The 72089-nt window shown below is 39.6% G+C and overlaps 1 protein-coding gene and 2 pseudogenes across 1 annotated transcript; all 3 read left to right on the forward strand.

Moving 5' to 3' along the window:
• Positions 1-17147: 17147 nt before the first annotated feature.
• LOC149213791 (pentatricopeptide repeat-containing protein CRR2, chloroplastic-like) lies at positions 17148-50282 on the forward strand (annotated as a pseudogene).
• Positions 50283-67814: 17532 nt separating this feature from the next.
• LOC149213792 (putative pentatricopeptide repeat-containing protein At3g13770, mitochondrial) lies at positions 67815-68609 on the forward strand. Its single transcript, XM_089389151.1, has one exon. It carries the CDS (start codon positions 67815-67817, stop codon positions 68607-68609), a length of 795 nt encoding a protein of 264 aa, XP_089245277.1.
• An 81-nt stretch (positions 68610-68690) lies between these two features.
• LOC149213793 (pentatricopeptide repeat-containing protein At2g13600 pseudogene) lies at positions 68691-70349 on the forward strand (annotated as a pseudogene).
• Positions 70350-72089: the final 1740 nt, after the last annotated feature.

Genomic DNA, 72089 nt, shown 5'->3' on the forward strand with positions numbered 1-72089 from the left:
AGAGGACAGTCAATTTCCTCCAGTCGCGTAGGATTTTCCGGAAGTCGTGAAGTTCACTTCGCTTTGAGCCATGAAGGACCCTCAAAGGGTCAAGGACAACAAGATCTTCTAGATCTTAATGGAGATGAGCATCCATATGGCCATCAACCACAAACTGCGGTTGTCGCCAACCAATTTTGATAGGCTGCAAGAGTATGTGGAGTTCAAGGCCAACTTCCACCATGTTTTGATACGCGCACAAAAGGATCTTGAGCAGAAGTGGTATGACCTACCATACCTGGCCACAGACAACGCGATTACAGTAGTCCTTGACCGCTAGCCAGCAGATTGATGCATTGCCTTAGACTTGACAATTAGGTCTAGCAAGACTGTCACGCAGCACAAGAAGGAAGAGGCCAAGCTAAAGATGGAAAAGTTGGCCGCAAAGTGAAAAAAGGAGGTTGAGGACAAGGCCAAGGGAGAGTGCGCTTCTGCAACGCAAATGGGCGGATAGCTGGAAGAAGAGGAGCGCGGCTCTGACAAGAGTCAAAAGTCGCCTTCCCCGAAAACAAAAGAGGAGGACTAGCAGTTGGAACAGGGAGGAGCAGACCCTGAGACTACCCCGTTCCGCATCAAGGGCAACAGAGATCCAGAGAAAGTAGGGCCGCAGAAGAAGTCCAAGGCCAACAAAACTTCTCTCGATCCCATCACCCTGACAGAGGGGGACTTGAATGACATTGGTGATATGGTGAGGGATGCCACCACATAACATCTGTAATATTTCGAGCTACAATAGAAATAGGCCTTGGGCGCCATTCAGACGGGTCTGCATGAGCTGCATATCCAAGCACCGCAGGTATAGACCAGTGTGGGTCGGAGTAGTGCGATGTCAACGAGTTTGGCGCCTGGCACCTCAAAGGCAGCATGGATGGTACGCACACAGGATTCCCAGGAAGTAGTGTTGCTGGATGGAGCACTGACCACAGAGACAAAAGCTAACAGGCCTGCTGTTAGAACCCTCAGGGGAGTTGGAGTCAATTTGGCCACACTTCCCAGTGAGGCACTTCACATTTTGCAAGATGGCATGATCGCAGAACTTCGTGATTGCGGAACTTTGAGCCCATGAACAACACGCGTTATAGGTAATCAGTGAGTAGAAAGTCAACAACGCTCAGATGGCCATGCAGAGAGATTCTTATTGACCTCGTCAAATCCATCACAGACAAGAACGAGTGCACGACTAAGGTAGTGGCTGAGGCATGCAGGTCTGTCCCAAAACTGGACATTCTCGATGATGAGCTAGTGGATGTGTGAATTCGTAAGCTCGCTACCGGAGTGCGTGACGCATGATCTAAATAGGCAAAGGTTCAGTTGGAACTGAACCTCAAAATCGCAGAATTGCAGTTGAAGGCCCAGCCTTCGACTGCACCAGAAATCAGAGAGAAGCACAAGACAACTGTGAAAGATTTCGTGGCAGCAGTGGATAGCGCAGTGAAGGATTTCACTACGCTCTTTGAGCAGTCGCTCGAGGTAGGCACCAACCTGCAAGAAGATCCCAATGTGCAGAGGTTGGAAACAGAGGCGTGAGAGCTCCAATAGGGTTATGACGAAGTTAAAGCAACAGCGCGCACCGCCGCCATCACTCAGAGGTTAGCAAAGCTGCAGAAGGCCAAGTCGCTGAAAGAGCAGGTGGACGCAGATCAGCACAAGGAAGTCGTGTTGAAGGCTCGCTTGAAGCCTTGGCTAGATGAGGCATATTTGATCATGGACACTATTGAAGGTAAGCTTTCTAGTCTACAGGAGACTCATCAAAAGATACAGACAGATAGCACAGGGCCAGCGACAGAGCAGCTGGTCGAGGGGATGAAGCAGGCAGCCACATAGTGCACCGCCAAGGTAGCAGTAGTCCAAGTGGAGATGGGAGGTCTTCGCAACAAGATCTTCACACCAGCAGAGTGACTTGAAGGTGAGTCACCATGTTTTTTTTAGGGGCTTGTTGGGAAAGGGTTCCCCTAACAGTCATTTTTGGGGTTAAAAGCCCAATTTGGGTAGAAAGCCCAGATTTTGTATAAATATTGTAAAGTCTCCACATTTTGTGGTCGCGAAGTGTGCGGATGTAAAGAGTAACTAAGGGTTTTTTTTCCCTTCGTTTGTAGAAGTCATGTCAAATTTAGAGATCTACCCATGGTCTGCAGACCATGGGTTGTATAAAAAGAAGTGTTAGAAGAGTCTCATAGTAGTTTTAGAGAAGTAACTAAAAATTTTGAGTCATTGATGGGTCTGTGGAGAGCTAAGAGCGAGAGTATTAGCATAGGAAAGAGGCTCTGCAGCTGAGTGCGCAGAGGCCTAGGGTAGAAGTCCGCAACTGAGTGCACGGACCCCTGTAGCTATGTGCGCAGGGCAGTTAGAGTCTGTACTTGAGCTGAAACATCAATAAAGAGAAGTCTTTTGAAATTACTATGTATTTTACTTATGTTGATTGCATGCAATTGTGTTATGTTAAACTCTGGGTTTATGTTATAGTGCTAAGTTGATGCACGAATATATATGTTTTCATCTGTTACATAACGCAAGTAAAGATAGATGTTTACATGAAGATAATCTTAATATCATGGTAGAGTTGGTGAGCACTTAAGATAATTTGGGTAATTATATAGTAACATAATCATAGAGGCACGTAAGTGCCTAAATCACTTGTTAGGGTTGCGCGAATAACGATTGTGGACCTTCGCGGATGTCCTGAAAGACGGATAATGAGGTACGTCGATAAGCCCTAAAGGCTTATCGATATGTGCGAAGGCAGAGTTTCAGGTATAAAATTGACATCACGACCATCTCAGGGTGCGGAAACCTGGTTCCTGCATCCCCCCATACTGCTTCAGGTGAGGCTTCAGTCCACACTCCGCAGACTGATGCTGAAAGGGCCAGTATTGTAGGGATTTACTTGGCTAACTAACGTTGAACCTAGGTCAAGGCCCATCAAGCCAACACCATGTCTCCAGGTATCACAGATGTTCATCTACCTCTCAGCAACACAGGTACAATGGTTTCCAGGAGAGAAGATTCGAAGACACCATTCAGAGCACACTTGGTGCTGAAGTCGATCAAGTGTCTATGAGCTTGCCTACTCACGAAGAAATCAAGTTGTTCATAGGAAAGGACATCGAGATATGACAACAGCAACATCACATCGAGAAGCATCATGAACGGTAGCATACTCGATGTAGCGAATGCAAGAGGAAGGTTGTTGACAACAAAAAGGCGAAACAAAGTTGTGAGCTCAAGCAGATCCACTAATGATGAAAGAAACTTTGGAGACTCAGGTTATGAGGTGACGACGTGACATGAAGATTGTGTGAAGATAGAGAATGGAACAAAGAAGGAGTTGCATGTGTTGAAGCAACAACTCAAGGAAGAACATGAAGCTGCACAGGCAGACGAATGAGTTGCAGCAGGAACAGGAACAACAGTGGGCGCAACATGCACTCATGGATGAAACTGCGCCCGTACATGTTAAAGATCCACCCCAGTAGCTACCACGGAGCAGACATGGCGAGTAGTGTTGTTGATCGCATGCAAGGGATTCAACAGAATGCATGTCATTTTGCGCATGCATGTGATCCAACCCATTCAGCACACTCACCAAGGCGAAGACAAGAAAGTCCAACTGGAGCTGAACATGTACTTCGACAAGTTGATGCACATGATCACCAGCACACACTTGAAGATCAACACAGACACTATGCATCAATTTGTTTCCAGTTCAGCCACACCCAAGAATACCATGTGCATGTTAGCAGATGAGTTGGGTGAAGGAGCCCCACCAATGCACCAGATGCAATGGAGGCCAGAGTTCGCTTTAGCAAGATGTCACCATGGGGTGCATGCACACCATCATGAACGACCAAGCTTGGCATCAACTCACCACCTTCGCCATCACAAGCATGTCAAAGTGTTCGTCTCATCACAACGGACTGAGTGTCAATGATGTCTTGCATGGCTTGCTCAAGCCATGTTGTCTCACATAAGTACATGTGCATTGTAATGTAACATCATGTCAAGTGTAATTCAAGTGTCAATAGTTGGATATAATAGTCATAGAGTAGATGAAGAGTCATGAGGGTAGTTGAACAATCACAAAGGGGAATGTCAAGGTTCACCCCACCCTTTGCTATAAATAGTCCCTCATAAGTCACTTTATAGGCTTTTGGTCAGCCAAGCTTCCGATAAGACTATCTTGGAAAGAGCTTAGACAATATTGTAACACGCCTTGGCTTCTCCACTACACGAAGCTAGTACAACTCTTTGGAGGAGCAGGCAGATGTGGTTGTAACATTCCACTATTGGAGCTACTGGTTGGACATGGATGTATTGTATCACTGGAACTTACACTTCTTTATATAATAAGAGCCATCACATTTCATGCATATGTTGTAAGGTATTCCAGCTATCTTGTTTACTTTAAATGGCGTATTTTCCTTCTTACGCATGCATGTATGGAACATTCCATATGAGTATGTATGAATCTTTCTTAAATGTGTTGTTGGTTTAACCATCACTTTGGATTGCGAGCTGACTTTCTTTCCAGCTTGTGATGCATCTTCACTTGTGTGTTCCCTTCCCATCCGAGTACTATTACAGGTTGCCAAGGGGCACACTCATCTCAACCCCCATGTGTTAGAACCTCTCATGCACATTCCTTGACTCACTGTAGTTGTCACACCTTTGCTACCAACAGAGTTAACTTACTTGCCTATGTGAGAAATCGCGGTCAAGGCATTACCATATGACCCACTGCTGGGACTCCTAAACCAAATGGTCTAAGGTCTAATTGTGACTTCTTATCGAGGAGATCCCCTTACATGTTGGCAGGTCCAGCACCATCAAAATTTGGTGCTAGAAGGAGGGCCAGATGACAAGCTGAGTCCTCACATCTATTTTGAATCTCTACATATCTATCATGACTAACTACCGAGTTTCTCTTCTGGAGTGCATATCCTATGGAAATGAATTCATTTTCTCAGAAAATCTCTCAAATAACTTGTCTCATAAAACATTTGATGGTGGAGGCTAATAGCCTTGATTAGGCATGCAGTCGGCGTCGTAGGCTCATGAAAAATACATGGATTCTTTGAAGAATACATGAGTTGCGTGTTGTTTGTCTACACGCTTCGAGGGCACCCAATGCACTGGTGTGCCACGCTGCCCGAAAAATCTATTCATTCTCTTGCTCATCTGGTTGCAGAGATAGACCGTGCTTTCAATCACTTTAACTATAAAGCACTCAACAAAGAAATTATGGAATTACGAAAAGCACCCGATGAATCTGTTGATCAGTTTTACACACGCTTTTGTAATCTTGCATACCGATTCCCCGAAGATGATATTGATTGGGAATTTCTCGATGGGAGATTTGAGTATCTTCTTTACATATCTGAAAATCCACAATTCTTGAAATCACTCAAATCCCACTCATACTCCGGTGATGGAACTGCGCAATCACGAGCAGGCACAGTCGTTGTCACAAGTGACTGTCCACCTTCACCTCATCAAACAGCTCCACCACCGCGGAGTGATGTGGGAGATCATGCACACACCTCTGTTGAACTATCACATCCTCCCACCGCACCTGCTCTTAATATTTGTGCATATTTGGCTTGCAAGCCAGTTGGTTGTCACATGGATTCATTCCCTCAACCTCCGTCCTCACGTTCTGTTGATCCTCTGGATTGTACTGTCTTGGGTTGTCCCATTCCGAACTTCTCACCTATTGTGAATGAGGATCAAGCTGTCGATGGAGTTGGTGTTATGCAACCAACTTGTGCCATCATTCATAATGAGTGTGTGCGAGAATCTAAAGAAGAACTCATGGTGAAGGATGACTCCCTTTCAGCCGCGCCTCATCCGCTTCATCCTGACATCCCTTGTGATTCTTCCACTACTGATTTTCCCTGTGCAAACCCATTTCCAAATGTTTCTACTTCCGATCATTCACAGGACATGTTGGATGTCAATCTATCATTACAGTGCGGAGAGGACACATCTTCCTTGGAAAATCCATCCAATCTGTCATCTATCTTTCCTGAAAACACAGAGGGTGAACATCTTTGCTTCCCATCTACCCCTCTGCCTGATTCATCAAATCATGAGGATGCCGACGAACATCTCGAATTTTCTAATCTTGGTTGTCGTGATCTATTCACTTCCTCATCTGATCATGATGTTGATTCAATCATTGTTAATCTGTCCAAGACACTGGTCTATGATGATCTATCTGTCAACGAAGTTGAAACCCCCCAGATTGTCGAGGCACTTTAGCCCGAGCTGATGGTTATGTCAGGCCCTTGCTTTCCTGAGGTTGGTTTCAATTCCGGTAAGGAAATTGTTCAAACACTCAAGGCTCCTCATCCCTCTTTGTTTTGCATAGAAGATCAACTAAACACCCAGATTTCACTTCCTCCACTTGAACTACACGATCCCATCGCTCATGCGTTGGAGGAATCTTACACAACAAGCACACATGCACAACGTAAGTGGTCTACCTTCCTCACGTTCGCTTGCTTGTCACAGTCAAGAGAATGCATACACTCGACATCTGTACGCAGTGTAGCACAACACCATGGCAAGTCCACAGAGTGCATGTTATGCACTTTCACTCATCTTTGTTCTGTGGTCACTTGTAAGCTCGGAGTGTGTTTGTCTTCACTGTTACATATTTCTTGTTTACTGGTTTGCACAATTGTCTTGTTCGCGAACCAGGCCTTCACCAACATGGGTCAACCAATGTGTCGGTGGTTGCATTGGAAGTATCACTTCACGTGAGATGGCCCATGCACTATTAGCTTAGGAGTAGGAGTAGTGTTTGTTGTCAATCTGTTTGCTTGCATGCTTGTTTGTTTACTTGCTTTGTTGGTTTGTTTGTTTGCTTTCTTGTTTGCTTACTCACTTTGCTTTTGCTTTTGCTTTTGCTTCTTCTTTGCTTTATGTTGGTTTGCTTGTTTCGTTCATAGGCTAGTTTCGCAAGAAACCATGTTTGACTCTTGAAACAAGCTGGGTAAAATAAAAGAGGCCTTGTACAACTATCACTACTTTGTTATTTGTCATCTTGCCTCCATATGAAGAATTTGTTACTTTTAGTCCATGATACGTCGAAGGAAAATATGTATTGTTCGAAGTGAACCTTCGTGAAAACACAACGCTTGTGCGCTAACTAGTATCACCCACTCTAGTCAGTTGTTTTTGGGTTAACCCTTGTCAGCTCAGTCAAGTAGAGTAAGGTGAGGGGGGAAATCTTAATAGGCACGTCAGAGGTATAATAAACTACTTCTCTGCTGGAACAACCTCTTCTTCTCAATAATTCGAGATCCCTCTTCCGCCTCTGAAATGAATAAGTGCTATGCATAGTTACGAAGATGAAAAATGAAAAAGTGAAAAAAGTTTGAAAAAAATATAAAATGAAAATGAATAAGGCAAAAGAAGAGAAAGGCTTCCTGCCCAGAGAGGTGATGCAAGTAACTCCGCCGAGGTACTGACTAGGCTCGCTAGCCGCAGAGCCTGTGTTCTTATGTGACTCTGTCGGGGTAATGTCCAGGCCTGCTGGTAGTGAGCAACACCAGAGATGAAACTAAGACTTTGGCAGCTATAATGCTTGTGCACCAATATATCCCTCAACCCCAATCGAAACAACCGTGTTGCCTTGGCTTGGAATGTGTGTCAATCGACCAAGAACTTGGCAAATGCTACATCTTACAAGTTACAATCAAGCTAGTGTGAAACTAAGACAAGCTGAGAACTGAACAATACTTGCGAAGGTGTTAGACTTGCTTTCCACGAACAAGGTCCATTCAGAGAGCTGGAGTTCTACCAGTGTGTCGCCAAGTGTTGTAGCGGCTACAACCACCCTCCAAAATTTTTCCTTAGCTTTGTTTTGGAGCCTCCCTTCCAACCTTCATAACAACATGTCTTGCTTTGTCAAGTACATAAGCTTTAGTGTTTTTCTTGCACAAAGGCAACCTGTCGATCACAGCTCGATGCATTCCCCTCATAGGTTGATCACCCGGACTTGGTCTAGCTGCAGGCTGAGTAGCTTCCCCAAGAAATTGCACAATTCTAGAGGGAAACTAGCCTTCCCTCTAGAAATTGCACAATCCTGATTGGCAGCCTGCTAGGCTCCAGAATTGCGCAATTCTGGCAGTCAACACTCATAGTGAAAATTGCGCAATTTTCCCCAACAGGACTGCTCAGCACAGAATTTGCCCAAATTTGGGCAGAAGTCAGCTGCTCTACCCAGAAATTGCGCAAATCCTCTGGGCAGCTAACCCAGCTCCCAACCAGTCAAGCAGTCTCTTGCATGTGCAACTGAGTTGACCGATTCCCTCCAGGACCGAGAAAAACTCACTTGAATGCATGGGTTGCTTCTCCCAAGGCAGTATGCAAAGGAATCCCTTGTTTCAATGATCTATTTTTAGCAGTTGGAGGTTACATGCAAGGATTATTTCAGAAACCTCCCACCAAGTGTCGCTTTCCCTAGATTTGTGGCATGTGCATCACAACCTTGATGTTATCAAAACTCATCAACCAGACATCACAGAGCTCATTCCTCACATCAAACTTGTATCTATGATGTGCCACATCACATCTAGGAGTTGTCGGCACACTCAGCTCAGCTGTTTCGAGGTAAGCCTACTTTCCATGACTTGTGTTGCATTTCTGGCACTTTTTGTGTTTCGCTTCATATGAACGTTGTCTGCTTGATTTCAGTGAATGATTGTTGTTGTTTTGATACATACTAGCTTGTACTAGCACCGTTTCAGTTTTCGTCAACATCTCACTGTTTTCGCATGCATGAAATTGTTTTTCACGAACAGTTGTCGATTCGGCAACTCGCCTCACCCACATGCATGTTGTTCCATTTTCTGAATCTGTCATTCACCATTTGCATGCATGATCATTCACTTATGCTTACACTCAGTATCACCATGCATTTGCACTCACATTCACGTTTAGTTGCCTGTCGACGAGTCTGGGCAACCTCGGCTCGGACTCTGCCTTCATTGAGACAACATTGCGCAATCCGGGGAAGGAAGGCTATGTCCTCCTCTCTAGAAATGCACATTTCTGCCCAGGCACTGTCCTCCAGGACTGTTTTGCGCATTTCTGAGGGACAGTGACTGTTGGCCCAGAAAATTGCACAATGCAATCACTGAGCATACAACCATTGCCAGGTGAGATTGCAAATTGCGCGATTCCAATAGTCAGTAGCCAAACTGGACTATGCATTGCACAGTTCCAACAGTCAAGCAGCCTCCCAACAGCCCGGACTGTGCCTTGCATAGTCTTGGCACTCAGTCTCCCAACCTCCTGGCCGAAATTGCGCGACCTTCATGATTAGTCACATAGGTATGTTGTAGTTCAGTTCTCAAGTTCATTTTGGTTTTCGACTGACAGATTCCTTTCCATGAGTGTTGCCATGTCTCCAAGTATCACAGGTATTCATCTACCTCTCAATAACACAGGTATAATGGTTTCTAGGAGAGAAGAGTCAAAGACATCGTTCAGAGCACACTTGGGGATGAAGTCGATCAAGTGTCTATGAGCTTGCCTACTCATGAAGACATCAAGTTGTTCATAGGCAAGGACATAGAGATATGAAAGCAGCAGCATCATAGTGAGCAACATCATGAACGACAACATATTGGATGCAGCGAATGCAAGAGGAAGGTTGTTGACAACATAGAGGCAGAACAAAGTTGCGAACTCAAGCAAATCCACTAATGATGAAAGCAACTTTGGAGACTTAGACTATGAGGTGATGGCGCGACATGAAGATCGCGTGAAGACAAAGAATGGAATAAAGAAGGATTTGCATGTGCTGAAGCAACAACTCAAGGAAGAACATGAAGCTACACAGACAGATGAATGAGTTGCAGCAGGAACAAGAAAAACAGTGGGCGCAACATGCAATCACAAGTGAAACTGTGCCCGTACATGTTAAAGATCCATCCCAACAGCTGGCACGGAGCAAACATGGTGAGAATTGTTGTTGATCACATGCAAGGGATTCAGCAGCATGCATGTCATTGTGCGCACGTATGTGATCCAACCCATTCAGCACACTCACCAAGGCGAAGACAAGAAGCAAGTCCAACTGGAATTGAACATGTACTTCGAAAAGTTGATGTGCATGACCACTAACACACACTTGAAGATCAGCAGGGACACTATGCATCAGTGTGTTGCCTGTTCAACCACACCCAAGAAAACCATGCGCATGTTAGCACACAAATTGAATGAAGGAGCCATACCAATGTACCCAATGCAACGGAGGCCATAGTTCGCTTTAGCAAGATGTCACCATGGGGTGCATGCACACTGTCACGGACGACCAAGCTTGGCATCAACTCACCACCTTCGCCATCACAAGAATGTCAAAGAGTTGGTCTCATCACAACGGACCGAGCGTCAGTGATGTCTTGCATGGCTTTCTCAAGCCATGTTGTCTCACATGAGTACATGTACATTGTAATGTAACATCATGTCAAGTGTAAGTCAAGTGTCAATAGTTGGATGTAACAATCATAGAGTAGATGAAGAGTCATGAGGGTAGTTGAACAGTCACAAAGGGGAATGTCAAGGTTCACCCCACCCTTTGCTATAAATAGTCCCTCATAACTCATTGTATATGATTTTGTTCACCCAAGCTTCCGATAAGACTATCTTGGAAAGAGCTTGGACAATATTGTAACGTGCCTTGACTTCTCCACTACACGGAGCTAGTACATCTCTTTGGAGGAGTAGGCAGATGTCGCTGTAATGTTCCACTATTGGAGCTAGTGGTTGGACATGGATGTATTGTATGACTGAAACTTACACTTCTTTATATAATAAGAGCCAACACGTTTCATGCATGTGTTGTATGGTATTCCAACTATCTTGCTTACTCTAAATGGCATATGTATTTTCTTTCTTACGCATGCATGTATGGACTATTTTGTATGAGTATATATGAATCTTTCTTAAATGTGTTGTTGGTTTAACCATCACTTTGGATTTCCAGCTGACTTGCTTTCCAGCTTGTGATGCATCTTCACTTGAGTGTTCCCTTCCCATCTGAGCACTATTACAGGTTGCCAAGGGGTGCACTCATCTCAACCCCCATGTGTTAGAACCTCTCATGCACCTTCCTTGACTCATTGTAGTTGTCACACCCTTGCTACCAACAGAGTTATCTTACTTGCCTCTGTGCAAAATCACGGTCAAGGCATTACCATACGACCCATTGTTGGGACTCCTACACCAAACGGGCTGAGGTCTAATTGGGATTTCTTACCAGGGAGATCCCCTTACATGTTGGCAGGTCCAGCACTGTTAACAGCTTCATATACCATCATCTCATGAGTTCCAAAAGTTGGAAGTCCTGACGAGACATTTGCTGCCTTTTCGAACTAGGAGATCCTCTGCTGAGATCCCTATTAGAGATCTTTCAGGATCTAGTATATCCCCATCTGGAAAATGTTTCCTTTGTCTTGAATGACTTCTTTCATTCCTTCAATATACAACGAGATTCCCAAGAGCCATGTTTTCATGATTCCATACGAGCTCTTGCTTTCATGATGCCATAATCCATTTTACTATGATCATATCTGTGAGAACTCTCAATAGGATCCTTTTGAGAGGGATACTATCTCATTCATAATGGAGATCTATTACTCCCTCTTTCCCTGATCCTTTCTTCAGCTTCCTCCATCCTTCCGGCGATATGAGTTCTTCTTCCATAGTATTGTTTTGTCTTATCAACCTTCCCTTTACTTATCTGCACTTATATGTGACTCATCATTTTGCCTTTCTCTATCTGACATAGAGACCATAGACTGCTGATTGAGGTAACCTTCTTATTCATGGACATCTTTTACCTTGCTTATCAATATCAATATCAATGATGATTATTTTCTCACCATTTTTCCCAGATCTCGTAACTGAGATCTCATGAAGACTTTTCTTCATTCTTCTTTATTGTATTTCAAATAGTATATCCTTATGCAACCTTCTTATGTCTCCTTTCTTAATTTATAGGACCTTCATGACTTCAAAGGAGAACTAAATATACTGACTTCATCTCTCTATAAGGATTCTGTCAATCCTACTACAAGAACCTTTTGATGACTTATCTAATCCATAGATCTTCTTGCACTGATGAAGTCAATAAACCAAAACTTGATTAATAAAAGATACTTACTTGATATGTGAAGACAAGATCTTCACCTTGATCATGTTGGCTGATGTTGAGGTAGATGCATTGATACTTGATAGGATCCTTGCTGAAGCTTATCTTCAAGTCCTTCAAGAGTAATTGACTTGAACATCTGGTCCTTGTAGTATCAACTAGAGGTTGCTTGCCATGATGTGATAGGATAGTGTAGCATCTGATTTGAGTCCTGTCCATGCCAATCATGTTGTAGATGATCTGCTTCTTTGAATGGGAATCCGAGCTGTTCTTTGAAGAGATCCATCACTGTAATGTAGAGATCATGCCATGGTGTGGAGTGTGAGAGACACCAAGGTTGTTGTTATAGATCAGACTTTGACTTCAGACCTTCAAAACCCTTGCTGAAGATGACTGAAGTTGTGAACTGCTTATTGGACCTTGATCTTTATAAAGAAGGATCCAAACTGAGTTGTGGATGGATTTGTTAAAATTGTTGTTACATATCCTGAGATCTGAAGACTGTTGACATCTGAAGCCCTTGCTGATGTAGACTGGTTTCTGATCTAGGGTTTGATTCTGCCATGTAGATCTTCAGTTGTTTTGATATCTTGTAGATACTTGATTCTTGAATGTCTCTTTTCTACCCTTCCTTTGATTGTTGAACCTATCCCTCTGATACCATGTTGAAGAATCTAGGGCATGCATAATTACATTGATTCTTTGTTGCATGATAATAATTTGTGAAGTATTTAAACAATTTATCTTAGCTTGATATTTACTTCATTATTAGTATGTGTATGTTAACTTCATCAAACTGCTATCAAAACAAAAGAGACAAGAACACAAGTAATTGGCTTTCTGCCAAGGCCAAAACCTCTCCCTCTTGGAGAGGAAAACCCATGCGTAAATTCTTCTTATAGAGATTCCATTGACGAATACCAAGACCATGACCCTTGACACAATATGCCTCTCCAAGACCAAGCCATCAATTTTCTTCATTAAGCACTGCTGAGATCATCATCTTGCTAGGTCACTGTTGCACCATGATTGCTCCATTATTACTGTTGTAGCCTTCATTGAGATTATGATTTACAAGAACAAGATTATAACTGGAATAACATCATGACTGTGCATTAATATAGATTGAGATAACTTGTACTATCATCAGATCCTTCCATCATCATGGTGAGACACCAAGACCTTGACACTGCTACTTTTTCATTATGTCAAGACTAGGGTACTGTGAATCTGCTCCTTCTCATTATACTGAGATTATCTAACGTGAGATTAGGACCATATCTCTGCTTTTACTGAGATAGTAACCGAGTTTATTATTACACTGAGATCTGATGTGGTTATGTATAGCATCGAGACACATAAACATATGTCGAGACTATTAGATAACAGGTCTGAATATCCTTTGTTGTAATACCGAGATCATCTTTATGGCATGACTATCTTACTGTTTCATCTCCATCCGAAGTTCTGTAGCTACAGGAGTATGATGTCAAGACTGCTCCTATTCATGCGAAATTTTCCCAACACTGTAATGCCGAGATTGTCCAAACCTCATGTCACTGTTGTGTCTATACTGCTCCAGTTATCCGAGGTCTTGACTGTGACTGCACCTAATACCCAATCGAGGTGCAGTCAAGCCCTAGATTTGGACCTGCTCCTTCATGCGAGTTTAGAGAGAGAGGAATGTGAGATTGTTACCTCAATTATTGATGCCCTTAGACAAGTTCTGTTGCTCCTTCATTGTGGATACCCTCATATCTTGACTGCGGCTTCAAGCTTTGACAACGGCTCCATGTCTAGACTGCGGCCTCATGACTGTGGCTCCTCTTCCATGTGAAATCTCAGAACCATCCAAATATTTCCATGTCATTTTCGTCTACCCTTCATGGGTATTTATAGTGGTTATCCATATATGTAAGCCGACCTTAACTCATGAACCGACGTGTCCATTATTTCAAGCTGACATGACATGTATTTATACATTTTAATTCATTTCTTTGTAGCCGATGTGATCATCTCCTTATTTCTTCGCTTGCAGACTTCGGAGGGCTTGATTTGAGGCATTGATCTTGGTCTTGGAGGGATGCTACACTAGTTCAAGACTTGTACACATTTACATGGACCCATGACATGATTCTTTGACATAGAAATAAATTCTAAAGACATCAAGAAGAAGCCTTTCACCTAATGACACCTCTTGCTCATGAAACCCATGCAACAAGATTACAAAGATAATTTATTCTCTTTTATTACATCAAATACAAAGATCATGTCATTATGAAGACCAAACCTAGTTACACTTTCTTCAACATTAAGAAGTTGGGTGTTGGAAAAGAAAAAGAGTTAGTTGAACTTCAAGCAGAGTATCCAAAATGGGGTTTGAAAATTTTTGCACCTCACATTACCAAAAAATTCAACAACATCATGCAGCAGGGGTTCCCCATAGATTGGACAACTAGTCTAGCAATACCTTTTCTCAAGAGTGGTGATGTCAATAATCTCTCCAATTATAGTACCATAAATAAACCCTTTATTTGCAAAACCATTTGGAAGCATGCTAGAAAATAAAATTAGCAAGTGGGTGGAAGAAAGAGATAAGCATGCTAAAGGGCAAGCAATTTTCAAACCTAACATTCCATGATTTATCACGGTATAACTTTAAGGCACGTCATTGAAAATGTTTGGGAGAAAAAGAAGGAAGTATTTTGGTGCTTTGTTGATTTCAAAAAATCTTTTGACACGGTTTCTAGGGATAAAATTTGGCACGAAATGGAGGAAGTTAGGGTTCCTAGGCATCTTAGAGCAGTTGTTCATATGTTGTATGAGGAGGTGAAGGTCAAAATCACAAATTCAACTGCATTTTTGAAAGTTTTAGGAGTGATATCGGGGTCAAGCAAGGGTACCTAATGTCCCCTACCCTTTTTGGTTTATATATTGACAGAGTTGAAGAATGGTTAAACTCACAAGGTGGTGATGGTGTCTATTTGGGCAAGTTTGTTGTAAGACTTCTTTTGTATGCAGGTGACCTTATTCTGATTGTTGAATCTATTGTTGGCTTGCAAGAGCAGTTAGTTTCCCTTGAACATTTTTGTAGAAGGGTGGGGATGCAAGTCAATATTAGCGAGACAAAAGTGGTGGTTTTCTCTAACAAAAGAAAACATAGCATACATAAGTTCTACTTTGAAGGGAATACTCTTGAAGAAGTTGTAGATTTCAAATACCTCGAAATTGACTTCAACAAAAATCTAAGTTGGGAAGGATATAGAAAGAAAAGAACTTCGGGAGGCTGGAAATGATTTTATGCTTTTCAAAATAGGTGTAGAGAGGCAAAGCTGTGGGATTGGGAGACCACTCAAACTCTTTTTGGGATTTTAATGATTATCTATGGTTGTGAATTGTGGGCCAACAATACATCTGACATATAGTGGAAGCAAATTGAGAAAATTCAGAAACACTTGATTACAAACAAATTCAAAATTAAAAGTTTGGTTCCTTATGATATCTTGTTAAATGAAATGGGGGTTGCACCTATTGAAACAATTGCTATGGTGCAACTCATAAGATATTTAAGAAAAAAGAGCAAATGGAAGATGGCAGATGGCCTAAGTTTGTCTTCAATGACATATTATGCAAAAGAAAGAAGACTTTGATGCAACAAAATAACAAATGGTTTAGTAAATGGGGTGTTTACTTGAATATGTGCACCACAAATAGTAAAGAGATAAAGGTTTTTGTTATGGATAAGTTCCACTAGCGTACTTGGGATAAAGAGATAAGGAGAAAGATAAACTGATATATTGAAGAGTTTAATCCTACTCATAATCATCCTTAAAAAACGTACATAGAGGCCAATATTTCACAGAGAGCAAAAATTCTTATTGCTCGATTAAGAACTAACAATCATCAAAGTGTTGGATTTTTTGCACTTTCCAAAAAGTGCAAATAGAAAAACATTTCACTCTAAAATATGAAGACTTCAAAGATGGCATGGACACTTGTGAAAATACGTTGACAGCTAGACTTAGGGATAATTTATTCATTACAAAGACTATTAAGAAATTGGAAAAGATCAAGATCATTGCCATATTGAATACGAAAAAGTTAGTAAACGTTAAAATAATTTATTTATCCTTCGTAATCTAACCCAACTCCCGTATGTATCGAGACAAAGCTTTGTTAGAAAATCCCTTGTTTGATGATGTGGTTGACTCCATGCAGAGCAAGTCTAGAGATCTAAATCTTGTTCGAGACGGTGGTGATTTTAGAACCCTAACAATGACATGGCTGGATTAGCTTTGTTACCTCTGCTACCCTTTCTGTAGACGACAAGAATGTGGTTCAACGTCTGCCCTTGAAACCCCTAACAATGGTGGGATTTGCAAACTAAGAAATCACAATGAGAGATGAAGATATTTGCAAATTTAAATTGGATGTCGAGATGGCATTCAACAAGTTCGCCAATGCAGTTACTTGTCGGGGCATTGAATGGCATTTTTGGTGAGATCGATTCGATTTAGCGCCCAAAATGAATCAACACACAATTCACATGATAATCATACAAAATTCCAGACAAAGAGGATTGAACCAATATCATTATCACGAAGCGATGTGAAAAAAACACAACACCAGTGCCAAAACCCTGTTCCTGCAATTGGACAACTCCATAGACAATCAGTTCTATCTAGGATAAACAATGTGTACAACCCTGTTCATCTTCGTAGGAGTTTAGTTATGTGTAGCACACATAAATGCTTACTTATCATCAATATGCTCGGTCAATTCCCTAATGTCTGTAGTTTAAAGAAAATCGCAGTCTATGAAATGTACCCGGCCTTGGAAACCAGCTAAAAATTGCGAATAAGGGCATTTATAATTTTCTCTGTTTATCCCATCCTTGATTCTTAGAGCAGCAGGACGTTGACTGCTTTTACTTCTCTTAAAACCAATGGCAAGGCAACTCGCATCATCAATGAGTGAGGAACTAAGAGCAGCGTGCAACAATGGTCGTTTGAAAGAAGCGCTGCAAATTCTCAACACTATTAACCAGTGTGCATTTGTAGACTCCTCTATTTGTACTTCTTTGCTGCACAGATTTGTGAAGGAGAAAGCCCTTGCAAATGGTAAACTCGTCCATGCCCACATGGCTCAGACGGGATTTCAGGCAGACGTCTTTATAGAAAACACGCTACTCAACATGTATGCGAAATGTGGGGTTTTAATGGACGCTCGCAGAATTTTTGATAACATGGCCGAGCGGAGTGTGGTGTCATGGACAATGATGATCACAACTGATGTAATCCATAGGCTTGCCACCAAGGCCTTGACACTGTTTCGTCAAATGCAACAAGCGGGGATTAAACCCAATAACTTTACCTTTTACAGTGTTCTTCCGTCCTGTGCAGCGATCCAACATGGAAGGCAGATCGATAAAGAGATAATTAAGAGTGGTTGGTATCAATGCAATGTGGTTGTGGGAAATGCATTTCTAGTCATGTATTCAAAATGTACATAGGGGCCAATATTTCATAGAGATCGAAAATTCTTATTGGTCATTTAAGAACTAACAATCATCAAAGTGTTGGATTTTTTGCACTTCAGAAAAAGTGGAAATAGAAAAGCATTTCATTGTAATATATGAAGACTTCAAAGACCGCATGGACACTTGTGTAAATATGTTGACAGCTAGACTTAGGGATAATTTATTCAGTACAAAGACTATTGAGAAATTGGAAAGATTAAGATGATTTCCATATTGAATACGAAAAAGTTTAGTGAACGTTAAAATAATTTCTTTCTCCTTCATAATCTGACCCAACTCCCATATGTATCGAGACAAAGCTTTGTTAGAAAATCCCTTGTTTGATGATGTGGTTGACTCCACGTAGAGCAAGTCTAGAGATCTAAATCCTATTCGAGATGGTGGTGATTTTAGAATCCTAACAATGACATCACTGGATTAGCTTTGTTACCTCTGCTACCCTTTTTGTAGACGACGAGAATGTGGTTCAACATCTGTCCTTGAAACCCCTAACAATGGTGGGATCTGCAAACCAAGAAATCACAATGAGAGACGAAGATATTTGCAAATTTAAATAACAATTTTGCCAATGCAATTACTTGCGAGGGCATTGAATGGCATTTTTGCTGAGATCGATTCGATTTAGCGCCCAAAATGAATCAACACACAATTCACATGATAATCAGTCAAAATTCCAGGCAAAGAGGGTTGAACCAATATCATTATCATGAAGCGATGCAAAAAAATCACAACACCAGTGCCAAAACCCTGTTCTTGCAATTGTACAACGCCATAGACAATCAGTTCTATCTAGGATAAACAATGTGTATAGCCCTGTTCATCTTCGTAGGAGTTTAGTCATGTGTAACACACATAACTGCTTACTTATCATCAATATGCTTGGCCAATTCCCTAATGTCTGCAATTTAAAGAAAATCGCAATCTATGAAATGTACCCGGCCTTGGAAACCAGCTAAAAATTGTGAATAAGTCCGTTTAGAATTTTCTCTGTTTATCCCATCTTATAATTTGATAGTGACACAAAATATTGAGGTTTTTGTGAGGATTGACGCAGGGTTTCACCCACTTACACCCACAGTATGCATATAAATGCATCCACTCATTAGCCCTACGTATTTAACTCTCAAAGGAGTCAAATCATCAACCATAAATGGTTAAGGCCCTCTTTTATCAGTTCCTTTGTATCGGAACTCAATCACCCTGCTTTGAACCCTCTATCGGAACTTTAACTCAATATAAACCCTTTCTCCTTTCATTCGGGACTCATTAACTCTTACAAACCTTCATTAACCCTTATACCACACATATGCAACCTTTCCCTCTTTAAACCTTGGTTCATATATGTTATCGCATAAATTCGCCTATCGGCGCTATTTTCCTTATAAACCATTTACAGAGGAAAACATACGCAATCATACCTTTTTCCACTTTGGTACGGACTCTGCACACTCCCAAGGATTGCCTTTATCGCAATAAGCTATCAGCTCCTCCGTGGTTCATACATACATGCAACCCTTATAACTATCGGGATTTCCTTTAAAAACCCCAGGACCATACATTAATCGCAATACAAAAGAATAATGGAAAAAACCCGCTCTGACTCACATAACCGGATTTCAAATCTTATAGACCCGCCACTATAAACTTCATTGGGTCTGTATCTTCCACTTTCCATTCGGCACATATTCCTCCCGAACTCCGATCTCCGACTCAATCTCCGCTGTCCATTTCATTCGCCAATCCAACGGCTATCGGTGCATCGCTGATCGGCCTATCGGCATTCCATCGCACCGACCCTTGACTGCTTCGATATGTGATTAGCGATTAGATCTGGGCTATCGATCTGGACTCTCGATCCGACGGTCCAGGATCCATCGCATTATCACAATCGCTCTCCTTTATGGTCGGACCCATTCCACTTCAAACCACTGATATGATCAGTCCTTTGGACCGATAAGGTTATAGGCCAACTTTTATAAGTTTTCAAGTCCAGATTTCAAATCCGACTGTGTTTTGCGTCAGCTCTTAGTGTAAACTGGGTTTTACACTTGCGGGACTTAAACTTTGTAAATAACTCCGCCGATGCGATATTTCACCTCACTCCTCAGCAACATCATTTGGACCATTGATCTTCCAGATCAAACGGCTCCTATGCAACCCCCTTCACTTCTCCAGTCATTCCTTTTACCTAGAATCTACCTTGTTTTCTTCAGCGTTTCTCCATCGTTGGGTTTTTCCTTCAGGTTTCTTCAAAGGCTCCACTGCTCAACTTCCTCTGAGATTTTCTCTTCTGGGAAATCTCCCTTCACCATTTCTCTCCAGAGCTACACTTTGTCTCTTCACGTGGATTCAAATATCCCTTTATGATTCCTCTGAATCATTTTGCTCCTCTGCACGACCTTTAGAACTCTGCCTGCAACCCTGTTACAGAACCTACGAATTCATGAGTAATTCATCCATGAAATACTTGTTTCATGCATACTGACACATTCAGGAATAAATCTCTGTATATATATATATATATATATATATATATATATATATATATATATATATATAGATATAGATATATATATATATATATATATATATATATATATATATGTATGTATGTATAAACACACGATTACATTCGAGAATGTGTGTCTCACACAAGCCTGATCCTCAACTATTCATGGCCTCCTTTGAGCTCTCCTCGTAGTGATCCGAATCGGATCCATAGAAGACTGTCAAAGAACCATGATAATATCAGGCTGAACAAATATCTAAAGAATTCCAAAACAGCGATCAAAAACACCCTGAACCAGTGGCAGTGGCATCCAATGTGGAACGACGAGGACCTCGGTCAAAGCGCGCTGACCGAGGCCCATGGAGACCGCGCGGGAGGCCAAAGTAGCCCCTAGGAGCCCCAGATCGAGAAACAGAGGTGGATTTTGATGCACAATTGCTGGGAAAACAAGTTCAAAATGGGAAAGCCCGAGCACTCAATCGACGCGTGGCAAGTGGAGGTGAGAGAAAACTGCCTTTGACCACGCACTATCGGTCGAGCAAGTCAACCACGTGAAACATGCGTATGGCATCGGATCTGGAGGGCCCAGATCGGACGACTGAAATCGCGCCTAATGGAGGAAGCGGAATCGACAGGGAATTAAGCCGCATTTTAAAGGGATTTGGAATCCGTTTGACCGCCACGGTGGAGGAAGAATGCATCCATGACATAACTGAAGAAATGAACTGACGAAGCATTGCTGACACCATTTAAAGGAGGACAAGTGGCCACTCCCGAGCGTTCATGATGACGCCGAACAGGGAACTCCAAGCGCAGCTGCAGAAGGTGAATTGACAGAGGCAGGAGAGGAACTGAACAGGCATAGGGATCAAATGGCTAAATCCATGAATAGAGACAGTCGAAACACACAGAGAAACAGACAGAGAGACAGAAAGAGAGAAAGAGAAGAGAGTGAAGTAAGTCGAAGTCCAAGAGATGAAGGGAACACAGAGAACAATAAAGCAGAGCAAAGGAGACAAAGGGCCGAGCTGATCAGCAGCAATGTCGAGTACCAGAGAGCTTGAATATTCAAGCCATCCCATAGAGGAATCTGTCCGGACTAAGCATCACATTTGGCTCTTTCCACTGTAGACCAAAAGGTCACAGAGCTGGTAGGAGGAAGAAGTCTGTGTACTCAAGTGGCTTGGGGAATCCAAGAACCACCCTGCCAAGCAAACCTACTTCAGGAAAACTCACGTTGAGTCCCTGTATTGTAAATTCTCTGCCCAAAGGCACAATAAAACAAGGCCACCACTGAAAGCTGGACCGGAGATGTAGCCCTAGAGAATAGGGTGAATTCCTTATTAAAATTCCTTCTGTCTTTGTGTTTGCTTACTATATTTATTTGTTGTCTTTCCATTTAAATGTCTGTGTATTGGCAATCTGATCGATCTGTTGCTTAAATAACACAGAACACACACCAACACATGAGTTTGTAATACCTTAGTTTAATAAATCTTTAACTGATGTCACTCATAGGGTGAATATTAGATCAAGTGGTATCAAAGCTCTAGGCTATAAGATTAGACAAGCTTGTGTTGGTTTAGCTGTGAATGCTCACAAGATCAAAGCTCAAATTAGGAGAAGGAGAGTTGGTGGAAACTAATCCTGAAATTGGGAGAGTCTATTCTCGAAAGACAATGTCAGAAGAAAGTTCTGTAGGGCCAGACCCTCAATTCATAGAAAGTTTCGTAGCTATAAAGTCTAAGGTTGAAGAAATGTACAGAGACTTTAGAAAGCAAAAGGTGGAAGATGCATCAAGCTCTAAGCAGGAGAAAGAAGAAGATGAGTCTCACTTCCATGACAACTCCAAAGGAAAGGGAAAAGAGGAAAACTTTCTCACACCTCCTAATAGCCCTGTGCATAATAAGAAAGCATCTTTGATTAAGTTAGATGTTAAATTTGATTTGCCTATATATGATGGAGAGCTAAATGCTGAAAAGTTGGACAAATGGATTAGACAAATTGATGTGTATTGCAGGGTACAGAACATAACCTCAGACAAGAGTAAGATTCAGCTGGCAAGCCTATGCCTAGGAGGCACTACCTTGGTTTGGTGGAAAGGCAGAACCCAAGATGATATAAAAATACATGGTAAAACCATCTCTATCTGGAGTGACTTTGTTTCTGCAATCAAAAAGCAATTCTATCCATTGGCCTACATGCAAGCCATGATGAGTTGGCAAACTCTTCGACAGTTGAAGGGGCAAAGTGTGCAAGGGTATACTCAAGAATTCAGAAAGAGAGCATTGATGTTGGGTATCTCATTAGACTCACCAGAGACTCTTTTGAAGTACATTGGTGGTCTACACAGCTACATGAGGCATACCATCCTCATGTTTAATCCCACTAGTATAGATGAGGTATCTGTCCAAGCTACTCATCTAGAAGCTAGAGGAAAGAATGGCAATCCAGAAGTTGGGGGACCATCCCAACCCACTGTAAGTAAGAGCAAGGAGAAAAGAAAGCAGAAGTGGAAAGCCAAGAAGGCTAACACTGCACAGAAAGCCAAAGCTTCATGCACTCACTGTAAAAAGGAGGGGCATGATGATGAGCATTGTTGGATTCTGCATCCAGAGCTAAGACCTAGGAAGTCCGAGGGCAAGAAGAAGAAGATAGTTGCAGCTATTCAGAAAGATTTGGGGTCAAACTCGGGAGATGAAACAACTATAGCAGCCACAAGTATAAAAGGTAAGAATTCTGAAGCATCCACTAGTAATTATGCTCAATCTGTTATTGATGAAGAAAATGAGAGAAAACGACATGAGCTTTTCCATATTCGAGTTATTTCCAAAAATCAAAATATTGATACTTTGTTTGATAGTGGCTCACAAGTAAATCTAATTTCTGAAGCAATTGTAAAGAAATTAGGATTAGTAACTACACCTCACAAGAAACCATACCCATTAGGATGGTTGAATGATAAAGCACAACTACAAGTGACTAGACAGTACAAACTCAAGTTTTCTTTTGGGTGAGCATTTGTAGATGAGGTTGAGTTAGACATAATTCCTTTCGATATATGTGGAATTGTTTTAGGAAGTCCTTACTTGTATGATAGAAAGGCTATTTTCTATAGAGATGAGAACAAGTATCTACTTGTTAAAGATGGAATCGAATACTTTGTAAGAGCTCATAAGCTCAAGAATAATTACACTCTCATAAACTCAGGACAGATGAAAAGAATGATAAATTCATGCAAACAATTCTTACTGATGGTTGTAAAGGAAAAGAAACCTGATAAAACCAATGTATTTGAGCGCTGTAATGTTGAACAGCAAGCTTATATAGAAAAGGTTGTTTCAGAGTATGATGTCTTGTTTTAAGAACCTAAAGGCCTGCCACCCAAAAGGGAATAGTACATGATATTATTTTGCAGCAAGATGTTCCATTGCCTAACATTGGGATGTACAGGTTGTCTGATTTAGAGAATGTTGAAATCAAGAAGCAGGTGCAGGAGTTGTTCTAGAAAGGCTTCATCGGGCCTAGCACATCACCATGTGGGTCACCAATCATTTTGGTGAGAAATAAAGGTGGCTCGTGGAGAATGTGCATTGATTACCGAGCATTGAATAAGATAACAATAAAAAATCGTTATCCCCTTCCTCGCATAGATGATCTTCTAGATCAATTACAAGAAGTTGTTTATTTCACCAAGTTGGATTTGCACAGTGGATACCATCAGGTCAGAGTTGCAGAGCAAGATGCATGGAAGACTGCTTTAAAAACAAAGCAGGGATCGTATGAATGGTTGGTTATGCCTTTTGGCTTAACTAATGCTCCTGCTACTTTCATGAGATTAATGAATGATGTACTCATACCTTTTCTTGATGATTTTGTCATTGTGTATCTGGATGACATTCTGATTTTTAGTAGAACATGGGAAGAACATTTAAAGCATGTTAAGAAGACATTAGATGTTTTGAAAAGAGAAAAACTTTATGTTAAACTCTCAAAATGTGAATTTGGAAAAACATCTCTAAACTACTTGGGTCATATAGTAGGGGGAGGTGAATTGAAAATAGATCCCTCTAAAGTGGCAGTCATTGTGAACTGGCCTAAACCCAGGTCTGCTACAGAAGTGAGAAGCTTCTTAGGAGCAACACAATATTGGAGGAAGTTCATTTCTAACTTCTCCTCGATTGCAGCTCCCTTACATGCTTTAACAGGATTGAATAAGGTGTTTCAGTGGGGAGGCAAACATCAGAAAGCCTTCGACACCTTGAAAGAGAAAATTAGTACAACACCTGTACTAGCACTACCAGATTTACAAAGACCATTTGAGATCCAAACTGATGCCAGTGACTATGCCATGGGAGCAGTGTTGACACAGCACGGTAAACCCATATGTTATCATTCTGAGACTTTTAATCTTGCAGTAGTTAACTATCCTACATATGATAAAGAATTGTATGCATTAGTTCAGAGTGTGAAAAAGTGGAAACATTATTTAATGGGCAAAGAGACAGTAATACATACTGATCATCAGCCACTTCAATATCTACACTCCCAAACTAAGTTGCAGCAATCAAGACATTACAGATGGATGGGGTTTCTACAATAGTTTCATTTAGTCATCAGATATAAAAAGGGTATACATAACAAGGTTGCAGACATGTTATCTAGACCCATTATAAATGCATCTACCATACTTCAGCATAATTCAGTGCTACATGAAAGCTACATAGAATAATATGCTCAGGATATGGACTTCAAAGATGTATATGCAACTTTGAGTCAAGGCAAAAGAGTAGAAGAATTGGACTATCATATAAAGGACCGACTCTTATATCATTATGGGAAGCTCTGCATTCCACAAACTGAGAGGATAAAGATAATTAGGGAATCACACACTTCTCTGATATCAGGTCACTTTGGGGTAAGTAAAACAGTTGCACAACTGCAAAGATTCTGCTATTGGCCGAAAATGAATGAGACAGTTTCTAGATATGTAAGAGGGTGTGCCATGTGTGCTTAAATCAAGCCCAGTAATAGAAAACTAGGCTTGTACACTCCATTGCCAGTTCCTTCTCACCCTTGGGAAAGTATTTCCATGGATTTTGTTAGAGGACTGCTGTTGGGTCCCTATAATACTAGTGATTACCCCATTACTATTGTAGTTGCATCATTTATTAATATTGTTGTGCCCCTATTGTCCCCATATTGTTATTACTGTGCCCCATAGAATCCCTCTATTGTTATTTTTGTGGCTTTATATTATTATTGTTAGGTCCTCTGGGTTATATTGTGACTCCTTAGACTCCTATATATAGAAAGGAGGTTTTGTCATTTGAATCATCCAAGAATTGTTCATTTATGTAATGCAAAGGAGGTTGCCCCCTCGAAGAGGCTGAATTTTAAGGCGTTGATCTATCTTTTCTATCTTTTTCTTGAGCTGGTTTCATAACATTTGGTATCAGAGCTTTGGATTCTAGGGTTTCGCTGCTCCAAACAGGTCATCGTGGCATTTTCGCTATAAATTTTTTTCTTTGACGTTTCAGAAGCTAAAAAAAAAACCCATTTGAGAATACATCGCGTTGAAGCTCGGGTCCGAATTTCAGAGCTTTTCGTGCTATATTTGCGGCGATATGATCTGAGGAAGTTGGTCTTTTTGCAGACTCCTGAATTATATTCCAAATAGGTGACCTGGGGAAAATCATCATAACTTTCTCTCTGAGCATTGGATTGAAATTTTGTAAAAAGGTATAGAAAGAGGACGGACTGTAGTTTCTTGTATATATTTTTTTAGAGGCAAAGGTCGAAACAACGACTCATGGCACGTCGTACAAGTTCGCTCTACTAAACTAGTCTATAATCAGGTCACTGTGGAAGATTTCGAATAACTCTTCCTTGGAGAATCTAATTTGGATCATACTAGTGGCATTGGAAAGAGGACACAGAGGGCTACTGCAGATCACAATTTCAAAACTGGATGATTTGAATGTATAGAGATACATCAGAGGCAATATCGAGCCCCTACAAAGTGAAAAATGTGTGTAGATTCTTTTAAATTTTTGCTTAAGATTGGTTTGAAATTTATTTTGAAGGAATTCAAAGGGCATAGTAGAGAATTATTATCGATAACTTATGCCCCAAGGAAAGAAAATGCAAACACCTAGTACAGAACCTGAAAGCTCTAGCATGACTCATGAAGAAGAGGAAGAAATGCAACATGATATATCAAAATTACAAGACCAAGTGCAACAACTGTCCCTTGCACAAAAAGGAACAGAATCTAAGATGGATGGTTTAAAGAAAGGCGTAGAAGCTAAGATGGATTGTTTAAAGAAAGGCGTAGAAGCTAAGATGATTGACGTGGAAGCTAAGATGGATGATTTGAAGATAGATTTGAAGACAAACATGGAAGATTTGAAGACAGGCATGGAAGATTTGAAGACAGATTTGAAGACAGATTTAACAAAGTTTCTACAAGAAATGCTTACTAATGGTGAAAGGATAGTAAAGGAAACTCATGATGAGAACAAAAGAAATGTTAATCATGATTTCATAGACTCTAATGTTGGATCGAAGACCCACCATATTCCAAAAATCGATATGAGGAAGTTTGATGGCAAGGATCCCGCAACATGGATATTACAAATGGAGCAATTTTTCGATCTCAATAATGTGCAAAACACACAAAAGGTACGTATTGCAACTTTATATTTGGAACCAAATCAGTTTGTATGGTATCAATGGCTTTTCTCTCGTAAAAAATTTATCACTTGGGAAATTTTTACGGAAGAATTGATAGCACATTATGAAGATACAAAAAGCAACACTTTTTTTAGCCAATTGATAAGTCTCAAACAAAAGGGTTCAATAATGAAGCACATTGAGGGTCTTTAAAGGATAATATCCAACATGATGTTCGCCTTTGGGAACCTGATTCATTAGAGAAGGCATTCAGGTTAGCAAGAAAAATGGAAAGCAAAATTATGGCAACCAGGAAGCATACCACTCACAACTATAAAGACGGAAGTGTTGTTGCCCCTAGTCTTCCACAACCTATAAGGTTGACACCACAACAATTGGAAGAAAAAAGAGCAAAAGGGCTTTGTTACAGTTGTGATAGAAAATACACTAAAGGTCATAAGTGTGCTGAGAAGAAATTATTCTACATAGATTGTGAAGAGGAAGAAGAAAAGGAGCAAGAAAGGTCAAAAGAAGAGGATATACTCCAAGAACAAAGCCTAGATAAAGAAGAAATGAATCCGACCATATCTTGTAATGCATTGGCAGGAATTACCACTCCTCAAACCATCAAGATAGAAGGACAAATCAAGAAGAAAAAGGTAATAGTGTTGATTGATTCAGGAAGTACCCACAATTTTATTCATTGTAAGGTAGCAAAAGAATTGAATTGCTTCTTATATCCAGCACCAGAGTGTCAAGTGATGGTTGCAAATGGAGGAACAATAAATTTCTCTGGAAAGTGCCATAATATCAAGCTATCCATGGGAGAATATGTATTGACTAGCCCAATGCTTTCCATTCCAATGGGAGGTGCTGATGTTGTACTAGGAGTCCAATGGCTACAATCCTTGGGTACAATAGCTTTTAATTTTCAAGAACTTTTCATGAAAATTTTTGTGGAAGGAAAGGAAGTTGAATTAAGGGGTATTGCAGGAAAACTAGGAAAGATAATCAGCTCTAACGGTATGACAAAGCTTCTAAAAAAGGAACAAAGAGGTGTAATTGCACAATTATGTTCGCTAGATGTTTCCACATTGGAATCATCTATTTCTCCAGATCTCCAAAAAGTCTTGGACAATCATTCCAAGGTATTTGAGACTCCCAAAGGTCTCCCACCTATGCGTGATCATGATCATGCTATTCATCTGATTCCAGGAAGTGTTCCTCCAAACATCAGGCCGTACAGATATCCCTATGCCCAAAAGAGTGAAATTGAACGTATGGTTGCAGAAATGCTAGAGGCTGGTATAATTCAACCGAGTCAAAGTTCTTTCTCTGCTCCAGTAGTATTGGTGCACAAGAAGGATGGATCATGGCGCATGTGTCCAGATTATAGGGAGCTCAACAAGCTCACTATTAAAGATAAGTTTCCCATTCCTGTCATTGATGAATTACTGGATGAATTGCATGGATCAATTTACTTCACCAAGTTGGATCTTCGTTCAGGATATCATCAAATCAGAATGAAGACTGAAGACATTCGGAAAACAACATTTAGAACTCATGAGGGTCATTATGAATTTTTGGTCATGCCTTTTGGCCTTACCAATGCACCTTCAACATTTCAAGGTTTGATGAATTCCATTTTCAAACCATTCCTTAGAAAATTTGTGTTAGTATTTTTTGATGATATACTAATCTACAACAAGTCTTGGAAGGATCATGTTGAACATGTTGACAGGGTGCTACAACTATTGGAGGAGAAACAATTATATGCAAAAAGATCCAAATGTTTCTTTGGAGTACAAGAGGTGGAATATCTGGGTCATATTGTATCTCATGAAGGAGTTAAGGTAGACCCTAGCAAAATTAAAGCCATTAAGGAATGGAAAATCCCCACATCCATAAAGCATCTGCGAGGATTTCTCGGGTTGACAGGGTATTATCGCAAGTTTGTTAAGAATTATGGGAGAATAGCAGCACCTCTAACAACATTATTGAAGAAAGATGCATTTTCATGGACTCCAGAAGCAACAAAGGCCTTCGAACATCTTAAAGAGGCAATGTGCCAAGCACCGGTCTTAGCTACACCGGACTTCACAAAAACCTTTATTGTGGAATGTGATGCTTCAGGAAATGGAATTGGTGTTGTTTTAATGCAAGATGAAAGACCCATTGCTTTTGAAAGTCGTCCAATCAAGGGAAAGTTTTTACACAAAGCTATTTATGAGAAGGAAATGTTGGCAATACTCCATGCACTTAAGAAATGGCGACCCTACCTAATGGGAAGACACTTCAAGGTAAAAACGGATCATGATAGCCTTAAATACTTTTTAGAACAAAGATTATCCTCTGAAGAGCAACAAAAGTGGGTCACAAAGATGTTGGGTTATGACTTTGAAATCATCTACAAAAAAGGGAAGCAAAATGTGGTGGCAGATGCACTCTCAAGAAAGGATGAGGATGTGGAAGCATTGTTGTGCGCCATTTCTATTATCCAACCAGATTGGATAAACGAAGCAAGGAGGAATGGAAGAATGACGAAGAAGTGTGGGCACTTATTCGAAAGTTACAACAAGATTCCAGTACGTCTGATACATTTAGCTGGCAAAATGATTCGTTATGGTACAAAGATCGCTTATACCTCTGTAAGAATTCCCAGCTAAAACAAAAGATTCTTATGGAATTGCACACTTCTCCCTTAGGAGGGCACTCAGGATTTTTAAAAACTTACCACAGGGTTAAGAAGGAATTTTTTTGGGATGGCCTTAAATCAGATATTCAAAAGTTTGTGGCGGAATGTTTGGTTTGCCAACAAAATAAAGTTGAAACAATTAAGACACCGGGTCTATTACAACCTTTATCCATTCCAAGCCAACGTTGGGAGGAGGTTTCAATGGATTTTATCACAGGTTTACCCAAGTCTGAGGGAAAGAGTGTCATCATGGTGGTAGTTGACAGACTTACCAAGTATGCACACTTTTGTGCATTATCACATCCATTTAAAGCCAGTACAGTTTCTACTGCATTTATGGAAACAGTTCAAAAGCTACATGGAAACCCAAAGATTATTGTAAGTGACAGAGATCCCATTTTCACTGGAAATTTTTGGACAAAATTATTTTCTTGTCTTGGTACTCAGTTAGCTCATAGCTCATCTTATCATCCTCAATCTGATGGGCAAACTGAGATAGTAAACAAATGTTTGGAAGGATATCTTCGTTGCTTTGTATCTGATAAACAGACACAATGGGTCAAATGGTTGCCTCTGGCTGAATGGTGGTATAACACTTCCTTCCATACAGCAACAAAAATGACCCCATTTATGGCACTTTATGGATATCAACCACCATCCATCACATCATATTTAAGAGAAAATTCTAAGGTTCAAGCAGTGGAACATCACATCGAACATCAACAACAAGTCCTCCAACTCTTAAAGGATAACCTCGTGTTGGCACAGAATAGAATGAAACAACAGGCAGATCAACATCGCAGCGAAAGAAGTTTTGATGTAGGTGATTGGGTATTCCTACGGCTACAACCATATAAGCAAATGTCCCTCAAGCAAGCTAAGAAGGATAATAAATTATCACCAAAGTATTATGGTCCGTACAAGGTGTTGCAAAAGATTGGTACTATGGCATACAAATTGGAGCTTCCTGCAGCTTCTCGATTGCACCCAGTTTTCCATGTTTCATGTTTAAAGAAGGTTATAGGCGACAAGCTCCCAGTTCAAACAATATTGCCAGAACTTGACGAGGAAGGAAAAATTATATTGGAACCAGAAGCAGTCACAGAAACAAGAACTCGACAGCTACGAAATCGATCAATTTCGGAGTATCTTATCAAGTGGAAGAACTTATCCGCTGAAGATTCCACATGGGAGGATGAAAATTTTATACAGAAGCATCCAGAACTACTCAAGCGTTGAGGACAACACTTTTTTGAAGGAGAGGGGCATGTTGGGTCCCTATAATACTAGTGATTACCCCATTACTATTGTAGTTGCATCCCTTATTAATATTGTTGTGCCCCTATTGTCCCCATATTGTTATTATTATGCCCCATAGAATCCCTCTATTGTTATTTTTGTGGCTTTATATTATTATTGTTAGGTCGGCTGGGTTATATTGTGACTCCTTAGACTCCTATATATAGAAAGGAGGTTTTGTCATTTGAATCATCCAAGAATTGTTCATTTATGTAATGTAAAGGAGGTTTCCCCCTCGAAGAGGCTGAATTTTAAGGCGTTGATCTATCTTTTCTATATTTTTCTTGAGCTGGTTTCATAACAACTACCTAAATCTAGGAAGGGTCATGATTACCTATATGTTGTTGTGGATAGGTTCAACAAAATGTGTATTTTGATACCTTGTCATAAACATATTACAGCTAAACAAACAACAAAATTGTTCTTTGAACATGTATGGGTTCATTTTGGATTACCCACTTCCATTATATCTGATCGAGACACCCGATTTGTGGGGAAGTTTTGGTCGAGTCTGTGGGAACTGATGGACACCAAACTGAAGAAAAGCACAGCTTTTCATCCACAAACAGATGGCCAGACAGAAGTAGTAAACATGACAGTGATCCAGTTACTGAGAGGATATTGCAGTAAACATCCTAAGCTTTGGGATGAACACTTGTGTTATGTGCAACATGCTTACAATAGAGCTAAACACTCTTCTACACAAAGATCTCCTTTTGAGACCTGTTTTGGTTTCACACCAAGGTCCCCTTTATATTTTGTCTTTGGTAAAGACACCATGGTTGAAGGACACAGTGATGTGGATAAGGAAACTAGGTTCATTGAACAGATCCAAGAGATCCACCAGGGAATGCAGGAACAACTGGAAAAGAGCCAGGCCAAGTAAAAGGCTAGGCATGATAAGCATCAGATGGAGCATAGTTTTCAAGTTGGAGACCAAGTCTGGTTGTATATCAGCAAGGACAGGATGCAAGGTGAAGGTAAAAAGCTAAAGCCCATCAGATATGGACCCTTTAGGATACTTGAGAAAATTGGTGAAAATGTTTTTCACCTTGATTTACCAGCTTACATGCACATCTACTCAGTCGTAAATGCAGATTGCTTGAGATTGTTTGAACCTTCAATGATTGAGGACCCTGAAAAGCACAATTGCCTTCTATTGATGACTTGCTACCTGAATATCTTAATGAGTTGCAAGAAGACACAGTGTTGGACAGGAAGGTGAGGATGACGCGCAGAGGAGATGTCGAATACCTCAGGATTGGGCTCAAAGGTTCAAAGCCGAGTAGCGCAAAGTGGATTGAGATTGGACAAGTGAGAGAACAGTACCCTCACTTAGTCGATTCTTGAAAACCAACTTTTGGTGGTCCAAAAGCTTTTTCAGTGGGAAGGCCGTGATCCAAATCAGATCCATAGAAGACTATCAAAGAACAATGACTATATTAGGTCGAACAAATCTCTAAAGAATTCCAAAACAGCGATCAAAAACACCCTGAACCAGTGGCAATGGCATCCAACGTGGAACGACGAGGACCTCGGTCAAAGCGCGCTGACCGAGGCCCATGGAGACCACGCGGGAGGCCAAAGTAGCCCCTGGGAGCCCTGGATCGGGAAACAGAGGTGGATTTTGATGTGTGATTCGCTGGGCGAACAAGGCCAAAATGGGAAAGCCCGAGCACTCGGTCACGTGGGGGAACCGGAGGACGCGGGCAGAAAAGCGAAAAGTGCTAACGTACAAAAGGCAAGACCCAAGCTCTGGAAAACCGACGATATTGATTGGGGCACCCTTAAATGGTAAGAGGTTTTGGACGAGAGTGAAGTGATTCCATACATTGATCGATGCGTGGCAAGCGGAGGTGAGAGAAAACCGTCGTTGATCGCGTGCTATTGATCGAGCAAGTCAACCGTGCGAAACGTGCGTATGGCGTCGGATCTGGAAGGCCCAGATTGAACGGCTGAGATCGTGCCTGATGGAGGAAGCGAAATCGACAGGGAATTAAGCCACATTTTAAAGGGATTTGGAATCCGGTTGACTACCACGGTGGAGGAAGAACGCATCCATGACGTAACTGAAGAAATGAACTGACGAAGCATTACTGGCGTCGTTTAAAGGAGGACACGTGGCCACTCCCTGAGCGTTCATGATGACACCGAACAGGGAACTCCAAGCGCAGCTGCAGAAGGTGAATCAACAGAGGCAGGAGAGGAACCGAATAGGCATAGGGATCGAATGGCTAAAGCCATGAACAGAGACAGTCGAAACACACAGAGAAACACACAGAGAAACAAAAAGAGAGAAAAAGAAGAGAGTGGAGTAAGTCGAAGTCCAAGAGACGAAGGAAACACAGAGAACAGTAAAGCAGATCAAAGGAGACAGAGGGCCAAGTTGATCAGCAACAACATCGAACACCAGAGAGCTTGAAGATTCAAGCCATCCCATAGAGGAATCTGTCCCGACTGAGCATCACATTTGGCTCTTTCCATTGTAGACCAAAAGGTCACAAAGCTGGTAGGAAGAAGAAGTCTGTGTACTCAAGTGTCTTGGGGAATCCAAGAACCACCCTGCCAAGAAAACCTGCTTTAGGAGAACTCACATTGAGTCCCTGTATTGTAAATTCTCTGCCCAAAGGCACAATAAAACAAGGCCACCATTGAAAGCTGGACCGGAGATGTAGCCCTGGAGAATAGGGTGAACTCCTTATTAAAATTCCTTGTGTCTTTGTGTTTGCTTACTGTATTTCTTTGTTGTCTTTCCATTTAAATGTCTGTGTATTGGAAATCCGATCGATCCGTTGCTTAAATAACAAAAAACAGACACCAGCACATGAGTCTGTAATACCTTAGTTTAATAAATCTTTAACTGATGTCACTCATAGGGTGAATATCAGATCACGGAGGCTTACATTTATGCCAGTGAGTTATGTTGAACTCATCCTCGTTCGACTCCTAAATCTATTGAACTGACTCCTAAATCCTTTGTCCACTTCTACTTCAATTAATTCCTAAAAGCTCTCCTTAGTTCCTCGAATCATGGAACTGTTCTAAGATTCCTATTTGACTTCTGACTCTTGTCATTTATTCACCACTCAGGTTCTCCTCTAATTCAAGAGTATTTACCACTTCCTCTCATTAGCTAATTAATTCCTATTCTATGCTCAAAAGCCTAATATCACATTAATGTTGGGTGTGGAGCCTGATTATCTTCTATATTCAAAGGTATCGCCACATAGGACCCCAGTTCGAAATGGGGGCGGCAACGCCGCCCGTAAAATATTCGTTGCAGGGGGGGTCCAGGGGGAGGCGCCCCCGAAGCTAAAAATAGCTGTAAAATTGCCTTGTAAAAGTATATTAATTTCTAGTCAATCTGGACCGTTCATTAGGCGGATGATCTGACGGTAGAACTTATGTTTAGTTTAGGGTTTTTTGCCCTAGAAGGCAACCCCTCTCTTTGTATGAGGGTATTGTATTTGAGGCTATGTGATAGATGTGTATTCTGTGAGCGAGAAACAGAGAGGTGAGACTGTGAGAGAAAATAGAGTATATTACAGCGGATTTGCTGTAGGTTGTGTCTCTTCATTTTGCTGGATAATAGAAAAGAAGGACTGGCTGTTCGGGGTGGATGTAGCCCAAACTGGGTGAACCACGTATCTCTGTGTCTCTCTTGTTTTGTGTGTTTTCTGTGTTTATATTTCTGCAATATTTTATGTGTTCCATTGCTCCGTAATATATAATTTTCTAACAATTAATTTATAACTTAGGAATCCAACTTCCTAGAAATACATGACCCCATATGTCTACTTAATTACAATGATTTGAATGCTCCTGCATCAGACTCCCAAAGTAGAAAATATTCATGATCTCCTGATCATGTGTCTTCTGATCTTTTGTTGGAAATAATATTGAAAAGGGGGGGTGAATCAGTATTATCATATCAATACCTTAATTTTCAAAACTGATTTATATACGCTACTTCAGTGCAGTGAACTAGTGTGTATATGCAACTATACTTAATGAAACCAGCGTATATGCAAAGATCTTTTGATTTACCCAAATTATCATGTAGTGAACTTTAATCAGTATATCAGCAATTCATTAGACAGTGCAGTAAAAGTAGAATAAAGCATCACACATAAGCAACACACATAAACACCAAGATATAAGGTGGAAACCTAATGTGGGTGAAAACCACCTGCTGCAATCATCTCTGTCTTCTTTTAATAATAAGAGAATTCTGTTTACAATTTTTGTATTGGTGCAACCTTATACCAGTACGCAGGCTTCTACCTGCAGAAGGCTACAACCTTCTCTCGTTCTCTAGCTTCTACTAGAAGGGAGCTACAACCCCCTAGCTCTTGTACTAGCTGATATGTTTACTAGTATGTAGGTGCTAGCCTACAGAAGGCTACAACCTTCTCCTTTCTTCCAGGGACCACGTTTCATAAATTTTCAGACTGGATCCATCAAAAACATCATTTAATCATCAAGTATATCTGCATCAACCAATCTTCTATTGAACCAACCACAACCAAATCAATCAATCACTTTGACAACCCATCAATTTGATCATTCAGGATACCGTCACCAGAACACAGTAACCAAAACCCAAGCTTGAACCTAGAACACTGCAACAACAAACAGAAGCAACTAAAACATATTTTATAAGGTATACGATACTTCCATGTGTCAAACTTGCGTGCATACACATTTTCCTCAAAGCGAACCTACGTACAGATCTGCAAATCAAATTTATGATGTATATGCTGTTTCGATATGCAGAACCAGCGTGTGTATGTGCCTTTTCTAAAGTGAACCTGCGTACAGATCTGTAAATGATGATTTAAATATTACAACAATTCCAGACTTCAGTCATACCCAGATCATCACATTTATAGACTACAACATGCACCAGTTATTCAGATAAATGATCAAACCACAAAAAGATAATTCTCTTCAAGCCTTAAGATCATTAGATCTTATCCTTCATCAAGCGCTAAGGTTCATCCTTGGTTCAAATCTAGCAATGCACCATAACCCAATAACCTGCATACTAGATCTCACCCTTCATCAGATATTCAATGCTTGAGTGTCTTGGCCTAATGATCTTCTCCTCCTTTTATAGTTTTAGGCCTTTCCCAATACCATGGACCAAAACCATTTAGGACCAATACCTTGGACCAAATACCTAGGGTCAATACCTTGGATCAAATACCTTGGACCAATACCATGGATCAAAATACCATGGACCAAATACTTCGGACCATAAATTTAGTTTTCCAAGGTATACGTGCCTTTCCTTTTGTGAAAATGCATGTGTACGTATACGCACGTTGAATACAGTTAACCCGCATGTACACGCAGCTTGGCCAATGGTGAACCTGCATATACCTCTCTTTCTTCATTCTATGAAGTCTGATCTGTAACTTTGTGTTGTTAACCTATTGCACTGTGATCTGTCATCTGAGTGAGTTTCCATCAAGGATAAAACCTGTGTCATAATGCCAACAATCTCCCCCTTTGGACTTGATGGCAACACCAAGTCACTCTCCCCCTTTGTCATCAAGGGCAAAGGGTCATGCTCCCCCTGAGTACCTGCTGAATTCTCTGATATGCTGAAGTGCTAATTGAGCTCCTATGATCGAATCTATGCTCCCCCTAAGCACAAGCAAGGTCTGTAAAAAGATAATATGACTCTATACATACATCACCAATGACATTCCTATCACCAAATACTCATACACACATCCATCTCCCAATCAAATGGGGATATAGCAAATTTGACTCATCCACCCAACCAAGTGGGGATATACAATTGTTTATACATGTCAAAACACAAACATTACATCATCCATCCCATGCATAGTGGGGTTAAAAATTAGGTCTTTTCATGACCTTTACATTAAAAGATGTACATGACTTATATAATAGAGACCAAATATCTTAAACAAGACCATGATAGTCATCAAAAACTATCATCAACAACATTTGTCAATCAGCATCCAGATCAGCAACCATGTTCTCCCCCTGAACCTGTTCCACCAAAAAAAATCTGCACCGAGATCTTCTAAGATAATGCCAACAATGCATTATTAGAAGCATATGCTCCCCCTGAACCTGTGTCAGATGTTTACTGTCAGATCTGATCATTTCATATATTAGAAGAGTTATCAAGGCATCATCATCAATTAGATATATATCAGGTTATCAACAACTTATGAAAGCCAACATATTTCCACATGTCATCAACAGACTGTAACCATCATCAAGCAGAGCAGATAATTCACTGAACCATATCAGACCCCTTTCTCCTGAGTCTGACCCACTGCTTTTTCTCAAACCATCATATACGCGACTGTACCCATAGAAACCAGCATATATACGTGACTATGCTTCATGCAACTCGCGTATAACCACCTTTCTTTGAAGAAGATAGGATTTAACAGCAGGATGATGCAGCAACTACTCCCAGCTTTTGTCTGAGATATTCAAATGTCTCTCTGGGCAGTGGTTTAGTGAATATATCAGCAACCTATTCTTTGGAGGGAACATACTCCAATTTGACCTTTTGTTCAAGCACTTGTTCACGTAGAAAATGATATTTGATGGGTATGTGCTTGGTCTTGGAGTGCATGACTAGATTCTTTGAAATACTGATGGCACTTGTATTATCACATAGAATGGAGATGGTTGGGGTACATGTGATCTGAATGTCTTGCATGGTTTGCATCATCCAGAGTATTTGTGTGCAGCAAGATGCAGCAGCCACGTATTCTGCTTCAGCTGTAGATAATGCAATTGAACTTTGTTTCTTGCTAAACCAAGACACTAACCTTGAACCCATATAAAATGCACCACCACTAGTGCTTTTTCTGTCATCAACACTTCCTGCCCAATCTGCATTTGTATATGCATGAAGTGTAAGATCTGTATCTCTAGGATATCATAAGCCAAAGTTTTGTGTTCCTTGAAGATATTTGAATATCCTTTTGACTGACTAAAGGTGTGATTCCTTTGGATTTGCTTGGAATCTTCGAACTATTCCCACTGCATGCATGATGTCTGGTCGAGTACCTGTTAGATAAAGCAAACTGCCAATCATGGATCTGTAAGTTGGTTGATGCATTGTTGTTGATTCATCATTTGAGCTAACACTACATCCTCTTACCATTGGGGTACATATTGGTTTAGAATCTTCCATGCCATACTTTTTCAGGATTTGTTTGAGGTATTTGGTTTGTGAGGGAAAAATACCATCTTTATTTTGCTGAACTTGTAGACCAAGAAAGTAGGTGAGCTCACCAAGCAAGGACATTTCAAATTCTTGCTGCATTACTAAAGCAAAATTCTGACTCATGGATTCTTCATTGCTACCAAAAATGATATCATCAACATAAACAACAATTATTAGCAATTTACTAGTGTCAATCTTTGTATAAAGATTGCTATCTACTGATCCCTTTGAAAAACCTTGTTGGTGGAGATATTTGTCAAGACGGTAATACCATGCCCTTGGAGCCTGTTTTAGACCATAGAAAGCCTTTCTGAGTTTGCATACAAGTTTGCATCATTTCTAAGAATGAATCCTTCTGGCTATTCAATATAGACTTCTTCTTCTAAGTCTCCATTAAGAAAGGCAGATTTTACATCCATTTGATATACTTTGAATTTCTGAAAACTAGAAAGAGTAAGAAACGTTCTTATAGCTTCAAGTCTAGCAACAGGTGCAAAAGTTTCTTCAAAATATATACCTTCTTGTTGAGCATATCCTTTACAAACAAGTCTGGCCTTATTTTTAATAACTTCTCCATTTTTGTTCAACTTGTTTTTGAATATCCATTTAGTTCCTATGATATTTTTATCATGAGGTCTAGGAGCTAATTCCCAAGTTTTATTCTTTTCAATTTGCTCAAGTTCTTCATTCATGGCCTTGACCCAACATTCATCTTTGCATGCTTAATTTACATTTTGAGGTTCAGTGGAAGATAATAATGCTAGATAGCTTGAGGCTTGGGCAATAGTTCTTCTTGTCTGCACACCTGCCCCTTTTCCCCCCAAAATTTGAGTTTCTGGATGATTTTTCTGAACATACCTTGACGGAGTCTTTTCTTCTATTGTTATCTCTTCTTCTAGTGCTTCATTGGTTTCTTCTTCAGAATCAATGTGATTTGATGTGGGAAAATGAACCTCATCTTCTTCATGATCTTTGGTTTTTATCTGTTTTGGATTTTTGTATGCTTCATCAACTACAACATCAATACTTTCAATAATTTTCCCAAGTCTTTTATTATAACATTTATATACTTTACTTCAGGAAGAGTAGCCAAGAAGAATACATTCATCTGCTCTAGGTTCAAACTTACCAAGTTTTTCTTTAGTCCTTTTGATGTAACATTTACTTCCAAAAACTTTGAAGTACTTTACAGTAGGAGTTTTACCATACCAAAGTTCATGTGGAGTTTGAGTGTTGTTTACCCGAACATTTGCTTGGTTGAGAATAGTGACGGCGGTGAATGCAGCTTTGCCCGAGAAAGTTGTAAGAGTTCTAGATTCATCTAGCATAGAACGAGCCATTTGTTGAACAGTTATGTTCATCCTTTCTACCACTCCATTTTGCTGAGGAGTCCTTGTAGTGGAGAACTATCTTTTTACTCCATGTTGTTCACTAAAGTCAGAGAATTCATCCGAGGTAAATTCCCCTCCTCGATCAGATCTGAGGCATTTGATTTTGCGATCTAATTCATTTTCAACCAAAGCTTTGAAGGCTTTGAGCTTCTCAAATGCTTCATCTTTATGCTTTAGAAGACCTATCCAACACATTCTGGAAAAATCATCAATGAACAATATAAAGTATTCTTCTCCACGAGGTGACTTTTTTCTTGATGGTCCACATAAATCAATATGAACAAGTTCAAGGGGCTTACTAGCTGATCCTCCCTTTTCGATGAATTGAGATCTATTTTGCTTACTGAATTGACATGATATCGTATTTTCAGGAATGTTGATATTTGGAAGATCACGAACAGCCTGGAATCTGCATGCTTTTCTTATCTGAGAAAAGCTTAGATGTCCCAATCTTCTATGCCATAGCCAGTTTTCATCATTTTTGCTTAGATAGCACTATTTTTGTCCTGCTTTGAGTATGTATAGGTTGTTTGGAGTTTGTGTACCTTTAATCACGGTTTCTCCTGTATCAAGCTCACGAACAACACATCCATTTGATCGAAACACTACTTCATTCCCTTGATCACACATTTGACTCACACTCAACAGGTTATGCTTTAAGCCATCAACATACATAACATTCCCAGCTTTAATTTTTTCTTTCAAGAAAACAGAGCCTTTACCTTTTATGACAGTAGGAGTGTTGTTTCCAATGAGACACTCTTTTCCTTTTCTAAGGCATTATATGAGTGTAGTTTTTCTCTGTCACCTGTCATGTGTTTTGAGCATCCACTGTCGATGTACCATTGGTTTTCTTGTCCTTTTGCATACAAGGCTATACCACATCTTTCTATTTGTGGTAATTTCTTTCTCCATCTTTTGGGATTTAATGGAGTTTTCTCCTTTTGAGATATTTGATGAAATTTGCTCCTACATCCAGATTCTTCATGGCCAAAGTTGTTACAGATTGAGCATTCTATTTCATTTTCAAGCAGAGAAAAGTTATTATAGGAACTTTTCTTGATCCCTATCACATTCCTTTGATTTCGTGCTTCTCTAGTCATGATGTTTTTGTAAGCAACATATTGAGCAACTTTGTGTCCAAAATTATGACATGAGAAACATTGACCATTAAAGAAGTTCCTGCAATTATCAAATCTACTGACCTGGTGATTGTAGTTTCTATTGATATTCATCTTTAAAGAAAATTGAGTATGATTTACCTGAGGTTGGGTGTGGCTCATGTTCATCCTTGAAGTAAATTAAGCTTGTTTTACCTAGTGGTCTGCTTTATGCCTTTGCTGACGATTGTCAAACTGTTCACTGCTCTTTGCTGCATCAAGATAGCTTTTAGTTGAGGTTGACGGCTTCTGTGCTTGAGATGCTTCTTCAGTATATCCAAGACCTGTCTTTATCAGAGGATAACGTTGCACTTTGATAATTTCATTTAAGGTTTCAGATCCTTTAGCAAATCTAAGATTGAGAGCTTTTGTTTTCTCAAGATCCTTTCTTAGACCCACAATTTCACATCTAGTTTTTCATTGTGTTTTTCTCTTTTAGTAAGTTGGTATGTCAAGGTATCTATAATCATACTCTTTTCTTCTAAATCGATTTTGAGTTTAGAGATTTCTTCATAAAGGTCATCTTCATCTAAAGCATCCAAAAAGTCATCATCTTCATAAGTCATCGGAAGTCTGTAGTCAATACTATTTTCATCTTCATCACTATTTGATAAACCATCACTACCTTCATGAGTATAGTAGCTCTTTTTACTTACACTTTGTTTTCTATTCCATTTTGTAGATTCCTTCCCTTTATCATATTTATCTTTATGAGGACATTTGGTAGCATAATGACCGACTCTACCACAGGCAAAACATTTGAAAGGTAGTTTACCTCTGAATCTTCTGGAACCCCGTTGAAGGTTCTTGACAAAGTTTGCTTCTTCTTCTCCTTCTGAAACGTGTCCTGATTCATTGAGTACTTCTTTTCCTTTTGCTGAAGCTTTAAACGCAGCTTCTCTCATATCTGATGGACCTCCTTTTCTCATCTCAAAGGCAATTAAGATTCTGTGTAGTTGTGTCATGGTAACAGTCTGCAGATCCTGCTTTTCTTCTATGGCAGATACTTTTGATTCAAACTTAGCAGATAAGGATCTTAAAAAAATTTCAACTAAAGTAACTTCCTTTATCTCTTCACCCAGATTCCTCATGCAATTGACAATCTCATCTATACATAAGAATTAACTAGCTATACTTTCATCATTGTGCATCTTGAGAGTTTCATATTGAATTATGAGAGTTTGTAGTTTAGCACGTTTTACCTGAGAGTCTCCTTCGTAGCTTAGAACGATTTTGTCCCATATTTCTTTGGCAGATTTGAGCTGCATAACTTTGACAAACTCTGATTGTGACAGACTTCCCAATAATGTATTGACAGCCTTGGCATTGGTTTCATATTGCTTTTTACCTGTCGTATCTGTAGGAATTGCTGATGGAAATGTATATCCTCCTTCCACGATTTCCCAGACATCTATTCCAAGAGATTGAAGATAGGTTGTGGTTCTTACCTTCCAATAAACAAAGTTGCTCCCGTCAAAGATTGGTGGTCTGATGGATCCCCCGCTTTCTTGATTACTCATGATGATGGATCTTCCTTCAAGTGATCAAGCTTCTTTTGAAGGACCTACTCTGATACCAATTGTTGGAAATAATACTAAGAGGGAGGGTGAATCAGTATTATCAGATCAATACCTTAATTTTCAAAACTGATTTGTATACGCTACTTCAGTGCAGTGAACTAGTGTGTATACGCAACTATACTTAATGAAACCAGCGTATATGCAGAGATCTTTTGATTTACCCAAATTATCATGTAGTGAACTTTAATCAGTATATCAACAATTCATTAGACAATGCAGTAAAAGAAGAATAAAGCATCACACATAAGCAACACACATAAACACCAAGATATAAGGTGGAAACCCAATGTGGGTGAAAACCACCTGTTGCAATCGTCTCTGTCTTCTTTTAATAATAAGAAAATTATGTTTACAATTTTTGTACTGGTGCAGCCTTATACTAGTACGCAGGCTTCTACCTGCAGAAGGCTACAACCTTCTCTCGTTCTCCAGCTTCTACTAGAAGGGAGCTACAACCCCCTAGCTCTTGTACTAGCTAATATGTTTACTAGTACGTAGGTGCTGACCTACAGAAGGCTACAACATTCTCCTTTCTTCCAGGGACCACGTTTCATAAATTTTCAGACTAGATCCATCAACAACATAATTTAATCATCAAGTATATCTACATCAACCAATCTTCTATTGAACCAACCACAACTGAATCAATCAATCACTTTGACAACCCATCAATCTGATCATTCAGGATACTATCACTAGAATACAGTAACCAGAACCCAAGCCTGAACCCAGAACACTGCAACAACAAACAGAAGCAACTAAAACATATTTTATAAGGTATACGCTACTTCCATGTGTCGAACCTGTGTGCATACGCACTTTCCTCAAGGCGAACCTACGTACAGATCTGCAAATCAACTTTATGATGTATACGTTGTTTCGATATGCAGAACCAACGTGTGTACGCGCCTTTTCTAAAGTGAACCTGTGTACAAATTTGTAAATGATGATTTAAATATTACAACAATTCCAGACTTCAGTCATACCTAGATCATCACATTTATAGACTACAACATGTGCCAGTTATTCAGATAAATGATCAAACCACAAAAAGATAATTCTCTTCAAGCCTTAAGATCATTAGATCTTATCCTTCATCAAGCGCTAAGGTTTGTCCTTGGTTTAGCTCCAGCAATGCACCATAACCCAATAACCGACGTACTAGATCTCACCCTTCATCAGATATTCAATGCTTGAGTGTCTTGGCCTAATGATCTTCTCCTCCTTTTATAGTTTTAGGCCTTTCCCAATACCATGGACCAAAACCATTTAGGACCAATACCTTGGACCAAATACCTAGGGTCAATATCTTGGATCAAATACCTTGGACCAATACCATGGATCAAAATACCATGGACCAAATACTTCGGACCACAAATTTAGTTTTCCAAGGTATACGCGCCTTTCCTTTTGTGAAAGTGCGTGTGTACGTATATGCGCCTTGAATACAGTTAACCCGCGTGTACACGCAGCTTGGCCAATGGTGAACCTGCATATACCTCTCTTTCTTCATTCTGTGAAGTCTGATCTGTAACTCTGTGTTGTTAACCTGCTGCACTGTGATCTGTCATCTGAGTGAGTTGCCATCAAGGACAACACCTGTGTCATAATGCCAACATCTTTGTCTTCCTGGATCCCACACTTTGTTTTGTAACTGCCCAAATGTCTTGTTCCTTTGTTGATGCTACACTTCTGCTGTCTTTTGCTCCCTCTTCTTCTTCTTGTCAATCAGGTTCAAGTTCTGATTGATCTTTCTTCTTGTTGCTACCATTTTCCTCCATTTGGATTGCTTCATCATCAGTTGCCACATTTCTTCAATCTTTGTCTCCAGTACATCTTTGGACTAGCCCATATTCTATTTCTTACTTCTGCCTCCTTCTCTTTGTTTCAGGTTGCTATTGTTGTCCACTAATTTTTCAATCTATTGTTGGTTACTTTCAGTTTGTAGTTGTTGGTTCCTTACTTTTTCTTCTTCTTTTGTTCTACTTGCTCCAACTTTTGCTTTGCTTGCTATGCTGACTTTTGCTGTGACTCCTATGCTGACTTCTATGCTAACTTCCTCCCTATCATCCTTACCCTCTTTCATGATTATCTCTTCTTGTATTGAATCATGACTGTCCAGCATTCTCTCCAACAATTGAGCATCTCTGTTCCATGGATTGAATTCTTCCATAGTATCTTCTTCTCTCATCTTTATTTGGCTTCTCATCTATGCCAAATCTCCTTCAGTACCTGCAACAAAACCTGCACTCATAAAACACTTGTTAAAATTGAAAACATAAGACTTCTATGTTTTATCTTTCTTTGTCAACAATTCAATTTGTTGCTCAATTTATTTCCCCTTTGTCAACACATCAGTATGCTGTTTTGAATTCTCAAAAGAATTCATGAGACTGTCAATTAGTCTCTCTTCCACACCATTTGCTCTAATGATGTCCTCCTGCTCTTGTCCACTGTAGTGAACCCCTTCTTTTGCAGTGTGAATCTGCTGAACTTTCATATCCATCTCCATTTCCTATGATTGTCTTTCATGACAATTTTCTTGTCTTCCTTTTTCAGCAGTCTATCTTGAACATCTATTCTCTATTTTTCCAACTCTCTTCTTTGAAAATCTAATTTTCTATATAACTCAATAATTTCAATTGGAGTAGATTTTGGAAATTGCACACAATTTTCCATACCTTCCTTTGTCAATTCATCAGATGCCCTTTCTCCCTTTGCTAAGTCTTTTGCATAGACTTCTTCCTTATTAACATCCTTCAGTAGATGTCCTTCTCTTTTTCTAACTGTCTCAATAGCTTCCATGGCTATTTCCATCGTGCCTATCATCATGGTGGATCGATGATCGTTTACTATGTTTTCAGCTAACATAGTCTCTTCTTCAAGCTTGCCTTTAATCTCTTGTTGTTTATCTTCTCCAAGAGCTATCCTTGTCTCACCATCTTCATTAATATTCTCCTACATTTGTTTTGCATCCACAAACAAACTATCAATCTTAAAAACATAAGACCCTGTGGTCCCACTTGATGTTTCAACCATCATATCTCCTTTCTGTTTTAAATCCTTCATATGATTCAGAAATTCTTCGATGGTCTCCTCTTCAATCTCCTCAAGCCCTTCACTTGGTTGTTTGATATCTTTCCCTAACTGTATATGAGACCTTTCTATCTCATCTTCTTCCAAAACAAAATTTGGATTCTGCTTGTCTTCTTTCTCCTTTATGACAATATCATCAAATTGTCCTTCTTTACATGTTTCATCTGCAAACATACACAAATTGTCAAATTTAAAATCATGTGACCCTTTGGCCTCACTTGAAGTTTCAGTCCTCAAGTCTTCATCTTCACTTTCTCCCAGAATTTCTCCCTATTCTGGTTCACAAATGTACTCTTCCATTTCTAACTCAACTTCTTTGAGCACCTTACTTGCTTGTTGTAGCCTTCTCTGCATCTCATGCCATTCCATTGGCTTCTTCCTCAAGACCCATCCTAGTCTCTAGTTTTCCTTTAGTATTCTCCTTAATGCATCGAGTTGTTCTTTTAACTCTGCAACTTTTTTTATCAATTTCCTCTTGACTCATCCTCTTTCCATTTTCCTTGGCATCCTCTTTCTTCATCTTTCTTCTGCTATGGCTTCTCTCTGAACCTCTGCTATGACTATCAGTAGTCATCTTCTTCTCCTCTTCCTTCATGAGCTCCTCACTCATCTGCAACAAGCCTCTACAACAGCTAGTCCTCCTTGTTGCAATCTTACCTCACTAAGCTCTCCTCACTTAGTCTTTTGGTAAGCACGGGTCCTCTGTCTGGAACCTCCTCTTGAGTAACACCTTTGCTCCTTCTAGGCTTCTGCAATCTCTCACTCTCTCTTGAGAACACTTCAGTTGTCCTCTCTGTCCAATCTCTTGTTGGATTCTTCAGGTTCACTACCACTTCTCTATCGGAGTGTTTTCCTTACTCTGTCTTCAAGAACACATCTGGTTCTCCTCTCATAGCTTCTCTCGCTGTCACCTGTGCATTAGTATAAAAAACACATTCTCAATTTAAAACAGAACATATTACCTCACTTTCGAGATCTCAACATGATCTTGTTTCACCATTCCATCTATACTTTGAATGGATTGTCCTCTGTTTATTGCATATACAAGTTCTGCTACACATCACCTCTGCGTGCCTTCTTCTGTCAGATTAGAATCTGATCGTTCCTCTTGCCTGCATAAACACCTTAACACATATTTTATTCTCAATTCTTTCTCATAGAATTTCTTTGTTCTGTTTTAACCAATTGTTTCAACTTCAATTTTGCTCTGATACCACTATGACGCAGGGTCTGCCCCACTTACACCCACAGTATGCATATAAATGCATCCACTCATTAGTCCCAGGTATTTAACTCTCAAAGGAGTCAAATCATCAACCATAAAATGGTTAAGGCCCTCTTTTATAAGTTTCTTTGTATCGAAACTCAATCACCCCGCTTTGAACCCTCTATCGGAACTTTAACTCAATATAAGCCCTTTCTCCTTTCATTCGGGACTCATTAACTCTTACAAACCTTCATTAACGCTTATACCACACATATGCAACCTTTCCCTCTTTAAACCTTGGTTCATATATGTTATCACATAAAATTCGCCTATCGGCGCTATTTTCCTTATAAACCATTTACAAAGGAAAACATACGCAATCATACCTTTTTCCACTTTGGTACAGACTTTGCACACTTCCCGAGGATTTCCTTTATCAAAATCGACTATTGGCTCCTTCGTGGTTCATACATACATGCAACCCTTATAACTATCGGGATTTCCTTTAGAAATCCCAGGATCATACATTAATTGCAATACAAAGGAATAACAAAAAAAATCCGCTCCGACTCACATAACTGGATTTCAAATCTTATAGACCCGCCACTATAAACTCCATCGTGTTTGTATCTTCTGCTTTCCATTCAACACATATTCCTCCCGAACTCCGATCTCCGACTCAATCTCTGCCATCCATTTCATTCGCCGATCCAATGGCTATCGGCGCATCGTTGATCGGCCTATCGGCATTCCATCACACCAACCCTTGACTACTTCGATATGTGATTAGTGATTAGATCTGGGCTATCGATCTGGACTCTCGATCTGACGGTCCAGGATCCATTGCATTATTGCAATCGCTCTCCTTTATGGTCTGACCCCTTCCACTTCAAAGCGTCGATCCGATCAATCCTCCGGACCCGATAATGTTATAGGCAAACTTTTATAAGTTTTCAAGTCCGGATTTCAAATCCGAATGTATTTTGCGCCGGCTCTTAGTGTAAATTGGGTTTTACACTTGTGGGACTTAAAATTTGTAAATAACTCTGCCGATGCGATATTTCACCTCGCTCCTTAGCGACATCATCTGGACCGTTGATCTTCCAGATCAAACGGCTCCTGTGCATCCCTCTTCACTTCTCCGCTCGTTCCTTTTACTTAGAATTTACGCTGTTTTTTTTAGCATTTCTCCATGGTTGGGTTTTTCCTTCAGGTTTCTTCAAAGGCTCCACTACTCAACTTCCTCTGAGCTTTTCTTCTAGGAAATCTCCCTTCGCCATTTCTCTCCAGAGCTACACTCTATCTCTTCACTTGGATTCAATGATCCCTTTATGATTCATCTGAATCATTTTGCTCCTCTGCGCAACCTTTATAACTCTGCCTGCAACCCTGTTACAGAACCTACGAATTCATGAGTAATTCATCCATGAAATACTCGTTTCACGCATACTGACACAGTCAGGAAGAAATCTCTGTATATATATATATATAAACACACGATTACATTCGAGACTTTGTGTCTTGCATAGGCCTGATCCTCAACTATTCGTGGCCTCCTTTGAGCTCTGCCCGTAGGCTTACATTTATCCCAGTGAGTTCTGTTGAACTCATCATGGTTTGACTCTTAAATCCTCTGTCCACTTCTACTTCAATTAATTCCTAAAAGCTCTCCTTAGTTCCTCAAATCATGGAACTGTTCTAAGAGTCCTATTTGACTTCTGACTCTTGTCATTTATTCACCACTCAGGTGTTTGAGCCTAATATTACATTAGTTTATCACTTAGGAATCCAACTTTCTAAAAATACATGACCCCCTATGTCTACCTAATTACAATGATTTTCTCTTGGGTTGAATGCTCCTGCATCAAGGACTAACCCATAACTAGGATAGTTTCAACATTTTCCTATCTTACAAGGCATTAAGGATGCACACCGTAAAATAAAGCTATCAAAAAGGCAAACAAAACAATCATGTTAATTTGTGGTCCTGCTTTTAGGTTGGCAATGTGTAGTACATCTCCAAAAAAACCTTTCACGAGGGTTTTGAGCCCAAAAAAACAATAAAAGTAAATCATAAAAAGCTCTTCCACTAAAATATTTTCTTTTCTATAACATAACACAAAGTCAAATTCATAATCACAACTAAAACAACCAAACCTTAAAACCTAACATACCTAATATACAATATAACCATGTTTCTTGTGGGAAGAGTAAAAAAAACTTTGGCCACAATCAAACAATGGTAACTTTTAGAAACCAAAACAAATGTAAATATAATATAAAAATGCATTTTCGTAAAAACATGGAAATAATCAAAACTGGATTAGGGAAACTACTAGCTTCTATATCACGTATCACTTGTAGGCATGTACTTCAATAACAACAATACAACATATTGGCCAAAGGTTTCACACAATAACTCAGCATTATTAAGAAAACAATAATACAACATATTGGCCAAAGGTTTCACACAATAACTCAGCATTATTAAGAAAACAATAATACAACATATTGGCCAAAGGTTTCACAAAATAACTCAGCGTTATTAAGAAAGTTATGTTTCTTGCAATTTAATTAAAAGAATTGGAAAGCCATAAAATTAAATAACTTAATTCTGATACTTTTGAAGATATTTACGCCGTAAGGCGTTTCCCCCTGAAATGAACTCCCCTAAATGTCTTTCTGTCCTAATCTTAACCCTTAGATCTATTGTTAGACGATTCAACAATTATCTGTCATCCAAACAAACACTTTCATTCTCAGACTGACATTTGTTATATGCTTTTCTGTTTGACATCTGGCAGTCGATTCATTATCCCTCGCCGCGCATGCATTGGGCAAGCATGCACTGCACTTTGACTGCCTCATCGCATTCTTGCCTCATTTACCTTCTGCGTGCTCGGAGGAGCTCTACTCAGCAGCTCGTACCTTCGCCTTTTCTTTTGTCACTTACTTTGCTCACGCTAGGACGCCAGGTGATCTCTACAGCAGTTTCCTTGCATCAATTCTATCAAAATAAAATCTCCTCTATTTCTGTACAGGAAGGATGAAAATTACAAGCTCACAGTGATGGCATGCTTTATACAGGCTGCATATCTGCTAGAACTGGACAGGTAAGAAAAATGAGACAGAGATGCAGCGTTGGCACCCAAATGGTGGAAGCCCTTCAAATACAAGGTAGTGGAAGAACTGGTGGATGAGAGGGATGAATCCATCTTTGGAGCAAGGCTTGAATGGGGCAGGTATGCTGCATTCTTTGATTTTCTAGTAGTGAGACCTATTAAAGCTCCCAAAGGCAATAATAGCTCTCAGAGGGACCCTGCTGAGGGCTGCTACAATCAAAAGGAACATACAAGATGATCTGAGAATTTTAGCAATGGAGGACCTCAGTGGCTCCTGTAGGTTTCACAAGACACTGGAGGCAGTCAAGACAATAGTGAAGAACTATGGGAGCGGTGAAGTGTGCATGGTTGGGCATTCATTGGGGCTAGCCTGGCTTTGCAGGTGGTGATGGCCTTAACATTTGAGGCATATTTGTCGAATCTCATCTGTTCAATCCCCCTTTTGTTTCATTGCCCATGGGTCTAAGAAGTATTGTTGACAAGTTTGGACTGTTGTGGAATGCAGTGAAGGGCGTGACGAGAGCTATTTTTCCTTCTAATAAAAATGGAAATAAGGAATTAGAAGGCCTTGATAAATAATCAGAGGATGGGGCAGAGGCGGATTCAGTTAATATTTGTCAGCAAATCCGGAAATGGGTTCCCCATCTTTATGTAAGCAATAGCGATTACATCTGTTGTTACTACTCTTATTCTTGTAAAAAACACAAGAACTGTGATGGGGATGAAGAAAAATCAATGGAGTTCATGCCAGAGGTCTCTGGTATGGATCGTGTGGCTGCCAAACCATATGTGATTTCCAAGGGCCCCATGAAATTTTTGGAAGCTCATGGGATTCAACGATGGTGGTCTTATGAGTCAGAGCTCTAGATGGCATTCAATGGGAATAAATTGATACAACAACAGGTTGGTTCCTTCATACAGCATTCTCATCTGAAGACTGCCCTGGGATCTTAGCCCTAGTCATGGGTTCAATTCTCAGGGCAGCACGATAAGCCCTACCTGAAAACCCCCAAATACATATTCTTTATTAGTATTTGTTTGGCGTTTGTCCATCGCCGCTACCAGTTTTGCTGTGCATTGAAACACTTCTAGTATGCCAGGTAATCTCTACGACCCTCCACGTCCATATCATATAATTCCTGGCATTATCACGACCACACTAGGTTTTTTCTCATTTGATTTGGTGCTACATTGGTTCTCCTCCTTTAGTCAAAAGTATTCTTGATGGGAGAAATCAATTATCTTGAATAGTTTATGGGGCTAGTTATTTTAGTATTTTTGTTGAAACCGTCAATTTATTTATCACATTACAGATATCCTAACTTTTTGCTCACTTATTTTTTTCCTATCTTGCGGTGGCTAGGTTCTCGTCTACCAGAATTTTGTGTTAGGGTTTCACGGCTGGCTCTAGAATCATGCTGCCGAAATCAGACATGGATTTTCTGGTCAGCTCAGCCATATAACTTTTATGAATGTGGCCATTCGGCCTGCCCCTTCTCTGGGTATTACGATTTTCTTAGTCAATCAGGATTCGAATGTTTACAATACTGCCCGAATTTTAATAAATATGTCTTCTTGTCTGCATTCTGACAATATACTGTTTGGAGTATACGATTTTATGCGCAAATTTTAGTTTCTCTATAACTTTGAATTTTGGGTATGACGACAACTCTGGGTTTTCAAACCCTTCGGTTTTTATTTATTTAAATGGTGAATATCCTCCATGTTTTGTCATAGTCGTGTTATCTTTCCTACCATTTTCACATTGCATGTAACAATGATTAGGAACAGTTTGGCTTCGTCGATTCCCCTTCATGGTTCAGTTTTTTTGTGAACAATACTTATTCACATTCCTTTTCTCCTTGTCTTCCAGGTCAAATCCATTTCCAACCAAACACTACACCTCCTGTTTCATCCTGCACCATCAAGAAAGTATTTTTTTATGGCCTAGACTGTCCCAGGTCTTACAACTCCAGGCTGCCTAAATAGCTTGCCTTGCCTACTTAATTTTTCTAGAGAATCTCTCCTCCTGGAACCTAGAAGTTTATTCCACAAGCCTCTCTTGACGGGCCATGTTGCGTTGATACTCCAAAATTTGGAAAGATAGATTGCTCCTTTGGTGCTTCCTCTTTGTCCCTTGTTTGATCCTTCTCTTGGGTACCTTCCTACCTCTGGTGTCTTCTGTGCTTTACTATTATTTGGGCATTTACATATGAATTTCTTCTCCCCACCAATTTTCACTTCTCAACAAATTCCTTGGCTCTCATGACAAGTCCTCCTCATGGCGTTACAATTCCTGCGCAACAACATTTCTCCCTCTTTGAGCTGGCCAGGAGTATTCTTATTAAATTTATAACCTTGCATGGCATTTTCAACCCATTGAAATTATTAAGCTGATTTACTTTCAACCTTGGAATTCTATGTGGTATCTCTCTCATAAATTCTCAAATTAAAATAGGTCCTTCTAAATTCCTCCTCATGGCTTTACAATTCCTGCGCAATAAGATTTCTCCCTCTTTGAGCTGTCCAGGAGTATTCTTGTTAAATTTATAGCCTTGCATGGCTTTGTCCACCCTTTGAAATTATTAAGCTGATCTACTTTCAACCTTGGAATTCTATGTGGTATCTCTCTCATAAATTCTCAAATTAAAACAGTTCCTTCTAAAAAAGCTTACATGATTGGACTGTAACCCATAGTAATGTCGGGGAATACTGGTCCTCTAAAATGCCTCTGAAATTAGGGGATTGAAACAAGACAAATGAACTTTATATAAAAGACTTCCTAAAGATCGTTGCAATTTCCATATTTCCTTATCTCTTTACATACTAGAAGCTGACCTCCTTAAACTTTCTAACTGCTTCCCCTGGCCAAGTGAGTTGTACTTCTGAATGCAATGCAACTTTTTTGTTTTGGTTAAATTTTTTAAAACAAATTGTAACATTTCGCTAGAACATGATCACATGCAAACCCACATGCATCCTCTAAATTCATGAAGTACCAGGGCCTTTGTGAAGGTACTTTGGACCACTACTAGATGAGTTTCCTTGACTGTGTGATTGAATTTTATCTTTTACAAGCTATTCCTGTCTGGAAAACACTTGCAATTCACAATAATTAGGAATTCTATACACAAGATCATCGGGAAGGTTGGAATCACATTCTCCACACTGCATTATTCATTGTTTGAATAGGCTTAGGAATACAAAATACCATTGCATTGCTCTTGCACTACTTAAGTTCCTCTTCCATTTCTCATCCGATTGCCTTCAAGAATGTTGTACAAATAGTGTGACTCATCCACTGGTGGAGACTTCATTAAAGTAGGCACTCGAAATCCATGTTTTTGATAACTAGATATGGATAGATAAAGAAGAAAGTTGGCCATCTAGCATGAGAACTATACTGCAATTGCAATTGTCCTGCTGGCAAAAATGCATGGAAATTTATAAGCCCCTATTGATGGCCTGATTAAAAAGAAAATAAATCTGGAACATAGATGCAGATGTAACAAAGTCAACATGTTAATCGTTATAAAGATAGAAGCCCCCTTATATATCATAACTGCATGCAATGGGAGAGAAAAATCCCAATGTCCAATGCGCTGAAACACAGACTTAGAGGGTTTGGCCATTTGCAGTAAGGCCCATTCTGTGGCATGGTACGAGGCTTGCAGGAAAGTTTGTTGTTTTTATTTCTATTAAGGGAATCAATAACTGAGTGGATTCATACCCGCTAGGCATGGGTTTGAGTCCATTGGGCTGCCACTATAAACCCTAGGTCCCATGGAGAGGCCCAACCACACAGAACAGTTAAGTCTGTGAATTCAAATTGAGGCTGGAGCTTTAACCCCCTGAGCTTTGTCCTCTCATTCTAACCCTTGGGGCCCAGAAGTCTGCTATTGTTGAGTCACAAGAAGCATTGAGATAATAATGACTCGTATGCTTCAAGATCTCCTTTTCTCTGGCAGAAGCTCGTCTTCTTTTTTATGCCAATGTTTGCATGCTTAGATGGTTGATTAAAGTTGGCTCCAATTTGAATATACATGAATTGAAAATCCTAATTAATGACTAGAGTCATGGACGAAGATTTTCTGAAGACAAAGCATTATTGAGGAAAACATTATGTGGGAAAGCATTATTGAAGCTTCTCTTGATTATAGCCATACTCAAGTCATTGTTTGTCTGATTTGGTGAATATATAGTATTTGGGTAAATCTCTGGTAAATGGGCTTCCACTTCATTTGTGGACTTCTAGGTTCTATATTAGACCATGTGAAAGGAGGTAGAAAACCTTGTAATTCTTACTTCCCAATGTCAATAATGGACATACAAGTCCCATTATCAAACATTTATCTCAAATTCAGAAAGAGCATGATGATATGTTGCTAATAAAACAATGTAACTGTATTTTTCTGCTTTGGTAGTGTTTTTGTCATTCTTGGAGGCAATTAAAAGACAATGAATCGTTCTTCTGTGTTCTAAATTTCTAAACTATGTTCCTGTTTGTTATAACAAGTTAGGTTGCCAATTGCAGTGATGGTAACAATCACATTGCTAACTGCCAATTGCAGTGATGGAAACAGGTACATTGCTAACTCTTGGTTTGCTCAACCTACTCCAAAAGATCATCCATGGTGCTCCATGCCAAACCATGCTATGACTCCTCATATCTCTGGGACTACAATAGATCCAATTTCACCCCTTTGTTTCTAGCAATTTCTTTGATTGCAAACGTACCTCATAAATAATTCAAAAAGTCAATCATATTGCATCATGGTCCATTGCACAAAGCTTTAATGCTGTCATTAATTCATCATTTTTGTCATCTTTGGAAGCAGAAAATAGGAGTCATAAAAAGTACAGAGATATTCTTGAGAGTTTTCTGACTAATTGTTCATAAAAATCTCTACTTCAGATAATGTATGCAGCTGGAACACATGATATTCTAGACAGATACTTCAAGGGAGAAGATTTTCCTTCGCAGAAATATATTGTGAAGGAAAGAAAGTTGGCCAGTCAATACCTATAAACAATTCATGTTGGATGCTAAAGCAGATGATTCATCTTGTTGAAGGCTACTTTATCTGGAATAACAAGCAAGAGCCAGAGAAGAGCTCGCTTCTCTCAAATAAAACAATGTATCAAATATTGGGCTCTCAAATACATTCCTGAGACCAATGATGGTTCAAAGCATTATGTAGGAATGAATGATAAAAGATTAGCATGAAGCTCATTCCATCTTATTGATTTTATAGGTTAGTAGTTTTGAAATAAACAAAATCTAAAATAGAGTGAAGTCAGTGCTTTAGTCCTTTGTGGCCATTGATGCATGAAGTTGGCTCACAAATATTTCCCTTCACAGAATTATATTGTGAAGGAAGGAAAGTTGTTCAGTCAATACCTATAAACAATTCATATTGGATGCTAAAGCAGATGATTCATCCTGTTGAAGGCTGCTTCATCTGGAATAACAAGCAAGAGCCATAGCAGAGCTTGCTTCGATATAGTCTCTTCAATACAACATTATTTTTAATATAAATGGTTTGCCTGGCTTTTATCCTAATAAGTACCACATCACTGTTATCCTAATAAGTATTTTTTTGACTCATATAATCTTATTTTTAATATAAATGGTTTTCTTGTCTTTTAATGGCAGAGTGTTTGAGAGCCCATCCATTTGCGGAAATCTCAATGGGAGAACCTTTAAATTATATGGGGGGGCATCCATGACAGAAATCATTACTTGTCCTTTAATGACAGGGAGTATACGAGCTCATCCATTACATAAAGTTTATGGGGGAGCTGGATGTTTCATTTAGATCTGAATATAAGTTCTTTTACATATGATGTGAAAAATTGATTTACTTCTATTTTTGTTTTCTGTATTTCAACTTTTTCACACACTATCCTTTTGTCTTCCAATTCTGATTTACAGCCTATTACATCCAAGTACAAGTTAGTTTTAAAAAACTGAGGTGCATGGCAGGTGCATGGAGTACTATAGAATTTTATTTAACAAATGTTTAAAAAAAATACTATAGCAACTTTTTATCCTGTTCATGGAAAAATATCTGGACAAAACCAAGAAACATCATCAAAATAAGTGGGTTACTCAAAAATGTTACAGCAACAGCTTGAATCCACATTTTCTATGACCCTGTACCCTTTCCCTTGTTTGATCAAGTTAATGGATTATTATTCCCTTACAAATGGACTTTTGGTGATCCATTGTGTAAACAATGATCTGCTTGTTATAATCTAAACAAGTAATTTTTTTACAAAATATTTTGTCAATCACCAGATCTCTTTGATTTTTAATGTGGTATATGATGCATTTTCAACAGCTAAAAAAATGGTGTAGCCAATTCGAGAAAGTATATAACCCTTCATTATTGTCTTACTATGCACAAGTTTTGTTGTTTTAACTGAACGATTACATCGTTATACCTGTTGGTGTAAAAGCCAAGGTTGTATCATATCACTTGATAGGATGTTCGAGGTAGCCAGTTGGAGGAAATGGATGGCTCTTGAAGGCTTTTTTACTATGGACCAATGCTGCTATATTAAATTGAAACATTACACCGTTTACTTATTGGTGCAAGGCTGCATCAAATTTATCTGTTTGTTTTTAGTGAGCATCATATTGGAACTCAGAAAAATTATATATGCGTTAAACAAATTAGGTACATCTAACCAAATGTATAAGAAAATGGAAATGAAGTCTGTGGTAAACTCTCCTCCAAAAGTTCTCTGTTTTGTTGCTGTTACATCCAAGGTGCTTATTGATGGTCAAGAAAGGCATATTTAAGGAAAGAATAGGGCAGTTTTATAGAATCTTCCAAAAACTCTATGCTCTGAACCAACTCTATCAAATATAGATATGCTACCTGAACACTTAGAAACAAACATCAAAAGTTGTCTTCTATAATATATGCATAGTGCCTAGTCCTCTTAAATTTGTATCATATTTCAAGGAACCTATTTGGGAAACCCTGTCCTTGATCAAACTCATTAGATCTACCTGATTAACATGTAGATTACAAAGCTTTTTCAGGTCTGGAAATGTATGTACTATTCTTTTTAGCTCATTATCTAACTCGTAAACCATTTTAGAATCTGTTCGAATGCAATCAATAATGTCTATGACAGATTTGGACATCTCAATATGATGAAGTTGTATCATGTTCTTTTGACAATAAAAATCAGATGAAATAGTATTTGAGAATTCATTGAGATCAGTATGCAAAGAATTTTCCATGCTACTTGTTTCTTTGCTAAAGGATCTCCACATCTTACAAAACTTCTTTTCACATTCAAGTAAAATGACAGATCACTGGATACAAACATAGAGTTGAACAATTTACAATTCCTGCGCAACAAGATTTCTCCCTCTTTGAGCTGGCCAGGAGCATTCTTATTAAATTTATAGCCTTGCATGGCTTTCTCCACCCTTTGAAATTATTAAGCTGATCTACTTTCAACCTTGGAATTCTATTTGGTATCTCTCTCATAAATTCTCAAATTAAAACAGGTCCTTCTAAAATTCACTATCAATCCAGGCAATCCTCCATGCCAGTGACAAATCATGACCAATAAACTACATGCATGTGTGATGCATGCCAAACTAGAGAGGAAAACATACATGCAACTTGGTACCTGCAAGCAAAACTCATTGTAGTTGTTGATCGCGATGTCATCTTGCGCTTTCCTGCTCTTCCTTTGCCTTCTTGCTCCAAAACTCCAAGTGTGCCACACTCTCTAAGAGTGCTCCATGAAAACTCTAAATATCCAAGAGTATGGTATAGTTGAGAATTGGGCAAACATGCACAGGGTATAGTTGAGCCAATAATGGTTGAGGTACGGCCTAAGAATTTGGGTCCTTCCTCCCAACACTGCATCTGCACTGCAACATTTGACATTTATCCATTTCTACTACTGAAATAGTATTTGAGAATTCATTGAGATCGGTATGCAAAGAATTTTGCATGCTACTTGTTTCTTTTGCTAAAGGATCTCCACATCTTACAAAACTTCTTTTCACATTCAAGTAAAATGACAGATCACTGGATACAAACATAGAATTGAACAATTTAAAATCTAAGGTCATTTGCAGGTGTTTTTGCTTCGTGGAAGTTCCAGGAGCCACCAGGGCCAAATCAGTTTGGGAGCTGCATTGGGAATTGTACAGTCATTGAATGTGGAACGAAGATCATTCCTGAAGGTTTCCAGCATTCTGAATCCATTTCTACAGCTTTTTTTTCCTGTTGAGGCATTCTTCTCACTGTTTAGCTTCAGGGAAGCTTTCAGGGCCACCAGGGCCATTTCAGTGCTTGAGCTGTTTGGGGGCTATGTTCATCCATTTTTGGTGATTCAAAAGCCTATGTCTGCTATTTTCGACCTTCTGAGTCTAATGGCAGAGGTTTCAGAACCTCAATTGGTTTTGAAACCTCTGCCATTAGACTCAGAAGGTCGAAAATAACAGACATAGGCTTTTGAATCACCAAAATTGAGGTTCTAAAACCTCTTCCATTAGACTCAGAAGGTCGAAAATAGCATACATAGGCTTTTGAATCACCAAAATGGATGAACATAGCCCCCAAACAGCTCAAGCACTGAAATGGCCCTGGTGGCCCTGAAAGCTTCCCTGAAGCTAAACAGTGAGAAGAATGCCTCAACTGGCAAAACGAGCTGTAGAAATGGATTCAGAATGTCGGAAACCTTCAGGAATGACCTTCGTTCCACATTCAATGACTGCACAATTCCCAATGCAGCTCCCAAACTGATTTGGCCCTGGTGGCTCCTAGAACTTCCACGAAGCAAAAACACCTGCAAATGACCTTAGATTTTAAATTGTTCAACTCTATGGTTGTATCCAGTGATCTGTCATTTTACTTGAATGAGAAAAGAAGTTTTGTAAGATGTGGAGATCCTTCAGCAAAAGAAACAAGTAGCATGCAAAATTCTTTGCATACCGATCTCAATGAATTCTCAAATACTATTTCATCTGATTTTTATTGTCAAAAGAACATGATACAACTTCATCATATTGAGATGTCCAAATAAGCAAAATTCTTTGCTCTGATACCAAGAAACAGTTGCTTTCTGAACAATTGCAGGAAATGGAAGGCCAACTTCATATTGCAAACATGAATCTGGAAAGGATGCATGAGTTGGAGACACAACTCCTTATTGCCAAAGAAGCCTTAGCCAAGTATCAGCTTGAAGAAGAGGTAAACAATTCTAGTTTGTCTTCAAATTCTGATAAGAATGTTTATGTTGGTTCTTTTGAGAAACATACCAGGGGCATAGGGTCCAAGTTGATGTCCAAAATGGGATATGAAGGAAAAGGATTGGGCAAACATGCATAGGGTATAGTTGAGCCAATAATGGTTGAGGTAAGGCCTAAGAATTTGGGTCTTGGCTATGGACAATCTTGTGGAGAAAGTTCTAAAGCAGCCATGAAGGCAATTGAAACAGTTCCTAGAAGGAGTTTCATTTCAAGTTCTTTATCTCAAGGTTGTAAAGATTGTATTCTTGAGGAATGCAATAGTTTGAAACATACCTTGCAAGAAGAAGGTGTGCATAAGCATGCACTTGAACAAGAGAATGGTGAAAGCTCTAAAACCATTGAAGGGATTGATGGTGTTCCAAAAGGAGCTTCTTCTTCGTTTGATTCACCTCCTCATGAAGGTAATGAAGGTGAAAGGGAAAGGTATAAATCTGATTTCAATCATATTTCCTTTGATCATGTAAAGCATGGAAAATTTCCACATAAGCATTGGAAAAGAATTGCATGTTCCTTTTGTGGTTTGGTTAACCATAGTGTTTCTAGATGTTGGAAAAGAATGGCAACATACAGGAAAGTTTTGAAGGAAAGGAGGCAAGAAGCCAAAGTTCCATTGAACAATGCAAATCATGCTGTCAAGAAGATGAACTTGTGTTGCACTTATTGCCATAAGCATGGACATACTGTTGAAAGGTGTTGGACTCTGAATCCAACAATGCTTCCACAAAAGTTGAAGAAACTGGAGAGAGAGTATGGCAAGAATGGGAAGGAAGTTTCCATCATTGATATGTGTCAGGATGATACACATGTTGATATCGATGTGCAGTTAAAGGAAGCGCCTTTGAAATGGATTGGTAAGAAATGGTTAGAATTTTTATCCAATTAAAGTTGCATGTCTTTTGATTGAATGCATTTCTTTGTTAAGGGAATGCAAGTTGCAGGATGGAAAAGCTGAGTATGAGACTCACTCTATTGCAGCAAAAGTTATATTCATTTCAGCTTTGAAAGTACATGTACATGTGATCAAGGATATTTTACTTAAGAGAAAGTTGAAGGATAAATTGCATGCATGAGAATGATATGCATGAGCACAGGGATCATGATGATTTCCTTGTATTTTAAACATGTATGTGTGATTAACTTGAAGGGTTGATTACTTTGTCTTTAACCATGCATGTAATGTAATATTGACTTGGAAAAAGTTAATTTGATCTCCAAGATTGTAAAGAGGAGAAATGATGAGGTGTTTCATCTTTGTAAAAGCCTTCTCATTTGGGAGGCAACTCTTCTTCTGGAGCGGAGGTGCCATGGATGGGCATCGTGACAACTGGCAAGCCCACATGTTCAGGAGAATATTTCAGCTCATATATCAGCAAGTTTCATTGTTGGTTTCTGCAAACTTTCAGTTTGTCTGGCGAACAAGCTTGGTCGGGATTCGACGAGTACTTGGTTTATGCAGCAACATTCGCCTTGACGACAGTTGATAAGGTAGGACATTTTGGCATCAGTATGCTCTTTTGGCTGAATGGAAGAGGATATTTTCTATTCCTGAAGTGTTGTACAGTTCAGATATTCAGTAAGCTTTTGGAGACCAAAAGCCTTCTCATTTGGGAGGTGTGATTAGGAGCTCAGGACCAAGTGTCGTAAAATGGTCAAAAATGAAAGTGCTTAGAACTAATTGTAACTTCAACGACCGGATAGAGCTCATCTTCCTGATTCTGGTGCCACAAACGGTTCGAAAAACGGTCGCCGTATGAGAAAGTTATGCCAAAAACAAAATTTCCCAATAACCCTTAATTTTTGAATTTAAAAAAAAAATAAAAAAAAAAATATTCCACGGAATATTCCTTGGAATATTTCAGGGAATATTCCTTTTGGGCAGCGAATCAGAAGCCGCCACGTGGCAGGCCCGGAGGGCGCCACATGGCCCAGGATGATGTCAGCAAGCATTATATGGGCACATATTTAAAATTTTTGGCATTGGCAAGTTTTGAACACGAGACCTCCCATGCACTATTGAACAGTCTTACCGTTGGGCCACAACAGCAAATGTTGAATGATTGGCAGACCAAACTTTATTCAAAGTTTAAAATGTTTGTGGGGCGGAAAATGAAGGGGGCCAGCCCCTAAGCGGCCAGCCCCCATACCATATGACCCTCGGCCCATAACCGTGGGCTCAACCCCCTTAACCGCCGGGCACGAAATCCGATGCAAACTGCCAGCCGAAATTTTTGGTCACATGTATTTATTATAACTGCAGTTAAGTTGGCAGAAATTTCGCAGGAGCGCCAAATTTGGGCAGACCCCCCATATTTGGCGGGCCTAACTGGCCCCAACTACAGTTAGCTGGAGTTTTTCTAGGGGCAGATTGGAGAAACTTTAATTGGCCATAACTTTGGCTAGGAAAGATGGTTTTTGATGAATTTTTTTATTTTTTATTTTGGGTCTCTTCGACCTTCTGAAGCCATTGGCACAGGTTTCACAGCCATCTGAGGTCATTTGCAGGTGTTTTATCTTCGTGGAAGTTCCAGGAACCACCAGGGCCAAATCAGTTTGGGCGCTGCATTGGGAATTGTGCAGCTAGTGAATGTGGAATGAAGGTCATTTCTGAAGGTTTTCAGCATTCCAAATCCATTTCTACAGCTCGTTTTGCCTTCTGAGGCATTCTTCTCACTGTTTAGCTTCAGGGAAGCTTTCAGGGCCACTAGGGCCATTTCAGTGCTTGAGCTGTTTGGGGGCTATGTTCATCCGTTTTGGTGATTCAAAAGCCTATGTCTGCTATTTTCGACCTTCTAAGTCTAATGGCAGAGGTTTCAGAACTAGTTGAGGTCATATTCACCTCGAAATTCTCCATGCAAGTTTAAAGATCCACCAGGGCCAAGTGGGGAAAGTACTGTATAAGGTACAAATTTCACTGTTTAGTGTTTGGGAAAGAGCATGTTTAGCTAATTCCTATCTTCTGATTCTGTATTTACAATCAGATCTATCTTTTGAGACTCTCATATTCTTGTATTAGCCTTTGTAGCATTTTTAATACAAGAGGACAAGCCTAGTTTGAGAGGTTTGGTCCAGCAGATGTAGCCCAGGGGGGGTGAACTGCTTTATCATTTTGATGTCTTTATTTGCTGAAGATGATATGCTAAAAGAAACTGATATAAAGTGTTAAACAACAAATATACATAACTTGCATACACACTTAATCACCTATTCAGCTACAGAAAGTTATTTGTCTTATTCCGGAAGACAACAAACTTCAAGTATGTGTATGTCAAAGACTTCTAAGTGTTTACTTTGTTATTTCTTTAGGCAGAGCCTGTAGAGGGCCAGGTAGCCTCTGGAACTCATCCTCTTTTTAGAGGTGACATGTCCGGTGAATGCCCCTACAGTCTATCTCTATATAAGAAATAAGAAGTTTACACATTTTTAGAGGTCATTTGGAGTGTCTAGCTCATAGTTGCAATTATTGGAAATGGATACCTTGCACCCTTAAACAAGTACATTCCATTTTCAGATCACTTTTGCTGAAGGATCTCCACATCTTACAAAACTTCTTTTCACATTCAAGTAAAATGACAGATCACTGGATACAAACATAGAGTTGAACAATTTACAATTCATGCGCAACAAGATTTCTCCCTCTTTGAGCTGGCCAGGAGCATTCTTATTAAATTTATAGCCTTGCATGGCTTTCTCCACCCTTTGAAATTATTAAGCTGATCTACTTTCAACCTTGGAATTCTATGTGGTATCTCTCTCATAAATTCTCAAATTAAAACAGATCCTTCTAAATTCCTCCTCATGGCTTTACAATTCTTGCGCAACAAGATTTCTCCCTCTTTGAGCTGGCCAGGAGTATTCTTATTAAATTTATAGCCTTGCATGGCTTTTTCCACCCTTTGAAATTATTACGCTGATCTATTTTCAACCTTGGAATTCAATGTGGTATCTCTCTCATAAATTCTCAAATTAAAGCAGGTCCTTCTAAAAAAGCTTACATGATTGGACTGTAACCCATAATAATGTTGGGGAATACTGGGCCTCTGAAATGCCTCTGAAATTAGGGGATTGAAACAAGACAAATGAACTTTAGATAAAAGACTTCCTAAAGATCATTGCAATTTGATTGGACCAATTTTTGAAGCTTGACGTCCACTCCCCTTCAGTTAAGTTCAGTGAATTTGTGTTTAGGTCTAATCCTTCTATTCCTCCTCTATTGCAATATTAGCCAATAGGTCTGCTACCATATTTCCTTATCTCTTTACATACTGGAAGTTGACCTCCTTAAACTTTCTAACTGCTTCCCTTGGCCAAGTGAGTTGTACTTTTGAATGCAATGCAAGATTTTTGTTTTGGTTTAAATTTTTAAAACAAATTGTAACATTTCGCTAGAACATGATCACATGCAAACCTAGATGCATCCTCTGAATTCATGAAGTACCAGGGCCTTTGTGAAGGTACTTTGGACCACTACCAAATGAGTTTCCTTGACTGTGTGATGGAATTTTATCTTTTACAAGCTATTCCTGTCTGGAAAACACTTGCAATTCACAATAATTAGGAATTCTATACAAAAGATCATCGGGAAGGTTGGAATCACATTCTCCACACTGCATTATTCATTGTCTGAATAGGCTTAGGAATACAAAATACCATTGCATTGCTCTTGCACTACTTAAGGTCCTCTTTCCATTTCTCATCCGATTTCCTTCAAGAATGTTGTACAGATAGTGTGACTCATCCACTGGTGGAGACTTCATTAAAGTAGGCACTCGAAATCCGTGTTTTTGATAACTAGATATGTATAGATAAAGAATAAAGTTGGCCATCTATCATGAGAACTATACTGCAATAGCAATTGTCCTGCTGACAACAATGCATGAAAATTTATAAGCCCTTATTGATGGTCTGATTAAAAAGAAAATAAATCTAGAACATGGATGCAGATGGAACAGAGTCAACATGTTAATCGCAATAAAGATAGAAGCCCCCTTATATATCATAACTACGTGCAAGGGGAGAGAAAAATCCCAATGTCCATTGTGCTGAAACACAGACTTAGAGGCTTTGGCCATTTGCAGTAAGGCCCATTCTGTGGCATGGTACGAGGCTTACAGGAAAGTCTATTTTTGTTTTCTGTATTTCACTTTTTTCACACACTATCCTTTTGTCTTCCAATTCTGATTTATAGCCTGTTACATCCAAGTACAAGTTAGTATTAAAAAACTGAGGTGCATGGCAGGTGCATGGAGTGCTATAGCATTTTATTTAACAAATGTTAAAAAAAAATAATGTAGCAACTTTTTATCCTGTTCATGGAAAAATATCTGGACAAAACCAAGAAACATCATCAAAATAAGTGGGTTACTCAAAAACGTTACAGCAGCAGCTTGAATCCACATTTTCTATGACCCTGTACCCTTTCCCTTGTTTGATCAAGTTAACAAATTATTATTCCCTTACAAATGGAATTTTTGTGATCCATTGTGTAAACAATGATCTGCTTGTTATAATCTAAACAAGTATTTTTTTTACAAAATATTTTGGCAATCACCAGATCTCTTTGATTTTTAATGTGGTATATGATGCATTTTCAACAACTAAAAAAATGGTGTAGCCAATTTGAGAAAGTAGATAACGCTTCATTACTGTCTTACTGTGCACAAGTTCTACTGTTTTAACTGAATGATTACATCGTTATACCTGTTGGTGTAAAAGCCAAGGTTATATCATATCACTTGATAAGATGTTCAAGGTAGCTAGTTGGAGGAAATGGATGGCTCTTGAAGGCTTTTTACTGTGGACCAATGCTGCTATTTTAAATTGAAACGTTACACCATTTACTTATTGGTGAAAGGTTGCATCAGATTTATCTGTTTGTTTTTAGTGAGCATCATATTGGAACTCAGAAAAAATTATATATGCGTTAAACAGATTAGGTACATCTAACCAAATGTATAAGAAAATGGAAATGAAATCCATGGTAGACTCTCCTCCAAAAGTTCTCTGTTTTGGTGCTGTTACATCCAAAGTGCTTGTTGATGGTCAAGAAAGGCATATTTAAGCAAAGAATAGGGCAATTTTAAAGAATCTTCCAAAAACTCTATGCTTTGAACCAACTCTATCAAATACATATATGCTACCTGAACACTTAGAAACGAACATCAAAAGTTGTCTTCTATAATATATGCATAGTGCCTAGTCCTCTCAAAGTTGTATCATATTTCAAGGAACCTATTTGGGAAATCCTGTCCTTGATCAAACTCATTAGATCTACCTAATTAACATGTGGAACACAAAGCTTTTTCAGGTCTAGAAATGTATGTACTATTCTTTTTAACTCATTATCTAACTCATAAACCATTTCAGAATCCATTCGAATGCAATCAATAATGTCTATGACAGATTTGGACATCTCAATATGATGAAGTTGTATCATGTTCTTTTGAAAATAAAAATCCGATGAAATAGTATTTGAGAATTCATTGAGATCGGTATGCAAATAATTTTGCATGCTACTTGTTTCTTTTGCTGAAGGATCTCCACATCTTACAAAACTTCTTTTCACATTCAAGTAAAATGACAGATCACTGGATAAAAACATAGACTTGAACAATAAAGATACCTTCTTAGTTCTTGACTGAAGTGCATTTTGTAGGTTATCCTGTGTTTTCATGTCAATGTTGTCAGGTACCCCACCCAGAACAGTCTCAAACTTGAACCTTGGAATATCTGATATACCAACACTTTCGGAGAGCTCTGGACCATTATTTTCAGGTTGATTATCCTGGTGCTTATCAAAATACTCCATTATATTCAAAAAAGTTGAAGTCACTTTCAAAGAAGGATCTGTAAAATTAATCAATTTGCAGTTGTCTTCATCTTGTATATTTTTCTGAAGAGAAAAACAACTATGATTGTTGCAGTCCCCTCCCTGTGAGTGATGGAAATCCAAATAAATCCATTCACTTGCAGATGTAGAATGCTCCTTTTGTTGATGGAGAACCATTTTTGTAACAGATAAGGCTATAAGTTATTTTTTAGCATCATAAAACACGGGAGTTGGTAATGACTTGTAGGTGTTGTCAGTTAAGGTTAGCTTAGGTACAACTACTAGTTCATCAAAAGATCCATGTGATATTAATTTGGACTCATCTGATTTTTCCATAGTAACATCTATTGTTTCCATCAATTCTGAGAAGATTTCAAATGTTCCTAAACGTACAAAGCTCGTGTACATGATTGGCAGACCAAAACTGGAAAATAGAAAACACAATAAACATATGACCATATGACCATATTACCATATTCTCGAGTTGAATTTCAATAACAGAAATGTATAATTTGGCACCCAACACAGCGTATGCTATTAAGAAGAGTACTTGCATAATTGAACCGGGATTGGTCTGGAGAAAAGGCAACTAGTGCCGACATCCATTCCGCCATGGAAACTTTGAGGCAATGCTGCATGAAAATATGGAATGAATTTTGAAATAAGCTGGAAAGTGTTATGAACTCTGAGTTCCACCAACTCAAGTAAGTATTCAAGAAGGAACTCTAACCAGAGGCACATGTGGCAGATTAAACATACAAAGAACTCGACCCAAAACCTAGGCCTTGATCTTTCTCATTATCATAACTTCAACCTTGAGTAACCATACCTAAAACACATTTTTAGCTAGCAAAAGAAGGTGAATATCAGCAGAACTTGAACTACTCCCCTGAAACGTCATTGCAAAAGTTACCTATGTGCTACTACACCATTTGGCATTAACCCAATGGAATGCTGGAGGTACCAATTCACACCTTGATATCAAACCAGTAAAGATGCCCATCATCAAAAGGGCATGTAGCTCATTGGTAGAGTAGGGTCTGCATTAAATTCCTAGCCAGCCCAATTTTCACCAAAATGAGTTTGTAGACAAACCACACTCACAAAACTACTCACATCAACCACAAAAATAGCTAACAACCACTTTAGACCACAACAACTGCAGTGAGGCCAGTTCATCCCCTTACAAATTACTGGAATTCGATGCTCCATCTACCTTCAAAACTAACAAAAATTATATTCCCACTCCCACTTATAGTCGCTTTAATGAAGTGAAGGAAAAATGTCGCTCTTTTTTATTAGAGGCTTCAGCTCTGCCTTCTGATCCAAACCTAAGATATATCATTCAGAATGAGCTTTCTTTTGTAAACGAGGATTGGAAGCAAGACAAGGGTTATGCTCCTGTTATGCCATTTATTAATTCCAATAACACCCTCCCCCAAAAATTCTTGTGTGTAGAGTCATTGGGTTTACTATGGTAATGCCTATAACATTTTGCAGTCTTTCCTTTGTTGGCCTGTGGTTTAGTGGTTAACCCAAAGTCAAATTTAGATCAAAGCCTTAAATTATAAGTTGATTGAATTTTATGAGATTTATATGCAATATTAATTCAATAATTAATAAAAAATAGTGTGAGGCACCCAGCGTTAGAATTTCATTTCTACTACATATTTGCATCTCATTTAGATTTGCCCATTCCCATGTAGTGATTGTTCCTCAATTTATGCCTTCTAGCATTTCTTTTGCAACATTTGGTGCAAATACTAGTTTACGATAATTAGAGACCTTAAACGCTAGCAAAATTCCTGCACCTAAGAGGGTATGGATGTGATCAAGCGCTCTCCAGTGTCTCCATGCGAAATGGTTCCGAGATCTCTTTCCTCATCTACTAACTCGTGCAATTTTAACCGGGGCCCTTTCGTAGGAACATAGTGCAAAAAAGTCCTTGATTCTTACAGCAGCGGGTCGTTGACTGCTTTTACTTCTCTTAAAACCAATGGCAAGGCAACTCGCATCATCAATGAGTGAGGAACTAAGAGCAGCGTGCAACAATGGTCGTTTGAAAGAAGCGTTGCAAATTCTCAATAATATTAATCAGTGTGCGTTTGTAGACTCATCTGTTTATACTTCTTTGCTGCACGGATGTGTGAAGGAGAAAGCCCTTGCAGATGGTAAACTCGTCCATGCCCACATGGCTCAGACGGGATTTCAGGCAGACGTCTTTATAGAAAACACGTTGCTCAACATGTATGCGAAATGTGGGGTTTTAATGGACGCTCGCAGAATTTTCGATCACATGGCCGAGCGGAGTGTGGTGTCATGGACGATGATGATCACAGCTTATGTAATCCATAGGCTTCCCACCGAGGCCTCGACACTGTTTCGTCAAATGCAACAAGCGGGGATTAAACCCAATAACTTTACCTTTTCCAGTGTTCTTCAGGCCTGTGCAGCGATCCAGTATGGAAGGCAGATCCATAAAGAGATAATTAAGAGTGGTTGGTATCAGTTTGATGTGGTTGTGGGAAATTCACTTCTAGTCATGTATTCAAAATGTGGAAAACTAGAGGAAGCACGCAAAGTGTTTGATAGAATGTGCCAACGAAATGTGGTCTCATGGAATGCTATGATTGCGGGATATGCACAGAATGATAACTTCAATGATGCCGAGGAGCTTTTCCAAGAAATGCCCGGACGAGATGTGGTGTCGTGGACTATAATGATCACGGGATATGCTCGGAATGGTTATGTGGATGAGGCCCTGAAACTCTTTATGGAAATGCCAGAATGAGATGCGGTTTCATGGAATGCAATTATTCCATGATATGCATAGAATGGGTATGGCGAGGAAGTCATCAATCTCTACAAACAAATGCAATCCGCGAAAGTGAGGCCGAATTCTGAGACTTTTGCTTCTGTTCTTTCAGCATGTGCCGACTTGTCGGATCTGGAACTGGGCGAGAAAATCCATGTAGATGTATGCAAGCATGGATCTCAGACTGATGCTTTTGTGGGGAGTGCCCTTGTAGACATGTATGCTAAATGTGGGAGCATAGATGATGCATGTGAAGTGTTTGGCAATATTCTGAAACGAGATGTGATTTTATGGATTGCAATGGTTGCTGCTTATTCAAAGAATGGTGATGTTGAAAAGGCTAACCATCTTTTTCAAACAATGTGGGAACGAGATGCATCCTCGTGGAATGCAATGATCGGGGGATATGCACAGAATGGATATTGTGAGGAAGCGTTGAAGCTTTACGGACAAATGCAACTTACAGTTGCAAAGCCCAATCCTGAAACCCTGGCCACTGTTCTCTCAGCATGTGCCAACTCGGAAGCTCTTGAACAGGGTAAGGAGGTCCATGCGGACATTATAAGAAGTGGGTTTCAATGGGAACTCTTTGTGGGGAGTGCTCTCATAGATATGTATACAAAATGTGGGAGCATAAAAAATGCACATGAAGTGTTTAGCCAAATGCCTCAACACGATGTGGTGTCATGGAATGCAATGATTGCAGGATATGCACGGTGTGGATATGTTGATGAAGCCCTCAAGTTCTTTTTGAAAATGCCTCAACAAGACATGATCTCATGGAATGGCATCATTTCAGGATTTTCTTTGAATGGACACATCAGCGAGGCTATGAAGCTCTTTCAAAAAATGCCTGAACAAGATGTGCCATCATGGAATGTAATAATTGACGGATATGCACAGAATGGTAATGATGAAGAGGCCCTAAATCTTTACCAACAAATGCAATTTGCAGGTGTAAAGCCAAACAAGGAAACTTTGGCAATCGTTCTTCCATCATGTGCCAACATGGCAGCTCTAGAACAAGGCAAGGAGCTCCATGAAACAATAATTAGGAGTGGATACAACTCTGATGTTTTTGTGGGGAATGCCCTTACAGACATGTATGCAAAATGTGGGACCATAAATAATGCACACAAAGTATTCAACAAAATGCCCACTCGAGATTTGGTCTTATGGACTTCAATGATTGTAGGATATGCAATGCATGGGTGTGGTAACCAAGCCATTCAACTCTTTGAACAGATGCGAAATTCTGGTACAAAACCAGATTATATCACCTTTGTCGGTGTTCTATCTGCATGCTGCCATGCAGGCTTGGTGAATGAAGGTCGACGATACTTTGAACTTATGAGTGAATGTTATCACATCATTCCTAGGATGGAGCACTATTTCTGCATGGTTGATCTTCTTGGCCGTGCAGGGTACTTGGATGAGGTGCAAGACTTTATCAACAACATGCCAATAAAACCTGGCTTTGCTGTGTGGGGATCTTTACTTGGAGCTTATAGGATCCATACTAATGTAGAGCTAGGAAAACGTGTTGCTGAACAGCTTTTTGAGTTGGACCCTGAAAATCCTACACCTTATCTGCAGCTATCAAATATTTATGCCACCGTTGGTAGGTGGGATGACATTGAAAAGGTGCAAAATTTGATGAAAACTAGGAAGGTAAAAAAACAGCCAGGATGCAGTTGGATTGAAGTCAATAAATAGTTGCATGCTTTTCTAGCAGGAGACAGATCACACCCTACAAATTGTAGGAATTTACAGGGTAAGTTCCTCAGAAAGGACACCAAAGGACACCGCTCACAAATAGATCACAGATCAATACACCAGTTCTTTTGATGTGGTTAAAACCCTCAAAGAGGGAAACAGTCCATGGCCTAAGCCAAGGCGGCCACTTCAGGCAATTTATTAATAAAAGAATGAAAATTTACATAAGTTTCTCTCATGGACGGTTAACCTACAAATGACCCTCCATGCTCTTTAAATAGAGATCATGGACCAATCGGGTGCTAAGCCACGGATCAAGTGTCGGTAATACCGATGAGAGAATGAACCGTCGGATCACTACATATAGTGACTGTCGGATTGTAAGTTACAAAATGTACATAGTAAAGAAACACACTTTACCTAACTCTATATTAGACCAAGTTATACTTAACTATTTCCTATGTGTCGGAATATCCTAACATCCCCCCTTAAGAACAACTTGGGATAGGATTGAAGGATTTACAAATATGACACAATAGGAGAAGGAAGAAGGCACTAGAGCCTATCCCCCCTTAGTGACAACTTCCTGAACTCCAACCATAAATCGAAGTTTAGTGAACTTCGCCTCTGTGAGAGCTTTTGTAAAGATGTCTGCAACTTGATCATTTGTTGAACAATATTGCACTTCAAGAACATGGTCGTGGATGAGCTTTCTGATGAAGTGCATGTGCAGTTCAATGTGTTTGTTGCGCTGATGTTGGACTGGATCTTTGCATAGTTGAATGGCACTTTGATTATGATGCCAAAGTGTAGTCGGATGCTGCTGCTGAAAGCCAAACTCTGACAGGATCTGACGAAGCCACAAGGCTTTCTTACTAGCTTCTACGGCACCACGATACTTTGCTTCTGCTGAAGAAAGAGAAATGGCACCTTGTTTCTTGCAAGCCCATGTAATAGGTCCTGAACCAAGAGTGAACACATAACCTGCAGTAGACTTCTGATCATCAAGGTCACCAGCCCAATCCGAATCAGTGAAACGAACCAATAGAGGAGCTGCTTCGGCACTGTAATGAATCCCAAACTGAACTGTACCTCGAACATAACGAAGTATTCTTTTAGCTGCTTTCCAATGACTTTCATGTGGGTTTTGCATAAACCGAACAACAAGGCTAACAACAAAGGAAAGGTCAGGACGAGTATGGGTTAGATACAAAAGTTTCCCTACAAGTTGACGGTATAAGGTAGCATCAACTTCAGGAGAAGTACAAGTGACTGAAAGTTTGACTCCAGACTGAAAGGGAGAAGGGGTTGGCTTACAGTCTTCCATGTGAAAATGGCATAGAATATCACAGGCATACTTGGACTGGGAAAGGGAAATACCTTCCTTGGATTGCAAGACTTGAAGACCAAGAAAATAATGTAAGTGTCCTAAGTCTGTCATTTCAAACTTCTTTTTAAGGCCAGACTTCACATGGTTTATAAGGTTGGGATCACTACCAGTCAGGATAAGATCATCAACATAAAGAACAAGAATGATAAGAGACTTGCCCACTTTCTTGGTGTAGACAGTATTGTCAGAATGACACCTAGAAAAGCCATTTTCTAAAAGAAAGTTATCCATTTTGGCATACCAAGCTCGAGGAGCTTGCTTGAGACCATAAAGGGATTTCTTGAGCCGACATACAAGGCTGGAGTCTGTTTGTATAAAGCCAATAGGTTGTTCCATATAGATTTCTTCAT

Source organism: Pinus tabuliformis, chromosome 1_1 (genome assembly GCF_031772625.1).
Source record: "Pinus tabuliformis cultivar Carrire ecotype Pingquan chromosome 1_1, CPIR1, whole genome shotgun sequence".
Lineage (NCBI taxonomy): Eukaryota > Viridiplantae > Streptophyta > Pinopsida > Pinales > Pinaceae > Pinus > Pinus tabuliformis.

Coding starts and splice junctions, on each gene's coding strand:
- LOC149213792 (XM_089389151.1), top strand. CDS start 67,815: ATGGCAAGGCAACTCGCATCATCAATGAGTGAGGAACTAAGAGCAGCG.